The sequence below is a fragment of the Panicum virgatum genome, chromosome 7N (genome assembly GCF_016808335.1).
Source record: "Panicum virgatum strain AP13 chromosome 7N, P.virgatum_v5, whole genome shotgun sequence".
Lineage (NCBI taxonomy): Eukaryota > Viridiplantae > Streptophyta > Magnoliopsida > Poales > Poaceae > Panicum > Panicum virgatum.
In genome coordinates this window covers 35361007-35431400 of record NC_053151.1, presented here as the reverse complement: position 1 = coordinate 35431400, position 70394 = coordinate 35361007, and the positions used below count along the sequence as shown (strand labels likewise).

Genomic DNA, 70394 nt, shown 5'->3' with positions numbered 1-70394 from the left:
TCTACCTTAAAGTTTCACCTATTCGGGGAACTCGAAGGTTTCAAGTACAAGGAAAGTTGGCCCCTCGGTACATTGGACCGTACCAAGTTCTGAAGAAAGTCGGAGCCGTAGCATACCGACTGGAGCTACCAGAAGGAATGTCGGATATACACCCGGTGTTCCATGTGTCACAGCTAAGGAGATGTTTGAGAGTACCAGAGAAAGAGCATGTGCCCAAAGAAGAGATAGATCTACAGACAGATCTTCGATACTAGGAAGTACCTGTCAAGATTTTGGACACTGTCATTAGGAGAACAAGAAACTCCGAAGTACGGATTTGCAGAGTTCAGTGGAGCAGACACGGAATAGAAGAAGCTACATGGGAGCACAAAGATGCTCTGAAGAAGGAGTTTCCCCATCTGTTTAGGAGCCAGCCGAATCTTGAGGACGAGATTCATTTTAAGTGGGGTAGGTTTGTGACATCCCAAAAATTCACCAAATTAAATCACGCGTTAAAATATTTCTTTTCAAATTTCTTTTCAATCGTTGAGCTCAGTCCATTCAAAATCATTCCCCGCCCGATTTCCCGATCTCCCGAAAACATGGTCCCGATATCCAACCACTGTCCCGTCTCCCTGTTCCTCGTCGTCCCGTGCGCTACGCCCGACCGGCGCGCGTGCGCGACCGGCCGCGGTCGCCGCCGCGGAATCCGCCGAGCGATCTCTCTTTTCTCTCTCTCTTCCTCTTTTTCTTTTTCCCTCCCCTTTTCTTTTTCCTTTTTCCTTTTTCTTTTCTTTTTCTCCCTCCCTCTCTCCTTCCTTCCCTCTCCTCTCCCGCGCCGCCCCGGCCACGCACGCGCGCACGCCCGCCCAGCTCGGCGCTGCCCACGCACGCGCGCGCCCCTGCTCCCGGCCGACCCCACGCGCGGCACGCACACGCGTGCCTCCCCCCGCTCGCGTGTGTACCACGCGGCCGGGCCACCCGCCGCACCGCTCGCCGCTCCCAGCTCGACGCCGAGCCCCCTCGCCGCCTGCGAGCCGAGCTACGTGCGGCGCCCCGCCTTCACCGCCGGCCGCTCCTGTGCTCGCACAGCGCCCACGCGCCTCACGTGCCTGCAGTGCTCGGCGCGCCGCTCGGCCTCTGCCCGAGCTATCCCATCGCGCTGTGCCGCCTCGCCACTCGCAACGGCGAACGCCACTAAAGGCACCCTGCACCGCCCGCCGGCCACCACCACCGCCGCGCCCCTCCTCCACTGGACCACTCCACATATAAAAAGGCTCCCCGCGCAGCTCACCCTCCCCACAACCTCACCCGCCGCCCCTAGCTCTCCTCCCTAGCCCATAGCGCCGCCACCACAGTCACCTTCGCCCGCAGCCGCCGGCCCTCGTGGCCCCGCCGCCTCGCTCCACCCCAGCTCGAGCTAGGTAGGGGAATCGAACCTCCTCCTCCTTCCTTCCCTTTTCCCCCCATTCCCGGACGCCACCGAGCCCCGGGCCACCGGAATCGGCCGGCGCAGGTGCCTCCTCTCCCCTCCTCTGTTTTCCCATGGAGGGAGGAGGAAGAAGGTGGCTTTTTGCACAAAACCCCCTGGCCTTCCCTCTATTTCCTAAAGAACCCTCCCCTTTGTGTGCTTTTGAATAAAGGCCCTTCTACTTTTAGCTATTTAGGGAACTGACCCTCCACCATATAAACTTAATATTAAACAGACCCCTACACCTTTCTAGTATGCCCCAAATATTTTCTAAAATTATAACCAAGCCCTTGCCATCTCAAAAATAATTACAAAGAGGCCCCTAAACCCCGGTTTAACCCCAAACCCCTTTCTGATCTATCATTTAATGCGCCAAACGATCTCTGATCGACCTGAAACTCTACCACGCCAATCCTAACATAGTTTTGGCCATGCCATTAGGAAACCACCCAAAAATATTACTCCTATCTCCATATCTTAATTGTTTCCGATTCGAGCTCAACGATAAAATCTTTATTTCTTTTTCTTGATTGTGTGTTTGTTTGTATGCGTCGTAGATCACGGTGTGAACGAGGGAGAACCCGTCGACGAGCAGTACTGCGAGCAAGCGAACGAGGACCAGTTCCGTGACCCCAAACCCGAAGGACAGTACTTCGATCAGGACCTCCCGGAAGGCTTTGAAGACGGCAAGTTCAACCCCATCCTTTGATGCATGTTTTGTCCCAGTTTTTATAAACACAACCTATTGGCTTGTTTTACAAAACTGCATATGTTTTACCTGCTGAAAACATGGTTGGATAGCTACCCCTTGATTTGTTATAACCATTCCTTGACCACCTAGATTAATGTCTGAATGTGATTTGTTTGGACGTTAATCGCTGCTAGAACGCTTAGGATCATAAACGCAATACAACTTGTTTTATAAAAGGAAAATGTGTGAGTGTGTGGGAAGGGAAAATGTGAAATTTTCGAAAGATAAGTTTAGACGGGATGGATGGCACTTCTGTGTGAATTACCAAACGGTGTGCTCGTACCTGTGTGGTAGAGCAAGGAAGGGAGATATCCATCTTGTCACAACTAAGGACCGATTTGGTGTGTCATCTCACCTAACTTCACTATCGTGCAAACCACTCGACCGTTGTATGGGCAACGGCTTAGCATAAACCCCACTAGTTAGCCTGATAGCCATCAGGAGAGCTGAGAGCAACAGGTGATCAAGGATAAGGGATTAGCTCTGTGTGACTTATGCCCTGGTTAAAACCTCTGTGATAGGTCAATGACCCCTTGGTGGATCCCGTGATGGCTAGTCAGGTCTAGCTAAGGTGTGTAATGGCTTTGTTGGGATCTGCACCGACAGTACGGTGATCGAGCTGCGGTACCCCGCTTGTGGGTAAGGTTGCACACCTCTGCAGAGTTAAAATCTATTCGAATAGCCGTGCCCATGGTACTGGGCGAGTTACGGTGTGGTCACATAACTAGTGTTTCTTCTGGGATTGGATGGGTTGGCGTGAGTTGTTTTGGGAAAGTGTCTGGCAGTTGTGCCGTGTGCTACGGCGGATGAGGAGTCCGGTAGCAACTGAAAACTTGGATCCTGTGTTACTCGAAAAACTTGCTTTGAAAATCCTTTCTTTCAAATGAACCCTTGCACAAAAATCAGCTTTCTGCAAATTAAACCCTAGCCTTATCCTTGATTTATTCTGTGCATTATATTCTATTTAAACCCCTCCGTGGGTGTGGTTGGACTTGCTGAGTATGTTGTACTCACCCCATTCTTAATTTTTACAGAGGAAGACGCAGACTTCATTCCCGAAGACATTGAGTAGAGGTTCCGTCCTGCACCCAACCTTGCCTGTGGATAGGGTCACCCGCAGGAAGTTCCGTATGGCGCAAGACTCTGATGACCCCCTTTTCGTAGTTAATATCGTTGTGTGGGTGTTAGTTGTTATCCTCGCGATAGTGGCGCTTCACTGCCCACTTCCGCGTAGAGTTGTACGGTGATGTACCATCTGATGTAATAAAAGTGTTATCAGCCTCCTGGGACTGATATTGTATCACTTTTAAGTCTTCTCTTATGAGGGGACGCTTCAGAGACACTCCGGAGTGGTGGCGCGAAGCTGGCCGAGCTCGGCCGAGTTTGCCGCGGTGGTGGTGAGGTCGTAGTACTTGCGGCTGCTGATGTAGGCCTGCTCGAAGGAGCCGCTCACGGTGATGACCCCATTCAGGCCCAGCAGCTTGAGCTTGAGGTAGGTGGAGTTGGGCACCGCCATGAACTTGGTGTAGGCGGGGCGCCCGAGAATGGCATGGTACACCCCCTTCCAGTCCACCACCTCAAACGTGAGGGTTTCGGTGCTGAAGTTGGCTTTGCTGCCAAACGTGACCGGCAAGTCGATGTTGCCGACCGGGTGCGCCTTCATGCCTGGCAGGATGCCGTAGAAGGGGAAGAGGGATTCCCGCAAGCAGCCTCGCGGGATTCCCATGGCTTCCAAGATGTCGACGTAGAGGATGTTGAGGCTGCTGCCCCCGTCCATCAGTACCTTGGACAGGCGCATGTTGCTGACAACGGGGTAAACGACAAGAGGATAGCTCCCAGGCCGAGGAATGCTAACCGGATGGTCGTAATGATCGAAAACGATGGGCGTGGACGCCCACTTCAACTTTCTAGGAATGGAACTGGCGACAGCACATACCTCGCGGAGCCGAACCTTCTGCAGCCGTCTAGAGCACTCGTCCTCCAAGCCGCCGATGATCATCAAGCATTGATCCACGTCCGGAAACTCTCCTTCCACCGGCTTCCCTTTGTCCTGGTCGGCGTCAAGCCGCTTGTCGCGGCCGTCGCCATCGGTCTTGGTTGTCCTGCGGAGAAGGCGCTTCATCATGTCGCAATCCTTGAACTTGTTGTTCACCGGATAGCCATGGTTCGTGCATGGCATCTCCAGGAGCTGGTTGAAGTTGTCATTTCTTGGCGGGCGCTTATCTTGGCGCTCGGTCGCCACGACCGCACCGGCGGCGGGAGGTCGGCGGTTCTTCTTGTTCCTTCTGTCCTCGCGGCTCGAGGAAGGCCTGTCGCGGTCGTGTTGCTTTGCCTTTGCCGTGGGCTGGTCGCGCTCGAAGACGGCTCCAACCGCCTCCTCGCCGGAGGCGTGGTTGGTGGCGATCTCTAGGAGATCGTGCGTAGTGCGTGGCTTCTGGCAACCCAGTTTGTGGACTAGGGTCTTGCAGTGCGTTCCGCTGAGGAACGCGCCGATGATGTCGGCGTCAACAACGCCTGGCAGCGAGTTGCACTGTTTGGAGAAGTGCCGGATGTAGTCGCGCAGGGACTCGCCGGGCTCCTGCTTGCAGTTCTTGAGGTCCCAAGAATTGCCAGGGCATACATATGTGCCTTGGAAGTTGCCGATGAACACCTTCCGGAGGTCTGCCCAGCTGCCGATGGAGTCAGTAGGCAAGAACTCCAGCCAGGCGCGGACTTTCTCCCCCAAGCATAACGGGAGGTACTGGATGATGAAACGGCCATCGCTTAGTCCTTCAGCCCGGCACGCAAGCCGGTAGTCCCCCAGCCACACGTCGGGGTTCGTATCCCCGGTGTATTTCACGACGTTTGTCGGTGGCCGAAAGCACTGGGGGAAAGGCGCCCCCCGGATCGCCCTGGAGAAGGCATTTGGCCCAATGGGGTCCGGGCTCGGATTCCGGTAGCAATCCTCATCAGGGTCGCAGGGGCGTCCCCCTCGCCGGAGCGACGAGCGCTCCGGGTTGGGCACGTATGCTCGCGCGTCCTCTGCTCGTGCGGTCGCACGGTCGACATCGGCGTGGTGCCTCGCCTGTCGCCGGCCACGGATCACGTTGCGCACGTCATAGTTGGGGCCGACGCGATCGTGGGCTGGTGGCCTTGGCGGGAGGGGAGCGGACGCCGCCGTCGGGGCAGGCGCACCGCCCACGTTGGCCTGCTACGCCGGTGGGGTGTGCTGCACCTCGGATGGTTACCACCCCCGGTGGCTCGCGCCACCAGCGGGACACGAGGCAGCGGCCTGCCGGCAGTTCAGCGAGGAGCTCTCCGCCTGTTGAACGGCGGCGAGCTCCACCAAGTTTCTCACCTGGCGGTGAAGGTTCCTCTGGGCTGGATCCTCCGGCTCTGGCAGCGTCTGCAGAAGGATTGCAGCAGCTGCGATGTTCTGTCCTGCACGGAACTCTTGTGGGAGTTGCATGCGGGCGTCATTGACGATGTCGTGGTTGACCCTGCGTGCGCGCTGATGGGCAGATCCTACAGGGTTTATCCCTTTTGACCCGAAGGGGGCCCGCGGTGGCTGTTCCACGGGCGGAGGCGTCTGTTGGTGATGGCGGAGGTCTTCGCCGTGGGCCAGCGCGTTGGCGAGCGCATACTCGCGATGGTCCGCTGGGGTGTGCGTCTGCTCGGACAGCACCACCTCCGGCGGCGGGTCGCCGTCGGCCATGGCGCACATGTGCGGCGGCGCGGATGTCCCCTCCAGGCGGTCGTCCCCCATGCTGGAGGAATCACTCAGGGGATCCTCGTAGCACAAGAGGTCGTGGACAGAGTCGGGGTAGCTCTCTGTCATGCCCACAAACCGCGACGCGGGCTGGAACCCTTGGGCGGCCTTGCGCACCTCCCGAGCGTAGACGCTCGCGGTGTTGCGTAGGCCGAACGAAAGTCGTTCTGAGAACGAGCGGGGTGTTGGGAGCGGAGGCCCGCCCGCGAGTTGTCAGGAGACATTGGCCAGAGAGAAGAGGACCAGGTTGACGTCCTCGACAGCAGGGTTGGAGGCCATAATGAGCGCGATGTGGCGGAGCACCACTCGGGTTGGCTGTGATGGCCTATGCTTCTTCATGCGCCAGCGAACTGATCGCCGACGCCTCAGGTTGCGAGACTTTGGGGGAGGAACGGGCTCCTCTGCGGCCGCCGAGGCGGCTTCCTCCTCGTGGAGGCGCAGTGCACCGAGCTGGTCGGTGACAAACTCCAGACTTCCGAAGCGGAAGGTCTGGGAAGACGGAAACGGCGGAAGCGCCCACGATCCGTCGCGAGGGATCACGAGGAACTCCAAGGAGCCGAAAAGGATCGTCTCACCGCGGCTCGCCGCCGGAGCGGTGAACGGGGTGATCGAAACCATCCGATCGCCGAAGCAGTGAATGCACAAAGCGCTCCCCACGGATGGCGCCAAAACTGTCGCTGCGGGAAATGGGCGACTACAAAACTACTCGATTGCTCGTTGATTGTGCGCTTGATCGGATATGGTCTAGCACACGAAGACTCGAGAATTTAGACTGGTTCGGGCCGAAAATGCCCTACGTCCAATATGGGGGGTGGTGTTTTTGCTCTATTGCTCTCGAGCCTGAGTGCTCAAAATACAGAGGGGAGCTTACAAGCTGGTCAAGCAGTGTTGAACCTGTGGGAGTCCAACCCTTTCCTACGTGGAGGGCTTTCCCTTTTATAGTTCAAGGTGGGGCCCCCATTACAGATATCTAGCGCTGTGTCCTTGCACCGTTGGGGTGCGATTCGTCCTTGTCAGTCGTCGGGGCCCACTCGGTCGGTCGAGACGGGGCAGACTCGATTCTGGTGATCTTCTGAGGAGGGGATGATCCTGGCGATCTTCTTGGGCGGCACGTTCCCCCGGTGCTGTCCCATCCTGGCTCAGTCGGGGCGGCGCGACCACTCGGACGGTCGCTCGGGGGATCTGCTCCGGTCTTATCCACCGGAGCCTGTGTTCCTTACCCGCGGGGGTATCTTACGTATCTCTCTGTCACTGGACGGCGCGTCCAGTGAGGGGTGTCTTACCGAGGCCTGGCCGGGGGCGTCCGATCACGCTTGGAATCTAATGAGTCTAATCAGATTATGATTAAAAACTAAATTATTACATTAATTGCTACCATAAATATGTGCTAATGATAAATTAATTAGTTTTAATAAACTCATCTCGTAGTTTGCAAACGAGTTCTGTAATTAGTTTTGTGATTAGTCTATATGTAATATTTCAAATGTGAAAAAAATTTCTTCAAAAAATTTTACGCGGTGCATCTGAAGCAGACCTTGGTGATGCGAAGCTAACAGCGTTCGTTCCTTGCTCCCCTGTCCCCTCTGGCGCGCGAAATGGCGTGAGCAGTGACGGACCGAGGGCGGCGGGCGCACGATCCTCAGGAGCTGCCGCGCGACCCCCTTGCGCCGTGCACGTGCCCCGTGCGTGCTCTAGCGCAGGAGAGACGAGAGGAGGAGTGGCGGATCGATGAGCTCAGAGGAGTCGGGGACGGGGCTGATAAGCGGCGGCACGTGGGCTCCCATGCTTTGCTGGCGGCGTCAGCGGACCCCGGCCGGCCGGGTTTCCCGAGGACTGCGGTGCCTGCTACAGGTCAGGCGAGGCTACGGCGCGTGTCGCCCGCAGGCCTTCTCCCTGGCGCCAGCACCTGGGGCGGCCCAGGGCTGGCGTGCCGTCCCACTACGGCCGTAGCGGGATGCCGCCATGCCGTCGTGATCAGCAGCGGTTGTCGGCACTCGGCAGAACGAGCCAGAGCCCAGAGGCAGCAGGCATGGAAGCGGAGCAGGCGAGCTCGCACCGGCTTTATCAACTGCATCTACGTTCACCGACCGACGAGGTCACGGGAGCAGCGCGTGGGAGGGGATGGAGATCTGAGGAGGCCACGCGAGCAGTTTGCATCACCATTTTTTCCGTCTACGGCTAGGCCTCGATGCTCCTGCATTGCAGCTAAACACCGTGTTCGGCTGGTCTACAGCGTTCTAGTCCTACAGTATTTCTCTCTCACATCACTCCAGCTCCAGCCTCCAGCCACCAGTTAGGTAACAGTATTTTTCTCTCACACCACTCCAGCTCCAGCCTCCAGCTCCAGCCTGCCGAACACGGTGAAAATCCAAATCAGGCATCGTTTATGACGTGCCGTTCTGAGCATAGGCAGCGATGCATGTACACTGTATCTGCCGCTACAACTGTAGTGGCCTAGTGTTTGCTGAATTTCTCCGGGCTCTCTGCAAACTCCGTCCATAGCAGGATTCTCAATTTAAAATTAAAGCCTGTTTGCGTCTTCGGCAGCCGCACTGTCACTGCTATTAAACTAGGTCCTAACTCATCTCAAAGTAAAAACTACTACTCGTTCCGTTCCCAAATATAGCTGCGTTTAAGTTTTTTTAAAGTAAAATATTTTAATTTTGACTATAAATAGCAAAATAATCATAATAATATAAAAATTATGTTAGTAAATTTATGGTGAAATTAACTATCATAATACGTAATATTTTCTAGTTGAAATAATATATTTTTAGAGATATTGTTGGTCCAATTAAAAAATTAACTTTAAAAAAGTCTAAACGTAAAAGTACTCACTAACTCATAAAAAAGAATAGTACTCATAACGGATAGAAAACCCCACGTGGGATCACATATCATGTTATTCTGTTGCCATGCTTAGCGTCGTCACAAAACGGTTCGCACCCGATTGGTGGGATGTCCTAAAAACAGATAAACCAACTGGTAACAACCACAAGTCTTTCGCCCCCATGCTGGTTTGGCCGTCGACCGCACGGAGCGCTCCGCGCGGTCGACGCGCTGCCGCGCACGTGGGGTGCTAGTGGCTCCGCTTTACATATGTACTGTGCTCTTTCCGGCTTCAATTTTCACATTTTCTTTTTTAAATTTTATGTGTTCTAATTTTTATCTTCAACCTTTTTTATTCCTTTTGAATTTTTTATCTCGAAATTTTGTGTCACATTTATCTCCAATTTTTCAATCTCAGAATCTTTTGCTTGGACTTTTTTGGCTCCCTAATTTTTTCTTGTACAAAAATTTTGCACCACGACTTTTCTCTTCAAAATTTATCGATGTCAAAATATTCTAGTCCAAACTTTTATGTGTTCTAATTTTTTGTCTTCAACTTTTTTGTTTCTTTTTAAATTTTTTATCTTAAAATTTTGTGTCAAAACATTTATCTCCAATTTCTGTATCTCAGAATCTTTTGATTGGACTTTTTTAGCTTCCAGTTTTTTCTTGTACAAAAATATTGCACCACGACTTTTCTCTCCAAAATTTTTTTATCTCAAAATATTCTAGTCCAAACTTTTATGGAAGCTTTCTGTTTAGAGTTTTTTCTTTCAAATTTGTTTCTAAAAGTTTTATTTAGAATTGTTTGTATAAGTCTGGTTCAGTTATTTATTTGTATAGATTAGGTTAGTCCTTTTTATAATATATAAATATAGCACTATATATCATTTTGCTAGATAGGGGGAAGCGAGACAAGGTGACGTGAGCATTTAGGACTCTGGAGATGATGCGGAAAGCACTAGGCACATGCTAGGATTGGCCGGACGGAAGGAATCACGTGTGCTTACAAAATTAGATGGCCCCTGACGGATCGATTCCCCGCGCCTGCGGAAAGAGAACGCGAACTACGAGTTGACGCGGTCACGCGGGGCTGTCGGAAATCGACCGCACGGATCCATTCGGCACGGTTAACCGCAAATTTTCGCCCGGTATTCGACGATCTCACACCTATCACACCACAGGTCGTCAGCGTCGTGGTCACGGACACTCACGGTGGCCGCGCACACCGTACGGTCGACGTCCGACAGTGAGACACACCACGACTGTCTGTTTATTCTTTTCTTTACTCCTATCCTACTCACGAGAGAAAATAACAGGACCATCGCACATTGCCTCTTGCACTGAAACAAAGTAATCCTTCGGTTGAAAATAATTTATGACTGAACCTTCTGTATGTAGGCCAATCTCAATGCGCAGTTTTACGCCACAGTTATTAAAACTAAGAATTAGATAACCGTATCATGAAACTTCTCTCACATCTCATAAAACTCTTCCTTATTCTCCTAATAATGAATATGTCATGTTAGCAAATTTGCTAACGTAGCATAACATTTAATGTTCATGAAACTCTGGGTCTAGCCGCGCAATGACAATTCTAATCAACCTACTTTCTCGGTCTATTAGCCTCTTTAAGAGCAAGTATTATGAGTGGTTGAGAGCTGGCTGAGAATCTACGTGAACTAAGAGAGAGAAGTGGTTGGGCATTTGGTCATCCGCCCGCTCAAACCGACTGAGAGGTTCTGCATGCACTTCCATTGTCGAAGTAGTGGGCTCCGCCACCGTCATTGTGTTTCTCCCAGCCAGCCATGGGCGGTACTATTAGCCATGCTCTAATTGCACTATCAACAACCTTCTCTCCTTATGCATGCTTTAATTGTGGCAGCTTTAGTAGAGGATATATGACGAGGGAGTAAACCCGGGACCCCTGACAAGCTCGACTCGTGTGAAGGGAGGCCCAGCAAACCTACTGGGCCGAGAGCGGGAAGGCCCACTAACCGGCGCGGGAGTTGCCTTCGCCTCTAAGACAACGAGGCCGGGAGTCCGACCTCCCAGGACACGTGGCGACCCCCCGACCTAGCTACCCGGGTCAGAGCCGTGCCGATGACCCAGGACGTGCGCTCCAAGAACGCCGCGCCTTCTGACAGGCGTGCCGGCCAAGATAGACCCTGTGCAGGCCCCGAGACGCCAGCTCCCCTTATCTTGCGGCGAGGGCTAAACCAGCGGGACTCCCTGACAAGGGGACAGCGCCGTTCGCACGGGCCCCATGACGTCGGGAGGGGTGTCCACAGACGCTGCCTCCCCTCGCCGTAATGATGGCTGCCTCTGCACACCCTCTCATTGCGCCAGCGGTCTCATAGTTTACAAGCAAACTATGCAATTAGTTTTTATTTCGTTTATATTTAACAGTCTATGCATGTGTCGCACACATTCAATATGATAGTTCGAATTTTGAATTTTGCACCCAAACAAAGTCTAAGGTAAGGTGTGAAAGAAAATTGGGTGCGCACAAAGGCTCGCCTGCTCCCCCGCTTCGATACCCATGTGTGTGTGTGTGTGTTTTTGCGGGTAGCCCGTCATATGTTTATCTAGCGAGAATCCGACGGATGGTTTATTGATCCCATACAGGACTCGTCTTCCGGCTCAGCTCGGCTTTTTCATGCGCGGAGATCACCATCAAATATTTGTGTCGCACATATGGAGCGGAGGCGCATGCGAGCCCCCGTGCACCCCGGGGCGCAACCCATTTTTTCTGGTAAGGTAGTGTTTGGCTGGAAGACAAGGTAAAAGGGAGTGATTTTATTCTATTCTAAATTTTAGAGATGAGATGATACTACGGCCCTGTTTGGGACTGCGTGGGCGATAAGCGCGAGGCAAATAAGTGATAAGCGGCCGCGAGCTCGCTTCTGAGTTTTTTGGCCGCCCAGTTCAAATCCCGCGTTTTGCCTTCGCACGCGGCCAGCGGACGCGCGTCTATCGCGAGGCGTTCGGCGGGCTTTTTTCGCTTTTCTTGCTCATTCGCGACGCCATCGCGGTCCCAAACAGGGCCTACATCCCGTGCCGCGCTGACTTCTGCCCAAGCTCTGCATCCGCCTATCTATCCATCCAAATAGAATTGCTAATGGGGTAGGAGCTAAACTTAACTTTAGTTAGGACTCAAAAATTTTATCAAAGATATAAGTGCTAATAGGTGATAAAATCTACTCAACTTTAGCTCATCCAAACAGAACCTATATCATTCAATCAGTAAAAATCTATGAGAGTTTCATAATTTCAAAGCCAGCCAACATTAATCTAGGGGAGGATCCACATGTGGCCCAATCCAGCCCACTGTTTACATGTCAAAAAAAGTGGAATTTTTGCAGTCTGGGCTTTAATTCCAACGTCCAACGAAAGTTGTTCCGTCCGTTTAGAAAAAAGGAGAGCACCTTTAGAGCATCTCCAAAAACTCTTATATTTTGGATGAGTTAGCTAAAAAAAGAAAACAGAGACAAAAAAACCCACTTCCAACAGAAACGCCATCTACCCTTGTATTCTTGTTTTGTATCCAGAGGCGTCATCCTGTATCTTTGCCTAGCGCTCAACGTTTTGCATCCTGCCCTTGGACCTCGTTCCCGCGCAGATTTGGCCGCCCCTGCGCTCGCTGCCTCTTCCTCACACGCACCATCTGAGCAGCAGGCCAGCACGTGGGACTCCAACAGCGATGCCCGCCCGGGTACTAGCAGATGCTCTTGTCAAGGCTCCGACTGTACACCTAGGGGTGGTAAAGGGCCCAACATTTTGAACTAGAAAATCTAAGGATCGGGCCTTAAAAGGGCCGGGCTCTAAACATATGTATTTTTGAACTAAAAATTTTAAGGGCTTTATTGGGCTGTGAAGAGGCCATTAGGGCCATGGCCCATTACCACCCCTATGTACACCAGCGGCCTTGCGATAGTGCCCACCTTGGCGAGCTCGCCGCTGCTCTGCCGGTAGTACTACTAGCCGATGGTCTTGCCTGCGGAGCCGTTACGTGCACACCAGGTTCCTGACGATGCATTGGCACATCACGGCCGTGTTGTGCGCCGACTGCGAGGACGTTCAACGAGAGGCCGTCGTCGCGAGTGATGAGGACGCTATGGAGGAAATGCTCACGTGGGACCAGTTTTGAATATAGCAATTATGTTTTACATAATCTCTTGGATTACCCCATGAAATTAGATGATTTTCTATTTTTACAAAGGAGATATAATCTTCAAATTTACCTAACATAATACAAGATCTCTTGGAGATACTCTTAGACCTTGCTCCGTTTGAAAGGGATGAAGATGATTGGAAGGGATTAGGAGGGATTAAATCCTCAATCTCTTTCAATCCCGCGGTGAAACAGATAACCGAGGGCTCGTTTGGTTCCTCCTAGCGGTATGAGAGAATCTTGTATGCATGTAGCACTAAATGAAGTCTATTGGCAAAAATTTTTTACGAATGAGTGTAATTTTTCGCGACGAATCTAATGCCGGCAATTAATCGAAGATTGGCTACCGTAATACTACAGTAACCATTCTTCAATCATGCGGTCAAAGGCCTCATTAAATTCGTTTCACAAAGTAGCGCAAGGGTTATGAAATTAGTTTTGTAAACTACTTTTATTTAATATCCCTAATTAATGGTCAAAGTTTGCTACGCTAATTAGCGCTATAAAACCAAACAAAACCCTAGTACGCAAAGACTCCTACCATATCAGTTGCTGCCTTGAGCATGTCGCTTTGCGTCACAACCAGTTTCACTGATATTGGATCGCCGACGCTGCCGTGTGCTGTGTGCATTGTCCACGAGAGTTCGTCATCCAGCCGGCCACCGGCGGCCGCCCGAGCAACGTGCAACGACGCTCCTTCGCGGCTCTGATCTCTTGCAATTTACTGTCTGCCTCGCGACCAAGGCTCCAAGCACAAGCCCATTAAAAAAAATCCAAACAGAAGCGTTACAGGTGAGTTCCTGACCCTTCCAATTTCTACCTGATCCTTCATCCTGATAAAATTTTGTTCACGCAAGGGAAACAGGGAATGCAATATCACTGCCCCATTGTCATGTCGCCAAGGAGAATTAGAGCACAAGGAAATGCATGTATGCTATATGCAACGAGACAAGATTGCAATTTTCTAAAGAACACATTGAAATTCAGGTACTCCCCCGTTATAAATTACACGTTATTTTATAATTTTCTAAATATATAAATTTTGTTATGCATCTAGCTAGATGCTATGGTATTTAATAAAAATTATGTATATAAAAAAGTTCAAACCGCCTACAATTCGTATAATTAATTTGGAATGAAAACAGTAGATTTTTACTCTGATATTTCGTTAAATCCTAACTAAATCACAATAAAATGGCATAAACAAAGCTCTTGAAAATCCGAAAACCGAAAAGGGAAAGGGAAACGGCCTCCCTCGTACCTCGCGAACAAACACGCTACAGCAGCCAAAAAAATCCCCTATTTCGATCGAAAAGAGCCCCCAAAGACCCAGAAAACCCTTTTATTCCCCCATATCCACTCGTCGCGCAAACGAAGAGAGCGTCTCTCCCGGTCTCCCCCCTCCCCCACCAGCACCAACGAAACACTCGGGCCGGAGCAGCAACTTCTCGAAGTCAGCAACGAAACAATTCCCGCTCCAATTCTGGGGGCATGGGCTCCAACGGCCACCCGCTGGCGGCGAGCGTCGCCGCGCAGAACGGGTCCCACTCTGGCGGCGGCGGCGGCGGAGGGGGAGGAGGGGGAGGTGGAGGGGGCGCGAACCCTAGCAACGGCGGCACGGCGGCGGCGCTCCGGCACGACCCTGGCCTGGCTTGGGAGTGGTCGCCGGAGGAGCAGGCCACCCTCGACGAGCTGCTCGCCAAGTGAGTCCGCCGAATTGCTGCGTTTTGCGGGTTTGGGAGCGCCGCAGTTCGGGTTAGATGGTTGCTTTCGGTTCTGAATTCTGACTCTCGGATAGAATTGGATGGTGATCTTGAGCAATTAGACAGGGTTGTATTACGAGCTCAGCAAATTCAGCGAGATTGTATTTGCATAGTCGTAGATTGCAACACTCGGCGGCCCCCTTTTAAATTTTATTGGAGCAAACTTATTCCTAGTGATTTTCTCACGCCAACGCTTCTCCTTGCAATGTAGTTAGTACACTTCGACTTAGTTGAGGCAAGTGGATAGTTTTGTTCTGTCGTCCTGTGGAGCACATGAACGCTTGGTAGTTATATCACACAGATCTTACGAAGGCACAACTCTAAATTATTGTAGCATTATGTTTGCATTTTGAGCTTGTAAGTAGATTGTTTAGACAACATTGTGAAGGTCTGTTAACTGCGAGGCATGTATTTTTAACCTTACGTTTCCATTGATTTTCTTCGGCATTTGCTGCCAGGTATGCATCTGATGCGCCTGTCATCCGTTATGCAAAGATAGCCATGAAATTGCCAGAGAAAACAGTTCGGGATGTAGCCTTGCGCTGCAGATGGATGAATGTAAGTAACATACATCTAGAGTTTTCAGTTTCATGATGCCTGGCCTCTACAGTCTTTATTTTGGTTTCAGAAATGATTTGAGGTAATTTGTTGAACCTGTAGAAAAAAGAGAGTGGCAAAAGAAGGAAAGAGGACCACAACTCGTCTAAGAAAAGCAAGGACAAAAAGGTATTTTGGGATATTTTTATACCGTACTATGTTCCCATAAATATTACAATGCAGGCTGGGAAATCAGTTGTTGCTCTAAGTTCACAAATAAAATAACAGACATCTGGTTGGGCAGTCTGGCAATATGTCAGTGTGTTCATATTGCACACACTACTTAATAAGAGATTTGCACTGACTGCTACTTGTTGATGCAGGAGAAGGTTTCAGATTCTTCATCCAAAACACCTGTACACATGGCCGGTAGGCCTAACGTTCCTCCATACCCTCTTCCAGTTCTTCCCATGGACGATGACGAAATCTCAGCCAAAGGTAAGTCTGATTTATTGTGGGCAGATTGGTTTGGACGGTGGACGTACGGAAGTGTACGTGCTTGACGGGACAGTGAGGTCTAGCCTCGCCTCCCCGGAGCTAGGTAGATGCAATGAACAAGGGTTGGGGGGTAACTAACTTGATTGATTTCTTGATTGATGTTCCTGTTTTCAATCCCAGCTTATATAATGCTGGTTGCTACTTGTGCCCTCCTTTCAAGTTAACAACCAACTAACCAAATCTTTCACAAACTAGTGGAGACGCATGTGCCACAAGCACGTGTTTCAAAATATCTAGTAAACAATCGGGACTTTTTTCTTTTAGATATCACATCACATACCATGCCCGTCTACCCACCTAGCTACGGGTAGCAAAAACAACATTATTTTTTAACATGGAAGGCAAATATGTTTCAGTTAACTGTTGGGTTTAGGCACATACCTGAGACCAGTCTAATACGAAGTATGAGGTTAGCTTTTGAACACATGAGAGCTAGAAGTTGTCGCACCGCACCATGAGCAGCTAAAACAATCTGCCATTGTGTTACAAGATTATGGAAATAAAGAGATCACACACATTTATCGAACTCATGATATCATGCACCACTGAAATCATGAGTTTATGCACCAGCATGAACAAACACTAATCCATAATTGTATACTTTTGCCCCTATTGAACCTTGATGCATTTGCAATGGGAAACATTTCCTATGCTATGTATCAGTTTTATTTGCATAAAAGTCCTGTGGACTTGCTGTATTTTCTATTTCATTTAAGTGCAACATTCAGGTGAACACATGGAGTCACACGTCTTGTTTATTGAACTATTAAATTATTGTACCGTTATCATCCAAACTCAAAAGAATACTGCACTATTCGTCAATAATTATTCTCAGGATCATTGTGCATCTCCTATGAATTTGAACTCTCAGAAAGAAATCTGTAATGGAAAAGTGAAAAAAAAATCGCATACCTAGATATTTGCATCTCTGAACATGTATAATCTTTAGTCTAATGTATCTATAGATGGCCATTCGGGCCGCCCGGCTCGGGCCCTGGCCCTAGCCCGCCCTGGCCTGTTATTAATGGGCCGTGCCTAGCCCGGCCCAATATCTTTGCGGGCCATGCCGTGCTAGCCCACGGGCTCCCCTGGCGGCCCAGGCACGAGCCCACGGGCTAGTTTCGTGCCGGGCCGGCCCGACATAGCCTGGCCCAGCAACAGAGATCGGGCCGCCTGAAGCCCATCAACACAGATCATGAGTGACGGCAGTGGCCGGCGGCCGGCGGTGACGAGGACGCGGCGGCCGGCGCCGCGGAGACGAGGAGGCGGCGGCCGGCGGGGCGGTGACGAGGAGGCGGCGACCGGTGGGGCGGAGAGCCGGAGACGAGGCCACGGGTGGCGGGGCGGAGACGAGGAGCGGCGGCTAGCGGGGCGGAGCCGAGGCGAGGAGGCGGCGACTGGCGGGGCGGAGCCGAGGACGCGAGGAGGCGGCGGCGGCCGGCGGGGCGGAGCCGCCGAGGCGGCGGCCGGCGAGGCGAGATGAGGAGCCGCGGCCAACGGGGACGGCGTTCGGGGCGGGGAGGCGTGGGGCCGGGCCGCCGGGGAGCGCTGCCGCGCTGCGCGGCTGCGCCGCCTGCGCGGTGGGCGGGGGGCGCTGCGCCGCTATGTGTGTGGAGTGTGGTCTAGGGTTTGGAGTGGGGGTGGGGGATGGGGCGCTGTGGGCTGGCGGTTGGGCTGTGGAGGTAGCGGGCCGCCTTCGGGCCGGCCTGCTAACTCCGTGCCGGCCCACGGGCGGGGGCCGCCCAATCCTGGGCACGGGTAGCTGGCCGGGCTAGCCCGGGCACGGTTTCGACCGGGTCGTTCTGTTCTTGGGCCGGGCCAAAATTGCCATGCTTGGGCCGGGCCTTTGGGCCTCGGGCCGCATGGCCATCTATAAACGTATCACCAGACATTAGTAGAGTACACACAATATATATAGAAAACCCCTTTCACCAATTACGAATCATACCCCTTTCTCTAATAAATCCATTCACTGATGGAAAATCCATCAAAAGGGAATTAAATCCTCATTTGTGTTAATATGTCTTTAAGTAAATCTTATTGTAAAAACATCAATGTTTCTTGTCATACTTCATGCAGAAACCTATTTGACCTTGCCATGACTGTCATCTAGACTTAAAAAGTCAGTATTCAAATGCTTGATACAAAATACACATTCTATTGATTCAAAAGCTTTCAGTCATTTTAGAATTTCAGATTAGAATGAAATTAAAGGGTAGCTAGGAATCTAGAAATAAATCATAGATTTTCTTTCTCCTGCCAGTAAATGAACATGTTGTTAGCATCTTGATACTGTTTGATATCACACTTAAAATTTTCGGCAGCAGCTATGCATAGTCTCCTAACCTAAATGAAACCAAAGAAAAGAAGACAGAAGGCAATTATAGGTTGTAGCAGCTATGCACACTAAAAAATTCTAATTTATCATAGGGAATTGTTGTAGAAGAAAGACAGGCAATGTACCTAAAAATATATACCCAATCATGAGCTTGGTATCAATTGACTACTACTGAATAACTCCACATTTCAGTTACAATAAGGCATAAAATAAATGAATAAGCGCTGTGGATGTCACTTAGGGATGCAAGTGGGTAGCCAATGATGTTTTTTGGGTCAGCTATTAATTACGATGATATGCCACTCTAGTTCATTTCTCCTCCCAAATTATTTACGCATAATGCCATTCTAGTCCATTTTATCAACCTTTTGGGTCGACCCAACAACAACAACAACAACATAGCCTTTTTTCCCAAGCAAGTTGGGGTAGGCTAGAGATGAAACCCGAAAGAAATAAGTTCAAGGTTCAGGCACATTGATAGCTAGTCTCCAAGCGCTCCTATCCAAAGCTATCTCTTTAGAGATATTCCAATCCTTAAGGTCTCTCTTAACCGACTCATCCCACGTCAGTTTAGGTCTACCTCTACCCCTCTTTACATTATCGACCCGCTCAAGAACCCCATTATGCACCGGCGCCTCAGGAGGCCTTCGTTGGACATGTCCAAACCATCTCAGTCGATGCTGGGTAAGTTTCTCCTCAATTGGTGCCACCCCGACCCTATCCCAAATAACTTCGTTCCGGACTCTATCCCTCCTTGTGTGCCCGCAAAACCACCGCAACATCCGCATCTCTGCTACACTCAGTTGCTGGACATGTCGCCTTTTTGTAGGCCAACATTCAGCACCGTATAACATCGCCGGAGGGGTCGACCCAATTACCCAAAATTATCTAATTTGCATCCCTAATGTCACTTATTCGAAAATGGGATAAAGTAGTGGCCTCCATTTTCTATTCCACCTCACCTAAAAGCATTTCCATGTCCATTGCGGCATTGCCTCTGTCATTGCAGACCAAATCCCGTTGCACACTTCAGATAGTCAGTCATGATCAAGTCCAAGATTGCCATGGCAACAATAAAAGAGGCCGTTGTGATCAAAAGATAATAATAACAATAACTATTCATCTCTAATGTTGCCAAGATTACATATAGTGATCTGAAATAGGAAAGCAATGAATTAGCATATTAAACTCTAAAACAAAAGGTAGCTGCTCTGCTGTGACCTTTTGAGTTGTGATCGTATGCAAAACCTAAATGTACTGCTCCAATTGCAACATGTATTCTCCACAGGGGATCAGTCTAGCTAGGACGGCAACACAACTAAAACTTTGCAAACAAGATGGACTTAAAAAAAATGCATTGGTCGATTCGCTAACAATTTCTTACAGTTGCAATGGCTATGTGTTTTATCAATCTAAATTGCGTAGGCAACAGAGCATCAATGCACCAAACAATATACTGTTCTGAAATATGATATAAGAAAAATACCAGAATGTAAAAATGGCACGCCAAACAGGTAGAGGACAGGGAATGACATCGATCATGAAATTATTTCTGCAATATCACTGAGGCATTGAAACCAGAGACCAGTTCACTCAATGTATAAAAACATAGTTGCAGATGATTCTGGGCAATATTACTGCTAAAAAAGTGGGAATGTATTGGCATATGCAGTTCCTTTTCGTGCCTAACTTATGGTAGGGTTTGACAGTTAACTGCATTTTCAGTCATCATTTGCTATTGTTATCTTTTGCATATGTGTTTCTCTTAAATCAGATACAAATCAATTAACTCAAAGGATTATTTATACCATAATCCTTCACTACTTTATTTCTTGATAATAGGTACTAGGAACATAGACTGGTCCAGGACTCACAGAATGTACTCCCTTTTTGGCATCTGAACAGTGTGTACTAGATGCTATTAACTAATTATTATAGTTGCATGGCATCTCTATGTTTTTGCATGTGCCTAGCTGGATTGGTTAGGTGGACTCAGTAGCACTCCTCAGGTCCTGGGTTCGACTCCCGATGGGAGCGAATTTCAGGCTAGGGTTAAAAAAAATCCCCTCGCCTACCACCTAGCCAAAGCACGAAAGGAAGGTCCCGGCCTGCACTCACACGGGGTAACGGGCGCCCCCTTGTAAGGGTGGGGTAGGGGTTCGGGGGGTTTTCTCGGCTTGTGTGAGAGGTCTTTTCTTCTTCAATGCTCGGGGGTTTCTTCCCCCCATAGGCTGAGTTTTTTTAGATATGGCAATACATTTTGGGAATCTATTAAAATATGTAGACACTGGTTGCTTGACGTATTTAAACTGTTTTCCACTCTATGCCTTTTTAAAGTTGATGGAAGTTCTTGAGGCTCTTGAATCATGGGCAAATACTGACTGATTAGATTATCCACCTTTTTTTGTTTTTTCTGCAGCTATTGGAGGCCCAACAGGAGAAATCTTTGAGACTAATGCGCAGGTTTTGAGTCAAATCTCGACAAATCTTAGCAATATGCAGGTATCCTTTTCTTTCAAGGTGGTTTTCTGAGCAATGATTCACCTGTATTTCTCTGTTGACTGTTTGGTCTTCTGAGCAAGGCCTGTATTTTTCTTATGTTTTTTATTTACTCGAGGTTAATTTCTTTTTTACAGATACAAGACAACATCACACTGTTGTGCCAAACGCGGGATAACATACTCAGGGTCTTGAAAGAGTATGTTTTGAAATACTGCTGTGTTTATTCCAATACGTTTGATCTTCGTTTCATATGCTCAGACAGTTTTGTTAGTACATGCTAATTTAGTATCCTTATTTGCATCTTTCAAGCAGTAGATTCAGGCCAAATTCACAATGTTTAGAACATATAAGAGACATATTGTTCTATGTAGCATCTGCCAGTTCGTCCACCTTGGCAATGCATCATATGCGGCCATTTCAATTTGGCAGAATAGTTCTTTTTGCAGTGTTAAGAGTCTTGAACTGAGGAGATCACTTTTATCTTTTCCATTCTGGCAGTCCATAATTTGGTCTTCGACTCTTGACAACCGACGGATGTTCTATGTACAATCGATCTGCTAGTCCTTGTTACTACTGCTCTACTTACAACCATGAATAGGTTCCTTTTGGCTTTTATTTAGCTGTGACAGGAATTCTAGAATCTTATGCGTTTATAAACCCTTGAAAGGTCCAATGACACCAATGTGAACCCACTGACCAAATTCATCCCTGGAGCTTCTGTGCTCTACGCTAAAAAAGTATTTTATTCTGTCCAATTTCAACAGTTATGCAATGTAAGTTCTGATTCCCGTGCAAAATGTTTGCAGGATAAATGATGCTCCAGAGATCATGAAGCAGATGCCGCCGCTACCCGTGAAGATAAACGAGGACCTCGTCAACTCAATCCTCCCCAGGCCGACTGTACCTATGCAGTAGCAATAGCGAAACAAATGTATCATCTGTAGTCCCAGGAGTTGTTTAGATAGCAATAGCTGAAATAAAAATACCAGCCCTGGTGCTTGTTCGTCCCCTCTGTAGCTCCATCCTCTCACCTCCTGCTTCCTTCTGTCTGTTCAGTCTGGATGCTGATCTCCCAACAGTCCTGAAGTCAGGCGGTTGGAACGTGTACCAAGGGCTGCTTCTATACAGCAGTATCAGGTTCCGACTCTGGCATGTTTTGTAATCTATAGCTGTTTCGTAATGTCATGGAACCAGAGTAGCCTTTAGCTTGACATGTTCTGCAGTTTTTTTTTTTTGAAGTTAAGGGCAGGAGCACTGCCAGATCATATAAGAAGAAGGAGAATGCAAGTACTTACAAAGGTTGTGATTACATAAATAAAAAGGTGACTCAATCTCTTAGAAACTAGCAACACACTGATACATAAATAAAAATGTTCTGCAGTTTGCCGTCTGGAAACACACTGATACAGGTTGTTTTCTTAAGTTCCTTTTCGAAGGTGAGAAAAAAAAAACCTGTACCAGTGGGTTCACAAGGTACTGCCGTACTAGTACAGGCTGGCCCTGAACATTGCACCCAAGGTACTGAACCTTACGCCTTGTTCGAAATTCGTGGTCTTTACAGTAGTTCTGTGCAGGACGATCCAAAGGCTGTGTTTAGATCTTAAAAATTGGCACGTTCCGAACTGAAAAGCACTTTTTGTTTGTTTGTGGTAAATATTATCTTATCATGGGGTAACTATGCTCAAAAGATTCGTCTCGAAATATACATCTAAATTATGAAATTAGTTATTTTGTTTACCTATATTTCATAGTCCATACATGCGTTTTTTGTTATATTTAATGATTCGATGTGATAGAAATTTTAGAATTTTAAGTCAAATTCTAGGAATCTAAACACAGCCAAAGAAAGAAATCCTGAACAACTGAGCAAGTACTCGGAATCTTCGGAGGTCTCCAGGTTGGCAGGCCCAGTAGTCTTCGTTGTTTCGGACCAGACCCAGCAGCCGGTCGAGCCCGGAGCTGGCCGCAACTCGCGGCGCATCTCGGCCAGATCGGCAGATCCAAAAGGCCCAATGGAGCAGCGGCGACGGCACTCTCGCCCTGTCGCCCCACGTCCCCGGCAGGGTTTACCTTTTCGTTTTTTTTCCGAATCCTGCCGTTTGCCGGAAACGAAATTTCGACCGAAATTTCACCGAAATTCGCTAATTCCGAACGAAAAAGGACCTCAAATTCAAAAAACGAAATTCCGATGAATTCCGACCGAAATTTCGGTGATTTCGACCGAAATTCGGTGATTTTCGACCGGAAAATTATGTAATTTGTGTTTTTCCTACTGTTCCCGAGGTCAAATGAAAAACTTTTGAACACCAACTTTGTTCAGTTTTTCGAGATCTACAACTTTTGTTTTACGAACTTTTTCATTTGAGCAATGGTTTGAAAGTTATTTAATTATTTAAAAAACTACCAATTAAAAGTCTTGTCATTTCATGTGACAACTTCCATTTTCTATCTTAGGCCTCAACTGGACTTTTATTATTCTTGTTATTGCGGATATGCCTATAAATTATTACAACACAATACATCCAAAGTCTATTAGAATTATTACAATCCAAAGATACAACAAAGGCAAAGACATAGTTCATACTAAGTCCATGTAGCATATTCTCTGCATTTAAATACAACAGAGTACACCAATTGTTATATATATTCATCATCTGACAAGGAAGCTTAATTTGTGTAACAGTGTTAGAAATTATTCTGTTGACTGCGCATACATTGTAAAATAAGACAAACTTTTATTTTAAAGTGTGAGTTCGGTCATGAAAAACATATTAATAGCTGGTTAAAATTTTCAAGTTCTCAAATACTCCAATCTGCTTTACTCCTACTACTTGCCATCCTAAAATAATTACGGTCTCTCACAAATTTTGTCGCTAACTTTAAGGAAAAGCATGCATATAGATATTATTACAGGAAAAAAACAATTCACATGCATGATACGTACGGATTCATCGTCAGAGTTAATTTTACATTACTACAACTTCTCATGGTTTCTGCGTATAGCTAGCCGAAGCGACATAATTAAAGAGTAAACGTGCGTGTGTATTGCACACCTGCCCATATCATGTCCAAACCACAAGCAAATTCCTGACAAATAAAGAAGAAGCGTTTATGTGCATATGAAATTGAATAGGTACCTTACCAACATCATGATAAACCAAAGTCTAGTTGAAGTCGAGGGGAGAAAACAAATTTTTGCACATGAAATGACGAGTCATTCAAATTACGGTTTCAAATGTTAATTTTAGCCTAGCAAATGATCTTAGATTTGAGTGTGTTCTAGTCCTATTTGCTTAGAAAAACACCTAGTTTTTTATCATATTTTTTTCAATATTTTACAAATTTTTTTAAATTTTTAAATTTGAAAACGAAAAATAGCGAAAAATACCGAAATTTCTTTTCCCGGTAACCAGCGGAAACGAAAAATTTTCCGAAATTTCGACGAAATTTCGCCGAAATTATTAACCCTGGTCCCCGGTGCCCCTTCCTCTTTTTTTTTTCCGCGGAGTCAATGCCTCGGTCAAAGCTCAACGCGAGCATTGTCTCCACCACCCCCTCCTGGCTCCTGCTCCATTGTCTCCCTGTCCCCTCTCTTCCGCCGCCCCCGCGCCCCCGCCGCCGCCCTCCACCCGCATTCCCCAGATCTCCATGGACCCGGCCCTGCCCGTAGACCCCGCGGCCTCCTGCTCGGTCTCCACCTCCGCCTCCGCCTCCGCGGCGCCGCCGGGGGACGTGGCCGCGATGCTGCCGGACTCGCCGCCGCGGCGGGGGGCGGGGCACCGCCGCGCGCAGTCGGAGATCCTCCTCGGGGGCGCCGCGCTCCCCGACGACCTCACCTTCGACGCCGACCTCGGCGTCGTAGGGGAGGCCTGCGGGGCCGGCGACGAGGACGAGGAGGACGACGACGAGGACGAGGACGGGGGCGGCGGCGCGGGCGGCAGCCGGATGTTCGAGATGTTCCTCCAGAACGGCGGCACGCTCCCCGGGCCGCCGGAGCCCTCGGCGCATCCGCATCCGGCGGCGACCCCGCCGCCACGGCCGCGGCACCAGCACAGCATGTCGATGGACGGCTCCACCTCCCTTCTGGGGTCCACCGCCGCGGGGACGCCCGGGAGGGCGGGCGCTGACGCCAAGAAGGCAATCTCCGACGCTAAGCTCGCCGAGCTCGCGCTCGTTGACCCCAAGCGCGCAAAGAGGTGAGAACCTAGCAACAAAAGCCTATGTAGGAGAGCTACCCCCCTTGTTGTGCTTGCGCCTGCGGTTTATGTGTTGCCTGTCACGATGTCACCTTTGTAGTATCTCCGTTTAGTAATAGCAGTAACAATCAGGCGAATATGAAATTAATTGATGCGGCGTTTGACAATGACTGATCACCTGATGAGACTGTTATTTCTAATTTTAAAGAGCGCAGCCTCCTTGAAAAGAGTCACAGGATTCGTAATGTGAACGGGAGCAAAGTTGTGGAATCTGGAATCATGCATTGAAATGTGACCCACTTGAACTTTTGACCTAATTGCAATCCAACAAAATATACTAATAGCATCATGGACTGTCAATATCACAGATATTATGCGATTTGGCTCATTATTGGTTCACAGATAGGTCTGTCAAGCAGTGGTACTGCAAATGAAGTTATGCTAATTAGGTTAACACTCGTAGTAATCTAATATTTTCTTTCGTGACACATTTTAGGATCTTGGCAAACCGGCAGTCAGCTGCTAGGTCAAAAGAAAGAAAGATGCGCTACATTGCAGAACTTGAAAGAAAAGTGCAGACTCTCCAGTCAGAAGCGACTACACTATCAGCTCAGCTGACCATGTTGCAGGTTCTTCACTTGTCTCTACCTTTTCTCAAATTCTTGAATGTACTGATGAGTTAGATACCTACCTACCTACCTACAATTTGGTTATGAATCACAGGTGCTTCTCAGTTGCATGGATATTCAACATAGATAAGAAATGATAGTTTGATACATGCTTGGTTTTGTAATTATTTTTAACATTTATTAACAGTTTAAATATAGTAGTGATTTGGGACTATGACTTTGCTTCTTCAATTCTGTAACAACTAATTTGTCTGCATAAGGCTTTTTACTTATCCAAGCTGTTCTGCGTATCGTAGAAATCAATTCTGTAAAAATTACTTAGATATTTTTAAAAAAAATATTCATGTTTTACTAATGAAGCTTGTTGTGGAAATAATGATAACTTGTGATTTGGTTTCTGTTTGATAACTCTTAACCTACACATAGGCTATGTTGCACGGATACGGATACGTGTATCGGTATCAGAAGGATACAGATACGTGGATACGGCAATTTCCTAAACAATCCGATACGCGGATACGTTTACTATTTAAAAAATAAAATAATAATAAAAATAATAATAATGCTGGTCTGACTACCATTGTCTTAGGAAAGCCCACGGCCCATCTAAGCACCATATGTGTACCAGTGCCCTGCCCAATCGACTGCCAACCCATCCGTGTCCAGTTCAGCTCTCGCGTAGGCGCACAGCTGCTTCCGCTCCCCGCAACCCATCCCCATCTGCTCCACCACCCGCATCCCCGTCCGCCCTCTGCTCCATGGCACACCACCTCCGCTCGCAGCGTCGGAGCGTCGATTCGGCAGCCGCGGAGCTCGAATCGACGGCAGCAGAGGTCGATCCGGCGGTTGCGGACATCAAATCGGCGGCGGCGGAGGTCGAATCCCGCGGTGGTGGAGCTCCAATCAGCGAAGGCGGAGGTCCGCGGTGCTTCAATCGGCGGCGGCGGAGCCTGAATCGACGTCAGTTCGGCGGCCGACGCGAGCACGCGAGCTGGCGAGCAACCTTGCCCGCACAGGACTCTCCTTCTGCTCCCCTTCGTGTTGCACGGCCTCCACTCTGTTCGTGGCTGGGCGTATCCGCTGCCCAGGTTGGACGTTTGCTGGATTGGATACGTATCTTCCACGTATCGGAATTTTGTTTTATTTATTTATTTGCCGATGCTCCATGGATACGTGTCCACCGCGTATCCGATGCATATCCGTATCGGATACGTATCCGTATCGGGATACGCCCCCTCCCTGGCGTATCGGGGTAACGTAGCACATAGGTTATAGATGCTACTAATATAGTTCAAGTTTTCGGAGAACTTATCTCCTTTTGCAATTTCAACAAGTATATAATTGATTATCTGTATGATACAGAGAGATACCACTGGTTTGACAAGTGAGAACAGTGATTTGAAGATACGTGTGCAGACAATGGAGCAGCAGGTCCGGCTGCAAGATGGTAAGATTTTGTTCACATAGTATTTGTTGCGTTACAAATTTGAAGTGAACAAATTAAGGTTTTAGTAGAAAAGAAATGGCACTCTGCACACTACTTTTTTTTTTGTTCCACAAATTCTACTTTTATCATGCATGCATAGGTGAAAATTTCAATTGGGACGGTTGTCCTGATCTTTTCATTTCGACTATGCTATATAATATAGGAAATGTGAAGCATGGTAAACAATCATTTACAAATATTAACAGTATTTCTGTAATTTAAGACTTAGGATCAAATTTTACTGAATTTAGGCCATTTATGTCTATGTTTAGGGAAGTAGCAAGAAAGCTTATTCCAGGATATTCCTTTTCCATTCTTAGTATTCTAACCAGACCTTGTCTACGTGCAGCACTGAACGACAGGCTAAGAGATGAGATTCAGCAGCTGAAGATTGCAACAGGACAGGTAAATGCCAACATTGGAAAAATGGGAAACTTCGGTGTGTCCTCATTTGGTGGCAATCCACAAAGCTACCAGCGCAGCCATATACAGTCTCTTCTGGCTGCTCAGCAGCTGCAGCAGCTCCAGATCCACTCCCAGCTCCAGCAACAGCAGCAGACGCATTTGCAGCAGCAGCAGCAGCATCTCAGCACTGCCCAGCAGCACCTGCTGCTGCAGGAGGCGCTTCCGTTTCCGGGAGACCTGAAGATGAAGGGACTCGCTATGTCATCACATGGTCAAAATGCAGGCGCCTCTGACAGCCATGCTGTCAAGAGCGAGCCCTGAGGATTAGCCTGGATTCATGTCCGTTGTTAGTAATAATATTGCTCTGTATGACTGAGCGGTTCATGCATCGGTTAGCGCTGTGTCTAGGTAAACTTCAGATTATCCGAGGCACTTAGGATTTCTGCAGCCTGTAGCTCCCGTTTGGTAGTAAGCTGTAGTGCTGATGAACCCTGCAGAGTCATTTGCCGCGCCGGATGTTTCGTTTGGAACTGGCCTTGACGGCTTGACTTTTGTTCTGCCCTCCTGGAACCATTCTTGCAACAGTTACGTCGAGGGCCTGAAACCGCGTGTCCGTTGCACAGGGTCAAGCTGAGCCGTAGCAGCAGGTGTACCCTCCAGCTACAGCAAACACGGCACGGACGAAACCGTTGCTGTCCACTTGGCCTGCAGGCTGCAGACATTATGACCTGGGACCACCTCAGCCTGCTGATGAAGTGATGATGCTACCTGTCTGGCTGAAGCCGTGGGCTGTGTTTAGATCCGTAGTAAAGTAGTAAAATAGTGGGGGTTGTGTTTAGATCCGTAGTAAAATAGTGATTAAAAGGTTACATTGGATACTGTAGCATTTTTGTTTGTTTGTGATAATTATTGTCCTCCCATGATTTAACTAGGCTCAAAAGATTCGTCTCGTCGTGTACATCAAAACTATACAATTAGTTTTTTTATTTATCTACATTTAATGCTCTATGCATGAGGTAAGAGATTTGATGTGATAGGTGAATAGTGAAATTTAGAGAGAGAAATTTTGGAACTAAACACAGCCGTGGTCTGAACTAAGGATGGATCTAGACATCCGAATTCTTAGAATAAATTTAATATTTTAAAATAGATATGCTTAAAATTTAATGCTAATCTTTTTTATATTATCAAGCATATTATTACACATAAGAATAAAATTTTGTATAGATTTTTTTTTATGTATTATTTGCTCCCTACAATTAAAAAGGTGAAAAAAGATTCGAATCCGTATCCGATCTGTATTCGAATTTTTATATCTATTATTTGAGAATATATATGATAAATTTGAGGTTTAATTTTTATGAATTTTACAAGATCAGTGTTAAATATAAGGCTATGAATTTACATAATAAATTATATATCTTATTTGTCCATAATCGAAAAAAAATGATCAAAAATCTGACATTCGAATAAAAAATAAACATCCGAATCCATCCTTAGTCTGAACTGCACACTCCCCTGGATTACTTGGCCCAAACTTGTGGCGGCAGCGTCCGCGCCACGTGGTATGGCAAGGGGTCGAGGGGATCCTTGTCACCACGATCGGAACGGCGACAGCCTCGATAAGCACAGGCTGATCCCGATGTGACGCCGAAGGCGACGAGCCTCGAGCCCTCGACGAGCACTGGGTGTGGCTGATTTCGATGTGAACTCGTCGGCAACTTTTGCATCCGTCGTGGGCTCAAGCACGGTGCGGCGGCCGCGCGTCCTCGCCGTACGTGCGGACGTGCCGGCCGGCCATAGACTTAGGGGCGGCGGCTGTCGGCTGGAGTCCCGGACGTGCCCGCCATCAGGTGGTTCTCACGAGTCCGGACGCAAGCCAACACGGAACCGCTCGGCCGCGCCCCGGCACGCACCCACCCGTGCGGTGACCGCGCCACGGCCCGGCGTGTCGCCGCGCCCGGCGCCGCCGGCGGCAAATCCTCCGGCCCTGATCGTTCTGCTGTGGTCGGCGGCGCCGGCACACACAGCAGGCAACGCTACCTGGACAGCGCGCAAGCAGCTTTCCAGCTGTTGCTCGTCTGGAACGACGCATCAAGGCATGCCAATCTCAGATTAGCAGTGTCGAGGTTCAGGAATCAGCAGCAAAAAAAAGTATCATCATTGATCAATGCACGGTGGGACTAAGAAGGGGCAAACAACAAAAACTATCGTCCAAAAGGATACAAGTACAGCACAAACACGACCATGTACCAATGTACAAATATGAATCAGAGCGTCCGGCCAGCTAGGCTACAGCAGCAGTCCGGCCCTTGCTTCAAATCCTATACCCAAAACAAAAATAAAAAAAATTCAAATTTTAGCCGACCAAGAACTTTCCCAAATGCACTGTCCAGTTGTGAGCTAAGGAACAAGAACAGGTGTGTGTATGTGTGTCACGTCACTGGTCGTGAACGCTTCATCCTGCGTCCGTCCGTCAGTTTCGTCCCATGGCCAGTTTGTCCCGAACGACTCTGCCGTACGGTATCGCTGCCTGCCTGCCTGCCAGGTGGTCGAGCCGGCCGGCGGATCAGTCGTCGTCGGCGTAGCAGCGCTTGACCTCGAAGGCGGCGACGGCGACCACCCAGACGGCGACGAAGACGCCGTAGGAGACGATGTAGGCGTTGGTCTCCTGCGCGATGGAGAGGCCCAGGAAGACGTTGCCGACGGCCACCAGGATCGCCGCGCGCCCGATGTTGTGGTGGTACCAGTTCCAGAACCGCCGCACCTTGGACGTCTTGTCCGGCCGCGCCAGGATCGCCAGAACCTGGTGGTGGACGTGCATCACATATTCAGAGTCAGAGCACAGCAACATCTTCATCAGCAAACGAAATGCCAAGTTCACCTGAAGCAGCAGTGATTTTTTTTTTGCTCCTGAGACAGACAAATTAATCTGCAGTTTCTCTAGGCCAACTTTTTCACTCGAAGCACTATACTGTACTTTTTTTGGTCGGCAACAGAAGATTCCAAGCATAAAAAACTAGCCTCCGTTGTCACCGGACATGGCAGCCTCTATTCTGATTGCATGCTTTTCACAGGGCATGTGAAAACGCTCTCTCACTTACTCACTCACAGTCACAGTCAACAACTACCCAAAAAAAAAACCCCTTTCGCTTCTGAGCTCTAAACGAATGAGCATGCTGTTTAATCAACCAGGCTGGCCTCGCGGCAGATTCCAATAATCCAGACCATACGCATGTGATGTGCTCAAGCAAACCCGAAAGTGGACACTAAGTACAAATTAATCATGATTTTTATTCAATTTTTCCCCATGTTATTGAGACTGTTAACCTGATCTAGTTAGCAGCAGCAGTAATTCAGAGAAGGTTCTGAATTTTCTCTTCACAGTAAAGCGTCACGTCGCGTACCTGGAGCGACGCCATGGCGAGGATGGCGACGCCGAGCGCCTTGTGCACGTCCACGTTCTTGAGCCCGTCCTCGCTGAGGCGGAAGCCGAGGACGACGGCCGCGATGCCGATGGCGTAGCCGGACACCTGGATGGCCAGGTGGGTGTAGAACCAGCACGGGTCCAGCTGCCGGAAGTAGCGCGCGGTGATCATGCCGATGGGCATCAGCACGCCCCACCCCATCATGGCCAGCAGCCCGTGCCTCCGCTCCGGCGGGAACGTCCCGTCGCCGGAGCCGCCGCCGGAGGACATCCCTGCATCAGGCCTCCGTCGATGGCTCTTGGCAATCGGAGAAGAAGAAGAAGAAGGGGGAAAAAGAAAAAAATGCGAGGCGCGGCGCGGCGCGGCGCGGCGTACCGGAGGTGTAGTTGAAGGCGCGGGAGGCCATGCTCTGGTGCATCGGCAGCTGCAGGGTGCTGGACGGCGGCAGGTTGCCGTCCGGCCCGACGGCGTAGATCAGGTACGGCTGCGGGTAGTCGGTGCTGAGCTGGAAGGCGAGGTAGAGGCGGCCCGAGTGGGAGACGACGGCGGACTTGTTCCTGACGAGCTTGAGGAGTCCCCTGTTGGGGGCGACCTCGTCGGGGCTCTTCCCGGCGAGGTAGTACTGCTTGACGGTGCCCCTGCCGTCGGACGCCCACCCGGCGACGGCGCTGCTCCCGACCATGGCGCCCTTCCCCGAGAAGCCGACCGCCACGTACGAGCCCTTGTCCGGCGCAGACAGGACGAAGCTCCACTCGCTCGGCCCCGTGTTCTTGTACTGCGCGGCGCACACCAGCCGTGACAAGCAACTCGGGATCAGGATCAGATCGGGTGAGCTCGCCGTGCCCCGCTCGCGAATGCATCGCGACGCATCGAGTTGTTGAACTCGATGGTGATTCGTAAAGTTTCCCCGGCGCCCTCAGATCGGCTACCTACTCCGAGCGAGCTCCGAAGCAGTGCCATTGGCAGCGGGTGGGATCCAGGACGAACCGAATCCCAGCGGCGAGCACGCTGAATTGTAGGCGGGGGGAAAGAAAGCAAATTTGAGAGATCGCGGCAATGCGCGAGGCGGCGGGGGGTGGGGGGGGGGTGCGTACCCTGAGGACGAAGTCCTGCTGCTTCCAGTTGGCGGCGCACCGGAATCCCGCGGTGTCGAAGGGCACGAGGCTGGCGACCGCGAGCTTCGCCGCGCCGCACGAGTCCGTCGACGACGACGACGACTCCTGGCTGCTCAGCGCGACGAAGAAGCCGAGCAGGGAGAGCAGCAGCAGGAGGAGGCGCGCGGAGGGCGACGACGCTCCGGAAGAAACCGCCATTGGCGCTTGCTTGCTGGCCACTAGCTAGTGCCTCCGCTCCGCTGCTCGCCCGACTGTTCCTGGACTCGGCAGGCGCCGGGACAAGATTGGTGCGTCAGTGCGTGGAAGCGAAGGGATTGGATGGGACCTCGGTCCTCAAGGGGAAGACGCGACGCGAGCGGCCCGGGGACCCCCAAGGGCGGGGACAGTTTGGCAAGGTCAGACGATGAGGCCGCGCCGCCCGTTCGCGCTGCTCGATTTCTTCCCCCGCTCGCGGATGTACCGTCCCGCCACGGAAGCCTCTGCACTGCGCCTGCCCGCGTGCGTGTGTGTGTATATATAAGTATACCATGTGGCCGTGTCCCGGGGTTGGGTGAGGCTGCTCGGTGGTCACCTAGGGGAGCGCGCACATGGCGGCGATCAAACGGATTCGGGGGGCGCGGCCTTCAACTTGGCATAAACAAGACGCGAGGTCGGTCTCCTCACTCCTCAGGCAGGCTAATGCGCAGGCGCAGTCGAGCATGGCAATGCTGCTGGTGTCAACTTGCCATGGTGATAGGTGAGAGCTGCTGCTGCTGCGTCGGCGCGACGCGATCCACCCCCGGAGTAAGGCCCTGTTTAGATTTTTATCCGTAAACTCTGTAAACACAAAAAAAACATCGCATCGAATGTTTTGACACATGCATGGAGTATTAAATGAAGTCTATTTACAAAAACTTTTTGTATGGATGAGCTGTAAATCGCGAGACGAATTTAATGAGCCTACTTAATCCATGATTTGCAACAGTGATGCTACAGTAACCATCCACTAATTATGAATTAATTAGTATCATTAAATTCGTCTCGCGATTCACAACCCATATATAAAAAATTTTGTAAATAGACTTCGTTCCAAAATTTTTTAACTAAACAAGCCCTAAATCGAGCGAGACAGAGGTGACACCTGCACGGCTGCACCTGCAGTCCCGATCCTGGCGGTGGCGGAGGGGAGCCGTTGCGTGGGAGTGCGCACCGCAGCCAATCTCGAACCAGGTCCAGTCCGTGTCCAAGTCCAACCCAATCCAACGCATACGCGCCAACATGTCGCTTGTCCCGTAGGGCCGCCGTACTGCAGCGCGGAGAGAGAGAGAGAGGGCGGGGGGCTCGCCGGTGCTGAGCTGCCGAACAGCGAAAAGGGGTGGCGGAAAAGGCCGTGCGACCGGCACCGGTGGTGGGGCAGCACAGCACCCCCAGCCCGGCCCGGCCGGCGGTGCGCGCGATCGGGAGCAATAGATGGCGCGGGGGAAGAAAAGAAAGGCTGGCCCAGATGATTATTGCGCGCGGGGAAACAGCTCACGGTTCCGCTGCACGGAGTAAAGAAAAGATGCGGCCGCACATGCGCGCTGCTCCCGCGCCGGATCCGTCCCCGTCCGAAACCCCATCCCCCAGGCCATGGGTTTCCGAGGGCGCGCGCCGCAGCAGCCTACAGCTAGAAGTTGCCGGCTGACTCAGACTCGCTCGCATCTTTGGATGAATTGATTGGATCTCTCCCTCCCATACTCCCTGTGGCAATCTCCCTTCCTCAGCCTCGGACTCGGATCTTCGTGCCATTAATTCGGCTCCACTTTTGTTCAGTTCTTTCAGTTTTCAGCTGGTGTCTGGAGCTCTAACGAAAGGTCTGGCACACCAACTTTTAGGAGTAACCGTGAGCGTGGGTAGCTAGCCATGCACCCTTGCAAGACAAGCGTCTGCTGCTCAAAGTTTCCACCTCAAATTTCTCCTAGCGCATCTCCTCTAGGTTTCCACCTCAAATTTCTCCTAGCGCATCTCCTCTTTGTTTTCTACTCCCGCCGTTACAAATTATAATTCATTTGAATTTTCTAATTTCAAGTTTGACCATTCATTTTATTCAAAAATTTATGCAAAAAACGAATAAGATGAGCGGTCAAACTTGAGTTCAAAAAAGTCAAATAAATTATAATTTGGAAACAAAGGAGTACTGACGTTAGGTTCGTGTACAACCTACAAATGCAGGGTTGGCCAAAATCTTCTCACGCTCTAGGGGTTCTTCACATCGTTAATTCGATTTTTCAACTTTTCATTCGTAGATGAAATTGAGAGGCGGTGATTTGAAGCCTCCAAATTCATTCATGGGCCCACCGTATCAATGCTCCAAGCTCTAGGCGCAAATCTCAACCTGCCGATTTTGCCCCTTTGGTTCCAACACTTGTTTCTTCTTTGTTTGCTATTGATTCCTCTATTTACGTCGTCGCCTGGTCGCCCAAACTCACCGACTATGAAAAATCGTAGATGCTATTTTTTTTGGTTAAATGGAGCGTGATGTTACGTCATGGAAGCGAAAAGTAAAATGTGTTTTGGCGCTGGCTTTTGCATAAGATAGGATCGATGTATTTTCAAGGCAGCCACCCAACCTTCTACTTTAGGAGCAACTAAGTTAAGGCCTACATTGACCTGCCTTCACCTCTTAATCGGTCCAACATCTGCTATGATGATTCAAAATGCAAGACATTTTCTAGTCTGATCTCACAACTCACAGATGTATTATGCAACTAAATAGTGGCGAAAATGAGCCGTCCTTGTCAACTTGAAGAATGATGCAAGGATCGGATGTGGATCGGGATGTGACGGGTGTTCTCTCTTTTTGACACACACTGAATCACTGATGATGCCCTCCTTTCTCAAAGTTGAAACATGCATGTAAATTACAAGTTTCCTTTGCTCAACAAGAAACTAAGGCTAGCTATATATCTCTCATCAGTTTGACAACATTTATTTCTAGAAAAATAGCATCTGATGGCCTATAGTGGATTTGCTCATCAAGTGCGGCATGAACAATGCATGCATGCACTCTTGCTCATTGACATCCGGGGCTAGATTACTGTAAATGTTACTCTCAATCTATCACTCAACAAGCATGGCCATGTGCGTCACTCGCATCACTGCAAGAAGATCGATAAAAAAAGGAAATTCTAACCCAAATTAATACGGCGGTGATGATTTACGGATCCTTAGTTAAAGGATTTCCCCCCGAAATGCTTTAGTATCGCTGCAATTTGCTATGTAAACAAAAACTCTATCAATAAATAGGAACACATTCCGCCAAGTTCCAACGAAAAATAAATTTCTATCAAATTGGAACTAGTAACCCAGTCCCAACATCAGGCTTGAAGCTAGCTTCATGAATCATGCCATCTCCGGTGGTCAGCTCATTCATGACAAAGGTGCCATGATTGTGTTGAATTATTGATACGGAGGTGGAGATACTATAAAGCAGTGCTTGCGTAGCATTGCAACTTGATGTCACCGATGGAATGCCGCCACGTCATCATAATGGCTTTCAGCAATAGTGCATCTAGGCCCTTGGACTTGAGTCGGTCTACATTTGAATATTTTAAACTCTGCTAGAAGTTACTCCCTCCTTCCCCGTTTATAAGGCATGGTGGAACATGACACGGTCTTCTAAACAACACTTTGACCATTTATTTATCATATATTATATCACTTTTGATTATAAACTTATAATCATTGTAAAATATATTTGATTATGAATCCAATCATATGAAATTTGCATTATAAAAATAAAAATTTAATAGTCAAATTATTGGTCAAAGATGACAAGGTTTGAATCTTGATATACGTGTATGCCTTATAAACAGGGAAGGAGGGAGTAGTACTGTAGGACAGTGTTTAAAACTGTATCCTTTTTTCCTTTCCTCAATCACTTGGATCTCCAATCAGTAAAGGTAAGGTCCAGAGTTTTAGATATAATTTGGTTGTTAGCCAAGCACGGTAAAGGCTGCATTGTCTGGTTATTAGGTAGTACACCACACAGGACTCAAAGGTTAAGTTGGCAAACATATAGGCCCCGTTTGGAACGTTTCTAGAATAGCCTAGAACGGACTTTGACCGCTAATTAGCGGTGTCAAATAAAGACAATTTACAAAACCAACGCCACAACTCTTAAGTTAGGAATTCTGAAGAATCTAATGAGACATTGGACGCGTGATTAGAGGATGGTTACTGTAGCATCACTGTAGCCAATCATCTATTAATTATCGTTAATTAGATTCGTCGCGAAAAATTATACCCATCCCTCAAAAAGTTTTGTAAATAAATTTCATTTCGTACTTCATGCGGAGTCTAGAAGACGCGTTCTAGAGATTCTAGAATGGAACCGAACGAGGCCATAGTATCCCTTGGTGAGATATTCTGCTGTTTCATCATGAAAAATTACGGTGATCAATTTAGCTCACTGATCAAATCATCTGCTCATCAGTGAGTACGTAAGGCATGTATAGCATGAACTATTTCAACATAAGAGACGCATCGTTAGTTTTTCTCCCCAGCTCGTGTGGACACAGTGCAACGAACCTCTGCACTCTTGATTCCGTTGTTAAATCCGTGGACATTCTCGCAGATCCATCCAGGGGATTACACGACCGGCACTGCTACCGCACATGACAAAAATGGGGGATGGGAGGAGAGGCCCGGTCCGTTTCAGCACCAGGGCATGCATGTTACTGCCCTGTCCGCTCGTCGCCGTTAGATCAAGTCAAACGACGAGATTTTCGGGGATCAATAATAACCCTCGATCATCTAGAAGCTGTCATATCATAAGAGTTTTTTTCCTTTTATATAGGGCGCAGAAATAAAAGCAGATCCCGACCGAAAGTTCACTCATCATGCAAACCAAAAACTGGAAAACATCACATGAAGGCGTGTGTAAAGTGGAGGTCACATGACGCGGCAGGCAGACCGCAGATAGCCTCCCAATCCCAACCTGTCTTCGTGTGTGAGTGGGATCAGCGGGACTGCGGGAGGAACTGGAGGTGCAGGGCGAGCGAGAGGAGATCGCCGATGAAACTGGAAAGCAATCACCCCAACTCACGAGGATCTGACGGCAGATTCGATCCCGCGTCCCAGAAGCGCTCGCCCCTCCCTTGTTCATCTTCTACCTCGTGATAGGGGAGGGGGCGCTGCCCCAGCGAGCAAGGGGGGAGGGGAGGGGGGCGGGAATGGGTGGTTGGTGGGCGGAGCGGCCGCCGGCGAGGTCGCCGGCGGTCGGGGTGGTGGCGGGAGGTGGTGGAGCTTATGGATCCGGGTTGCTGGGGGTGGGGGGCCCACTGGACTTAGAGGAGGGCTCGGCGGCGGCGGCAGCCCGGCGGCGGAGGCGGTTCGGCCGGCGGAGAGCGCAGCGGCGCGGTAGCGCCACCGGCCGGCCGGGGCCGGACCCCCGGTGGGCGGTGCCGGCGGCGGGGGCGAGAAGAGGCAGCACGGCGGCGGCTGGACGGCACGACGGCGAGCTCGGTTGGCGTTGGCGGCGGTGGAGGGTGACGACGGAGGCGCCGGGGCGGCGCCGGAGCTCGGGAGGCGGGATAGGCGGCCAGCCATGTCTTCTGCGACGTGATGCTCGCCCCCTCGCATATGCGGGGAATAGATCCCCCCGGATCTTACTACCTTTTCTTTTTCCTTTTCACTTCCCAGCTCTCATATTTTAAACAGAAGTTAGAGCATGGCTTATGATTTTGCCGGCTAGCGGCTGCAACGGGTGCTAGATGACCACGCAATGGTGGCGAGTCCTGCTGGTATTTAATGTATAGCAGCAACTTAAGCCAATAGTAGAGGGTGCAGTGAGTTTCCGCTAGCTTCATACGAGTGCAATGCCAAACGTAGATATCAGTCCGCATACCGTCTATCATAATACTTGCTCGGTTTTGTCCCCTTGTGGTATATGTTTTTTTTACTGTCTTGCTGCTGTTGCCTAGCCGCCGGTCAGGGTTGACAGTCAGACCACGAACCTGGAACACTCCGAATAGGAAGTGGACGACACCGACAGAATCACAGAAATGCCGCGACAGAAAAGAAACGAAGGCGGTGCAGTAAAACAAATGAAACAATGGCACACTGACACATACTATTGCGGTACACTAGTACAGCACGGAGACCTAACCGATCCTCCTGTCCAAGTCAATCATGGCGAGAGCGAGGTGAACCGTCCGCCCCGTCCACGCGTTCCGGACCATGGACTCGCGAGGCCGCGAGCCCGTCGCGGACAGACACCAGCGGAGAGGGAGCCGTGCCGCTGCCGCAGCATGTGGGCGCCGCCGCGCGCGGTTGTCCCGGACTGGCAACAAGGCCGCGGCCATCGATTGCTTGCCTTGCCGGTCGCCGCTGCGGCCGGCGCGGCGCAGCGCAGCGCGCGGCCATGTGACGGCGGCAGCGCACCAACCGCTACGCGCTGCGGCGCGTGAGCTGGAGATAGGATGGGATATTCCCCCAGCCGGGCGTCCGCTTGGCTCGGCGTGGCGACGCGGCCACGAGTTAGGTGGCGCGGCGGTGCATGGCTTCTTTTCTTCGCCCCAACTGGTTCGGGTGCCAGGTGCGTCTGCCGGCCTGTCTGTCTGCCAGTGGAAGCCCCGGGCGTGGTCGCCAAACGAGGCATCCTCCACCTAGCTGAAAAGTTGTTTGTTTCTGTGGCATGCGCGTGCAAAGTTCTTAGTCAAGTAGTAGAGATGAATGATGATCGCCCACCAGGTGAGAAGCATTCCGAATGCGTGCAGCCTGATGCGTTCTGTAGCAATTCAACCTGCTAGTGGTTAGGGCTCAAACCAGTCTTTGTGGTCTGGTTTTTACATTTGGGCCAACATGGTTTGGTAGTAACCGGGCTAGGATAGCCAGTGAGTTGGTTCGGTTTGGACTGCCAATTTAGATGGATCAATCTGGCTGGTGGATCCCCATCATCCGTCTCGCCTTTATCCGCTAGTGGGCGGTGTGCTGGAAGACCCGCGGGGTGGCCTCCACCCTCCAGAAGAGCTGGCGCGCGAGGCCCGGGAGGCCACGGAGCGCGGAGCGGACGTCGCCCGCGGCGAGCACCAGGCGGAGAGGCTCCGGCGGCGAAGGGTCAGAGGAGAGGAGCGCGGCAAACGGATTCCCCTCGGACAGGGGCGGAGGCGGCAGGACTAGCGCCGGCAAGGAGGAGGACAAGAAGCGGCTGGGGAAAGCTGCGACTGCGGCGGCTACTGGAGCTTGTGATTTGCAGTGCGTGATGATGAATAGCATGGATTAAAGCAATCCCAACGAGCCTCCAAGCGCTCAAGCTCAGCTCCGTTGACTTCTCCTCCAACCGGCTGACCGGGAACGTGCCGCCAGGGCTGCTGGTGATCACCGGCGACTAGTTGTTCGCGGGGAACCCTAGGCTCTGCGTGGACGGCAGGTCCGAGCTCGGTGGCGTCTAAAACGTGGACGGCGGCCACAAGGGCGGCCTCACCAGGAGGTCGGTGTGCTCGTGCCGGTCCTCATGGCCGCGACGCTGCTGCTCGTGGCCGGCATCCTGTTGGTGAGCTACAGGAGCTTCAAGCTGGAGGAGCTCAGGAGGCGCAACCTGGAGCGCGGCGGCTGCGGGCAGTGGAAGATGGAGTCGTTCCACCCGCTGGAGCTGGACGCCGGCGAGATCTGCGGCGTCGGGGAGGAGAGCCTGATCGGGTCCGGCGGCACGGGGCGCGTGTACCGGCTGGAGCTCAAGGGCCGCGACGGCGTGGTGGCCGTGAAGCGGCTGTGGAAGGGCAACACGGCGCGGGTGATGGCGGCGGAGATGGCCATCCTCGGCAAGGTCCGGCACCGGAACATCCTCAGCTTGGTTGAGTTGGGTTGAAACTGTGGGTTTGAAGGTGAGTTGAAACTGTGGGTTCGGAGGTGGGCTGGTCCAATTTAGTTGAGATGTTGTATGTGTTTGGTTTAATTTAATTTTGGAAGATAGTGGGGTGGGATGGTTTGGGGTGTTATAATATATATTATGAAATGTCTCGGTCCAGTAATGATTTGGGGTGCCAAACCACTAGCAGGTTGAGTAGCAATTGGTTGGTTTTGGTTCCTGGATGCTGTTACTGAAACAAGATGTCAGAACACGGGTGGTGTGGGGACATTCTTAAGTGCCCTGTCCTACTTCAATACCAACGGCACTAGCACACGCGCGGTATCCTGCGCCGGACATTAGGAACAGCAGCAGGCCATGAACAGAAACGATGGTAGACTGGTACAGTGGTACTTGTCTGATTATACTTGAGTGCTACAGTAGCCGCCACCTGCAGTGTCCATGTTCGGCCCGTTGGGAATCTGCCCTGTGTTTCTTGGTCCAACTGTGGGTGTCCTTCCCGCTTCATCAGACGGCCCATTGAGGACTAGAGAATTCCTTCTTCTTCTTCTTCTTCTTCTTCTTCTTCTTCTTCTTCTTTTTCTGTGGAGAGGAACACATTGCGGGGTTGGAGACAACAAACTGTTTGTTCTGTTTCCACTTCTCTGAATTCTGAATTTGAAACCCCGAACTTCTTCTATTTCCTTAAGTTTTTTTAGATCAAAAGGCGCCGAATGCCCAGCTCCATTTCCATTAGAAACAAAGCACAAGAGTTTCAGCGTTTACAGTTGAGGGAAAACAAAGCCAAAGGTCTGCTAGAAGAGAGCTAGACCAACAGTTCAGCACCTTACAGGCATAGGCTAAAACAGAGTTTCAGAAAAAAAGAAAAAGAAAAAACAAGAACAGAGAACCTCAAGGAGCGCAAGTCCCAGATTCAGAACTCCTACGCGGTGCTCAGTTTGATTTTCTTTAGGAGGGCCCGATTGCCAGCTGCGCCCTGATAGCCTCCTCCAAGTATTGCACCATCGGTTTACACCATCTTCCTGGGTTGCCGTTAGCTTCCACGATGCAATGCATCTGTTCATCCTCCTTATGATAATCTTGATGTCCACCCAATACTGATGACGAAAGACCATGTCATTTCGAGTTAGCCAAATCATCCAACACACTCCTGCAGAGATGATGCTGAGCACACCATGTTTTTTTTAAAATCACAGATCCATTTCCTGGCCATATCAAAGTAAGACTGAACATGTAAATTACAGTGAATAGCAGCATATCTCCAAACCTCCTTAGCTACCACACAATCAAAAAAGAGGTGGGAAATAGTTTCTTCCTCGGCACAGAATTGACACCCTAAAGGTTTGACAATCCCTCTTGTTTTCAGATTGTACGCTATCATTAGCTTATTATGGAGTTTTGGTGGGACCTGAATTTTCAAGACAACTGGGATAAAAACAGGTTGGACCCCTCTAAAGTTGATAATACTGAGAAAGAGCAACGAGGGTACTGGATTTTTCGAGTTTCTATCCATGCTTTGCAAGATACAGTGCTTATAAATCAGTCGAGCATAGTGGAATCAACAACCTATTGCGGCACACAGCTGTTACAACAGCACTTGGATTAATGGATAACTTGATCCTCCTGCTTAGCAGCATCTCGGTCAGAGAAGCGGAGCACAGCGGGTTCAATGGCATTTTACTGATCATACTTTCGCATTATTTTGCAACAACTGCCGATGAACTCGGAGCTGGACACGACAACGCAGCAGAACCGCGGATGTCGTTTCTTGCACAGTGCAGGAGGTTGAGAGGTTCTGGGGAAACACGAAAGGATACCCTAGCCCAGGCTGAGGTAAAGCGCGGCGGCGGCGCCCGCGGCGTAGACGGCGACGACCCTCCCGACCACCGCGGGCGCGGCGCGCGCCGCCACGCCCAGCCCGACGATCCCGGCCGCGGCGGCCGGGGCGCGCACGAGCGCCGCCTCCGCCGCGCCGGCCAGGACGGCCTCCCTAAACAGCACGGCGGCGAACTCCCCGAGCTGGGCCCGGGAGAGCTCCGCCTCGCCCTCGAGCCCCGCGGCGCGGAGCGCGGCGTCGACGCGGGCGCGGGGCGGCGGTGAGGGCACCCAGCGCCGGACCAGCGGGACGGACGCGCGGAGCGACGCGTGGAGGCGCGCCGCGGCGTCGGCCAGCTGGTAGAGGCGGACGCCCCCGAAGGCGCCCTGCGCGTCGGCGAGGCACCGTTCGAAGGCGTCGTCGCAGGCGGCGGCGAACGCCGGCGCGCGCCGCAGCGCCGCGTCCACGCGCTTGGAGGGGCTCAGGCCCATCTCCGGTGGATCGGTGGTGCGCGTGGAGCTGAGGACTGGACTGGATGGATGATGGCCGATGTCAACGATGAGCTGGGCGCCTGGGCTTCGCGGGAGTAGCTCGCGAGACTACCTCTTTCTTGTGTCAGATAACTGGGCTGGGCCGTAAATATTTGTGCTGGTACTGGGCTGCTAATTCATACGAAGGTCTAACCCATATCGTGCAGATGACCCCTCCTGGCATCATGGGCCGGGCCAGTCATGTTTCTATACTAGCAGTCCACACACTCCTTTCTATCAAACAAAAAAAAAGTCCATCTTTAATTTAAAAAGATAATAAAGAAAATAAAAAAGGGGTTCATGCTGCTCCTTGCTGCGAGTGGAAGGTAGGTAGAGGCGTTAGTACGACGTTGCGATCCTTTTCAACCCGTCTCGACCACCGACCGGCATGTAGTAGCTGATAGAGAAATCGCATAGGGTCAATGATGGAGACCAAGCAGGGCCACATAGGCCATACACGGCTACGGAGATAGGCCAGTTAGTTCTGGTACTCCATGGCGGCAGGGCGCGCGAGATTGCGGGCTCTTGTGCTTGGCGCGCGCTGCCCGTGCCCTGAAACCCACACACCCCACGACGGTGCGCGTCGGGGAAGGTAAACAATGGCGGGGGGAGGCGTCCGATCCGGACCAAGCTTCCATCACCCGCCTAGATCTCCGAGAGAGCTCTAAATGCGACCGCGTGATGAGCCTAGCCCAGTAGCTCCTCGCGTACTCTTTCGGCCCGGCGCGGCGCGTGCATGGTCGATCATGTGATCGATGTGAATAACTGATCGAGAGAGAGAGAGAGAGAGAGAGAGAGAGAGAGAGAGAGAGAGAGAGAGAGAGAGAGAGAGAGAGAGAGAGAGAGAGAGAGAGAGAGAGAGAGAGAGCGTAGATTTTTTTCTTTGAAGAAATTGCGGAAGCTCCGCTTTGTCGTTTAAGATAGAGAAGAGAAGGTTCAAGGTTCATACAAGGTCGATATTACATAAAAGATTGACAACTCAAACTCTAGATAGTATTAACTAAGCATTTAAACATAGATAACTCTAGATAAAAGTATAGAACTGATCGGGAGAGAGCGTAGATTGGGCGGTGAGTTTGGGAATGACCTCTGAAGATCTCTTGCTTGCTGTAGGGGTTATTTAAACCGTCTCGTAGTAGTTATTTTGGAGTGAGTAAAACTGAGATCATATCCGTGAGATTGTAATAAATTTGTCATAATACATTAATAAGTATGTGCTACGATAATGGAGCTACCATAGCTAATTAATTTGGATCGTGAAACAAAACGAAACAAAACACGCCCACCAGACCTGAATATGGAAAGTTAACAGTCAAAACTCTGAGGATTTCCAGTTGCGTGGTGCTGGTACTAAAACGCATTCTGAGATGGAGAGAGGAACTTTTTTTTTGAAAAGAAACGGAGAGAGGAATCTAATTCCGCACTAGTACCTGCCAAATGCTGAGCTCTACACTGCCGCACAATTAGTGGCTCTAGCTCAGCCAAGCAGATCCCTGACGATACGGGCAGTATCTGTATGTACTATCTGTTTATAAGAACTTCAGAACAGTTTAACCGTGCATCAGTCACATACTCACATGATCAGTGGCGGACCTAGCAATCCAATGGAGCCTGGGCCAAGCTATGGATAGTTCTTTTACCACTTGAGCAAACAAAGATCGTGATCATAAATTGAATTACTAGCCTCATGCAGCGACAGCACAAGAGCCCGGGCCGGTGCCCAGGGTCGCCGGGCCCTGGGTCCGCCCTTGCATGATCTTCGTCCTATACTGGACTGGCCGGCATGCATATGCCAACGGAACGTGCAATCTGCTACGGGCGTACAACAAACTGCAGCTCGATCTAGCTAGTTTGTTGGCCTGCTGGTCGACCGCCCTAGCTCCCCCTAGCGCAGAACTGTCCACTGCCCGCTCGTGAAAAGACGAGCGATCGGCCTCGTTTTTCCTGCCGCAGTTATGGCAAACTCATATACCAAAGATTCGTTGCATCCAAGCGATTCAGCATCGATCAGTACTATAGCTGCTATAGGGGCCAGCAGGCTTCTTCTTAAACTGCACACAAGCAATGCACATTCTCTCGTCCGACCTAGCTGTGTGCAGGCCTATAAATAGCCACGCCGCAGAAGTTCCTGTCCAACACAACAGCTCACGTAGCACAAACATTCAGCACCGGCCGGCAAGAGGGTCGATCAGTAGAAGCAATTAAGGCTCGCTCGCTTCTTCAACCTCGGTCTCAGCTCGCCCCTCCTCCCCCCTCCATGGCATCCCAGCCGAGAGGAGTCCTCGCCTTCCTGCTGCTCGCCGTGGCTATCTACTCGTCCACCGTTCTTACTGCCGTCGAGGCGGCCAGGCGGCTGCAGCCGGAGGGACAGTACGCTGACGACCACCACCCCGCGCTGCGCGAGAGGGCGAGGTCGCTGATCATGGCGTGGGTGGCGCAGCTCACCCAGGGGCCGAGCCCTAGAGGCCCCGGCCACTAGAGAGCTTCGGGCTGCTTGATTGGGAGAGTTCACGCCATCATCGAGCATGCACGAATCTTATGTTGGCCACGACAGTTAGCTTGTTTTCTCGCCCAGTCAGGACTCGGAGGAAGCTTTTAAGTATTTTGATATTTAATTACTCTGCATGCATGCGTCTGCTAGTTTCTTGGGCGCGTGTTGAGTTTATATAAGTTCGTCACATGTGCTTGCTTCCAGCATCCTGTTACTCTGTCTAGCTATGTCTACGAACAAACAATAAGGGAGACAATATGAGTTTATAGCTTATTAACACCTCACTTTAGTGTTGTAATACTAAGCGTGTATCAGTATATTTGAATTTTCATTGTGTTGGTGAGCCACATATGTTTTATTGCACTATGCATATCGGTGTATGACTATTGTTCGACAAGAGTTTCATTTGCTGCTAGTTTTATTATTAGATGAGAGGTATGATTCTATCAGACCAATCTTAATGGAATGTCATGTGAGTGTCATGAGCATTAATTTTGCTGACATGACACAAAAGCTAGAGAGAAGAGGGAGTATCATGGAATGTGAGAGGGGTGTTATTACCATGTGACATTGTTCTGGCTCGATTAACTAGTTTACAGTCTTGGTAACAGTGCGATGACACTCTCCACTGAGATTGACCTTATTGTTCATCATAAAACATACATTTATTTTATGATGCAAAAAATTTCATGGGAATAAATTGGAGTGTTCATGATGAGCACTTTTTCTTAATAAGTGCCAAAAGATCATGGAGTTTTAATTTCTTGTTCTTCAGTGTTCCTTGAAACTTTACTCGTTGGCGCCATAAAATACAATGCCCAAACAAATATAAGCTCCTCTAGTTTTATCTTCAATTTTAATTTCAGACAGAATAGCTGGTTCACTTTTAAATTGTGGTTCAGTTACTTTTCTGAAAACATCATTTGAGTATGGTAATGGGCGTCTAGTTAGCGGTCATTCTTTGTCAAACACAAAATATATTCTCAGACAGTTTTTAACTGAAACATTATTTACCCGTTGATCTATACTGAATATAAAGTGAAGTTAATTTGACCTGAAGAAAAGCAGATCGATACTGAATATTTCTCCTTATATATCCATCTAGCTCGATCCAAACGCAAAATGGGAACCGCAAGCTGTTAACTAATTGCACCGCCTCACATGAACTACACCAGGGGCGACATGCATGCACCCCCCCAGTACAATAGCCAATATATTTGGACCAAGTAGTCCATATATATAGATGGGACCCACATAAAGTGGCTTTTTAGTTATTATTGTTCATTACTACAGAAAAGATTTTCAGGAGTAGATAAAACATATTTCTAGAGGGGTGTGGTACCCGCCCCTAGTTTTCACAGCTAATTATTTTTAGCTATAAAACAAGGGGAGGGTAACGCACCCGCCCTAAAAATGATTTTTAGGGACGGGTCATGACATGACCCGTCCCTACAAATTCATGTCAAGAAAATAAAAAATTCAAAAAAATAAAAAACAACAGAATAAACAAGGGAAAATATTCTAGCCAACCAACCACCTGTACTAATCCTATTGTGATAAAATATGCACACTTGCAACATTTGCGATCCAAACCACCTACCACAAGGCTTGCGCGTACTTTCCTTACCACCACACTATACAATCACTTGTGATTTTATGGGATATGCTATTCTTTTATATTAACTCTGAAATTAATTTCTAGGGGCGGGTGATGCCACCACCCGCCCCTAAAACTATTTTTCTGTTTTATCCAAAAATTTATTTAAATATTTACAAATAGCAAAACAAATCAAAAAGTAAAACTTGTACACTATGGTTATTGTGAACTATAGAAGCAAAAAAATATTTTTCTATGTATACGAAGGTTAAGATATCAAAAGTGAAACTTCTACATCTATGTGGAAACCTCAGAGTATGATTTAAGTTATATGAGATAATATATATTTATAGTTATTAGAGAAATGATGATGTTTTTTAGACTATTAAATGATCTTAAATGAAAAAGTTATCAACTATAAAGTTTTAGATCTCGTTGTTTGCTACAATTTTGATTCAAAGTTTGACTTCAACCGAAATCCTATGAAACAATTATATTTTTTGCATAGTATCATTTGTAGAGGCAAGCCATGTCATACCGCCCTCTAAGATGGACCTCACAATTGAGTAAAAATCTCAAGCAAGCATGGAGAGAGAGATTAATGTTTGTTTATTCTTTATGGGCTGCCCCTATGCATATGAGTATCTTTTGCTATGGACTACTATATAGACTAATTGCACAATATATCTAGATATATGTTTGAGATTATTTATTCCTCATTAAGGGCAAAGCTGTCTTCGCTACTACAAAAATAATTTGTAGCAACACCTCAATTTTTTTCTAGGGGCGGACCAAACTTTCACCCGTTCCTACAAATAGTGCACGGTTACTGTAGCAATAGATCTACCTCTAAAAATACATTTTTAGGGATGGATGACGCCATCAGCCGCCCCTAAAAATGGGTGTATTTTTAGAGGCGGGTGATGGCGCCACCCGCCCCCTAAAAATGGGCAGCCGGCGGGGGCGACCTGCAGCCTGCGCGACGGCTGTTTTTTTTTAATTTTTAATCGATTTGCAGGGGCGGGTAGTCCCGTGGTCCGCCCCTAAAGATATATCTTTAGCGGCGGGTGGTCTCATTGTCCGCCCCTACAGATTGGTTTTGAGGGACGGGTGAGAGGATGACTCGCCCCTGGAAATGCATTTACAGGGGCGGGTATCGCGCCCGTGCGGGAGACAGGGGCGGGTATCGCGCCCGTCCCTACAAATATTGTTTTACCCACCTCTAAAAACAATTTTTGTAGTAGTGCTTGTGGCACAGGGATCGCCTGACCTGATAAACTTTGCTAAATTCAATGGAAAATATTGTTCATGCATACAGCCTGACCCGGTGTTTTCTTCATCTAGCTCCGCCTCCGTTCCCCATATGGGACTACTTTTGAGCCCTCTTATTGTTGTCTCCCTAATATATCGTACATAGCACATGCCTGTAATATCAGCATCTAATTAGGGCATTTTTAAACTCTAGTTCAACATTTCACTTTGATCTAGTTCGACATCAAGTCCTTGATAGTTGATCGACACTCCACACAAAAGTGGCATACCATGTATACTTACCTTCCAAACTATAGCAAAAACAAGCTCACGGGAGCACTATGGGATACTGGGACAGGAGCCTTGGGACGCGCCCTACATGCGCAGCCGGCGGCGGGCAGCGTGCCTGTGCACGGGCACGAGGGAGACGTCGTCGACGACCGGGCCGCACAGCGTCCCGTCGGGCTTCATGTGGTAGTTGGAGCTGTGGAACACCACGCGCGTCAGGCCCTCGGCCGCGTCGAAGTCCAGCTCGACGCGCCTGTGCCCGCCCGTGCCGCGGGACTCGTACGACACCCTCGCCGTCGCCTGCGCCGCGTAGGCCTCCACGCCCAGGGCCTCCTCGCACCCGTTGGCCCCGTCCCCGACGGAGAAGGAGAGCCTGTAGGGCCGCCCCGGCACGGTGCGCGCCTCCTGCAGCAGCGCGGCCTCCCTGCCGGCCACCAGCTCCACGGCGCGCGCGCCGCGCGGCACCGTGTGGTGCGCCGCGTCCACGTACTTGACCACCTTGGTGCCCGACATCACCATCCACCCCGGCAGCGGCGAGTAGAGGTCCTCCGACATGGGCGGCACCAGCACGCCCCACGGCACGCCCGGGAAGATGTACGGGCCCTCCTCGAAGTCCCCGTTCCTCAACATGTTGCCTGCACGTACGCGATCGATCGACTTGGTTAATTCTGTTCGCCGGATGGTAACAACAGTGTTAGCAATAATCTTCTTCGTCGTAGCCTGTGATTACCCGGGATGTGATGGGGAGGGTGGCGGAGGGCCTTGATGGAGACGAAGTCGACGAGGGGTCCGCACGCCGGGTTCTCCTCGTGGCCGGGGTTGTGGATGGAGAGCCACACGGTGCTGTGCTTGGCCTTGAAGGCCCAGGAGTAGGAGTCCCAGCCGCGCTGCTCGTGTACACCGTCTGGATGGGGAGGACGCCGGAGTCCGGGGTGACCGACACGTTCAGCGCCTCGGCCTGGGCGCACGACCGCGCGGCGGTGAAGGTGATGGAGTAGTAGGCCTGCCGGGTCACGCAGAGCTCCTGCCGGATGGCCGCGTCGTTGCCCAGCCGCACGGCGCGGTCGCCTTCCGGCACCGGCAGGATCATCATGTCATCCTGCGTGTGGCTGGACCCGATGTACTCCACGAACCCCGAGATCTCCCAGTTCGGTATGGCGTTTGGACTCATCACCCTGGTGCCGTTCACCTGGGACTCGTCCGGTCCCTGCTCAAAGGCGCCATTCGGTAACAGGCCTGCACGCATGAGATGAACCATCGAATTTTCAGAACTTGAAGACAGATCAGTCTAGATCGATCGAAGTGATTTCGTCAAGAGCGAATCGAATGTGTTGAGTCGTTCAAGCATTATTCATTGGGCACACCGCAGTTAATTATTTGGCTTTTCTCCATTAAACTTTACAAATATAACCTCAGGTAGATATGTTATTCGGGCTTTTGTCCCTTAAACCAGGCCACGTACTCCCTCTGTTCCAAATTGTAGGTTATTTTAGCAAATTTAGATTTATATTTTTTATATGTATCTAGATTTGCTAAAACGATATACAATTTGAAACGGAGGGAGGATGTGGTTTAAGGACAAAAGCCCAAATAACATATCTGCCTCATGTTATGTTTGCAAAGTTTAATGGAGAAAATCCAAATGACTTGCTACTTTAGCTTTCACTGAATGACTACGTTAGTTGTCCATAGTGCTATACTTTCGCAAACCCAATTGGACCTAGGGGCCAAACCGAAATTTTAGTCAAACTATGCACTCTTCCTTTTCTGGCCACAACCTATATGAACTCTGCAGCGCACACCATCGCCATGTGCAGTATGTATTGTGGTATGAACCGAGTCAACGAGCGTGGTTCGATGATCAAATTTGCACCAAGGATATCAGATAGCTGTCGACCAGGCAAACAGAAGTTCAGAACCTTGGATCCCACTGCCATGAAGCACATAGAGTATGCAGCACTGATAAGTGCAAAGTCAGCGCCAGCTTTTGTACTATTAAGACAAACCCTAACCAACAAGGATAAAGCACGACAACTTATATTAGCGGCGCAGAATTTTTTTTATAAAAAAAGCACAATAGCTTCGATAATACTAGTAGCATACAAGAAGAAATATTAGAAGAACGTCAGAAAAAAATGTTGAACATGACAAAATGTAAACATAATATTTATTTAGATGTATAATAAAATCTATATATCTAAGTTTACCAAAAACGACCAATAATTTGTAGCGGAGTACCTGCTACGCCAAAGCAAAGCATTAAACAGCGGCAGAGTGGTAGTATTGCGAGCCCTCACCATCGCTGACGAGTGAGTAAGTGACGGCGGCCGAAGCAGCTCGAGCGGCCACGGCGATGAGCATGAACAGCGCGACGCAACGGCTGCGACCCGTGGTCATCATCTCCGACTCCCTCCTGAAAGGTCTCGGCCCTGACGGCCACGTCCGTACCTCCTGAGCTCCGATAGGTACGAGCAGAGCTGCCGCCGCCGCCTATCTCGAGCGCCCTAGATAGCCGGATGTGGGGTACTCTCTCCGTCCCAAAATAAATACAATTCTATGATTGAACACGCAAATCAATGCTAGGTTTAAAATTATCAAAATATTTTTTGTTTTTTATAGTGAGTGAATGAGTTATTAGTTGTCTTTTGTGAGAATTTTCCGGAATCTAACTCGTCTTTTGTGTCGTAGGTGGGTCAAAATTAATATTTTTTGTGAGACAAATTTTAAATTCTAGAATTGAATTTATTTTAAGACGGAGAAAGTAAATCATGCCGCCCGGCACCGCTTATATAAGAGCGGCCACTTATTACTAGCTGGTGCGTGCGCATCTTGGCGCAGGGGCGTGGCCGCGCCGCGAGACGCGCCGGCCGGATCGTGGCCGCGGCAGCGGGCATCTCTCGCCCTTGGGCGCAGGGGGGAGGTGGCCGTACGTCTCGATCGTCAGCTCGATCGGTTCGGATTCCTTGGACCTGCTGCAGGTGCAGCTGCTGCCTGCTGGGGGAAACAACCCTGCGTGCGCTCACGTTCCACGCTCCTTCGCTCTCATGGAGTCATGGGGGGCATGGCATGAAGCACATCGAAGATTGCGTTTCTTCGTGGCCCACGCCACCGCAGTGCCTAACACCGACGGCGATGACCATACTAGGGCCTCGCGGGCGCGACGCCATCCGCCATTCTACAGATCCGTCTCCCAGAGATCGATCTGCGCGCCGACGGACGACCGCCTCGCCGATCGGCGCGGGCGTACTGGCTCTGTGCGCGCCGCCACATCTGTCGCCGTCCCGAGGTTGCGAACATACCATGCGATCGGTCTCCCGGCTGTCTTGTTGTGTATTGTGTTCGTACCCATCGCTCGAGCCTCCAGTTTCAGAGTAATGATATCGCTGTGTTGGCTTGGATTGTCAGCCAACCAGCCCAGTACTGTTCTCTCATATTAAATTAGTACTAGTCACCAGATACCAGCCAGTCAGCATTACTATTCTCTCATAACAAATCAGTACCAGCCATCAGCCACAGCCAAGCGAACATAGCGATAGTTGACCTGAGGCCTTTCCACCGTCCATCCACCGTCCAATGCAAAAGCAACGACCCTTTTAGGATGCGAGTAGAGATCGGCAAGAGAAGGAGAGATCGACAGAGAGAATTGGGATAGGGAGCGGCAGAGGATAGCTTCAGGTTCAGAGAAGGTTCACAACCGAGTTCATCTTCTTGCTGCCCACGCAGGAGCGCATGCCACAGATAAAGCTCACGCAGGATCAACGCACGCATCACCCGTCCTACTGGGTCCATTCTGGGCTGGTCACTCGTACATTGGGTCGGGCCTTTCTCTTGCCTCTGCCGCTCGTCGTGAACTCTGCTTCAAGGCCACCAACAGAGTCAGGGCTGTTACGGTGTGTGACATTCCCCCCTCCTTGAGCACCTGCGTGACCCCAAGCAGGTGCTCTAGGAAAGTGTTGCTTCAAAGCCGTCTCATCCTTCCAGGTGGCGAGAGCTTTTGGAAGGTGTGACCACAGAACCAGGACTTGCCACACGGCTGTGGTGCCGCGAGTGATCATGCGTTGTTGCAGAATGCGAAGAGGAATATGCAAAATAGAGTCTGAAGAAGGTAATGCTGGACTGACAGAGTGATTCTTGCCTGGTGCCTGCTTCAGTTGGGAGACGTGGAACACGGGGTGAATGGTACTGGTCTGAGGGAGTTGCAGTTTGTATGCCACCACACCCAGCTTAGCAATGACTTTGTAGGGACCGAAGAACTTGAAAGACAGTTTGTTGTTGGAGCGATGATGAACAGAAGTTTGAATGTAAGGTTGCAGCTTGACATATACCATGTCACCCACTTGAAAGACACGCTCACTGCGGTTCTGATCAGCCTGTTTCTTCATTCGATGTTGAGCTCTGGTCAAGTGTTGCTTCGGCAGGTCATTCATAAGATTGCGATGGTGGAGCCACTCAGACAATTCTAGAACTGATACATCATTGGCTGGAACAATGCCAAAATGGTGTGGATCATAGCCATACAAGGCTTTAAATGGTGATGTCTGGAGGGCTGTGTGGTAGCAGGTATTGTACCAGTATTCAGATAGTGAAAGCCAAGAGAACCACTGGTTGGGACAGGCATGAACAAAGCAACGAAGATATGTTTCCAAGCACTGATTCACCCTTTTAGTTTGGCCGTCAGTTTGGGGATGGTAGGCCGAGCTCATTTTCAGTTGTGTGTCTGTCAATTTGAACAATTCTTGCCAGAGGTGGCTGGTGAAGATCCGATCACGATCAGTCACAATAGAAAGTGGTAAACCATGGAGTTTGTAGATATGGTCCATAAATGCATGAGCCACTGTCAAAGCTGTAAAAGGATGTGAGAGAGGAATGAAATGTGCATATTTGGAAAACTTATCAACTACCCCCAAAATGTAGTTGTGGCTTTTGGACCGAGGTAGTCCTTCAATGAAGTCCATTGTAATCATCTGCCAAGCATGATCAGGTATAGGCAAGGGCTGGAGCAAGCAAGGATACTTAGCTCTGTCAGGTTTAGCTTGGTGACAAATCTGACATTCTTGCACCCAAGCTTTAATCATGGACTTCATGTTGGGCCAGTGAAAGAACTGAGACACACGAGCATAGGTCACTGGAAAACCTGAATGATCTCCAACAGCACTACTGTGCAGAGCTTGATACACTTGAAACTAAAGTGCAGAACTAGAGCCCAACCAAATTTTGTTTTTGTATTTGATGATTCCATTATGAAGGCTATAATGATCAAGTGGTGCTGTTGATAAACTGAGCTGCTGCAAAAGCTCTTGGGCTTGAGGGTTTGTTGCATATGAATCAACTACAGAGGTTAACCACTAAGGAATTGCAACAGAAATGGGCTTGACTTGAGCTGGAGGTGCTGGATGCCGAGATAGTCCTTCTGCAGCACTATTTTCTACTCCTTTCTTCTATATAACCTTGTATTGGAAACCCAGTAATTTGGTAAAAACTTTGTATTGCCATGCTGTGTGTAGTCTTTGAGTATCCAGCTGGGCTAAAGACTTCCGGTCAGTGTAAATAATGAATTCAGAGTGCTGCAGATATGATCTCCAATGATCAACTGCCAAAATAATTGCCATGTATTCTTTCTCATATGTGGACAACCCTCTAGTTTTGGGACCTAAAGCCTTGCTGACATAGGCCAAAGGGTGACCATTCTGGGATAGAACTGCTCCAATGCCAATACCACAAGCATCTGTCTCTACTGTGAATGGCAAAAAGAAGTCAGGAAGTGATAGTACAGGAGCTGTCATCAAAGCTGTTTTTAATGCCTGAAATGATGTCTCAGTTTCAGTTGTCCACACAAAGAGCACATCCTTCTTAAGGAGATTTGTCAAGGGTTTACTGATAATGCCATAGTGCCTCACAAATTTCCTGTAATAACCAGAAAGACCCAAGAAACTCCTAAGCTCTTTAACAGAAGTAGGTGTTGGCCAAGCCTGAATAGCAGCAATTTTGGAAGGGTCTATAGCTACTCCATCAGCAGAAATAACATGACCCAAATAGGCTATGGATCTCTGAGCAAAAGTGCATTTGCTGGACTTAACTTTCCATCCATCAGTTTGCAGTAATTGGAGAACAGATTCAATATGAAGTAGATGGTCTTCCAGAGTAGAACTATAGACCAGGATATCATCTAGGAAAACCAATACACATTTCCTGAGCAGTGGTGCTAATGTAGCATTCATAGCACACTGAAAAGTGTCTGGCCACCAGTGACTCCAAAGGGCACGACTAGAAACTCATATTGTCCAAAATGGGTGGAGAAGGTTGTTTTATATTCCCGTTGGCATTTCTTACGCTCAATAGAATATGGATTCCGCAAGCGCACAGAATCACCGCTGTAGCACTTTACCTTGGAGTATTCCAGGGTATCGTAATTTTTCCTCAGGGAAGCACTATGGATAAAGAGTATTGAAGAATTGAATGACAAACTTTACTAAAGATATCAACCGACTAACTTAGTGGGCGTAAGTCTGATGTCGGTACCTCTGGACTAGGGTACCCCCTCTTGCTGTGTCAAGACTCGTGTAGTTATCCGTAACTACGCCCAAAGGAGCTGAGCAACTGGACCCCTGGGGTCCGACTCCATCTCACCGGACCAACGGTCTCGGACCCGCATCCCACTCGGGGACGGGTCCGGTGTCACCACGTGTCCCGGAGAAGGGAGCACTCAGCCAAAACAGCCAGGGGCCCCGGACCTCCCACGGGGTCCCGGACCCCCATATACTATCCGGACCTCTCGGCAGGGAGGGAACAGACACCCCGCCTGGGGGTCCGGAGCCACCGCGTGTCCGCAGACGCAGGTACGCGCGCGGCTGCCAACTTTTCTCGGGAAGACTTGGCCACCTACCGCATTCAATGCGGGAGACGTTAAGTGCGCTCTGCCACAGCAGAGCCCGAGGAGACTTTCGCCAGGCTGTACTGTTGATCGCGCATTACCAAGGTGCACAGTACAGCCGCTGGCGCCACTCACGCCACGCGCGTCAGTCTGCTACGCCAGTTAGACACGACAACTCGGCGACGGAGTATCATAACGCTTACACGGTAGACCCAACAGTTTACGCCGCAACCTACACTGCCTCAACGGGCGCCTCGCCGATGGGACAGGAGAAGACCCCCCTCGGTCAGAGAGTCTACAGGACGATGAAGTGTATCCGGCAAGAGATTCTTCATCACTGTAGCACCACTACTGTCTATTTAGTAAAGTATACATCCTTGTTGGGCCCACCTGTCGGGGTCCGACACCTGTGTACGCGTCCTCCTTGCTCTATAAAAGGGAGACGCCCGTTAGAGGAAGGCTCAGGCCCAAGAAGGGACTGGGAGGCAGAGGATAGACTCATCCACAAAAGCAAGAGCAATACAACTCTCAGTGGACGTAGGTTATGGGTCTTTTTATTTGAGCCCCCTTATTTCAACTCTTTTGAGTGGAGGTATGGGTCTTGTTTTTTTTTCTTTTTTTCATTGCTTCGGCTCCAGTTTTTTTTAAGGAAGATGGCCCACACTCCATAAGGGTAGAGTTATTGGAAGGGAGCATTGCTTGGATAGACCATTCGAGATGGATAGGTTCACTGTGGAGATTTTGGGTTTTGTTGTGAGGGGAATTGTCTGGCGAATGTGGATATCAATACCCGGGGTAGGTAATTGATATGCTAGACATTTTGATGCTAGCAAAACAATGGGTACGCAAAGGAGAAAGATCGGTAGATGATAAGTACCTTCATCTAACGAACTCACAATTCGACAAAGCTCAAAATAACACAAGATAGCTTATATCGGTTCATATGATAAAATGTTATGGTTTTTGGTAGGAGATGTAAACCAAAGGAGAATTCTTTTCCATGTTTTATTTTAAAGAAATTCCGAGAGGTTCCCTACTAGAGCATGCAGTTTTATTTCGATTCAGGCCATCTCAAATCTCACAACTACTTAGACTAGAAAATCAAGCTCATGCTCCCACTCAAACCAGATTTTAGTGGAACTACTTACGTGCCAACTAGTTTAAGTACTAGGAGAGTAAACAGTTGTATATGAGGCACTTGCAAAGCATGGACAAAGCAACTATTCATCATCTCCATGATAAAAGCTTACACGGATTTCCACACATATGAGTTGGGAGTTTTATTCACAGCACGAAACATATTTTTTTGTTTTATTTATTTTACTTTATTTTATACTTTTTACTTTTTTTGAGTTTTTGATTGATTTAAACTAACTAATTTTTTTTAGGACACAAGACGAAAGGATAGGTCGGATGACTTACCTGGATACATCGCCACCCCCCCAAACTTGAATGAAGCTCAGTAGGTCTGCTATCGTGGCCGTTTTTTTCGTATGCAGTGTAAAATCAAAAGAATGCATTTGCGAGAATTTAAACATGCCATGATGAGAAAGGGAAGACTATGCAAGAATATAAACTATCCTATATGCAAATGCAGAAATGGATAACTACCACGTACCTCATGGCAAGGGCTCGAGTTTCTCGTCCTGAGCGAGACTATCCATACTTTGGGTTTGGTTGTCGTCACTTGATGGAGACATTGGTGGCGACGCTTTCTTCCGCCATAGGCAGATTTACTTCGATCTCTTTCTTCCCAAGTTCTAGAAAATTCTTACGTTGGATATTCCGCTTCGCGTTCCGTTGGTTATCTTAATCTCCTCTCGAGTTCGAAGATTCTCCACGAATTCGATGAGGGAATATGGCTTCTCCATCTCTTTCACCTTCCGGTTGAAACTTTTGATCTGTGAGCATTTTTCATCCTTCGGTCTGAAACCGAATCTCTCTTTCTGCCCATTGATGTTGAGTTGGATTGCTCCAATTCTCGCATCAATGTGTGCATTTGTCATACTCAAGAATGGCCTCCCCAATATGAGAGGAATCTCAGTGTCGACTTTCATGTCGAGAATGACAAAATCAACGAGGACAAAGAAATTCCGTATTTTCACCGGAATATCCTTGGCGATCCCCGCGAGATGACGAACTGATTGGTCTGCTAGCTGGAAACACATGGTAGTAGGAGCAAGCGCATGATGGTTAAGTTTATCATAAATTACCTTTGGCATGACACTGATGCTTGCTCGCAGATCGCAAAGAGCGTGCTTAAAGTGTTGAGTTCCGATGGAACATGTGATGGTGGGGTATCCTGGTTTCTTCTTCTTCTCCAGGAGAGGATTGAGTATAGCAGTGCTACACTCATCCGTAAGCTGCACGACCTCGGTGGTCGGCAGGACCCTCTTATTGCCAAGGATATCCTTGAAATACTTGGCGTACGTGGGTATCTGCATAGTATCAAGAAGTGGTATGTTGCCATAAAACTTCTTAGTTACCTCGACAAACTTGCCGAATTGCTCGTCGGCCACCGGCCTCCTTCTCCGCTCTAGAAACGGTAAGGCGGTTGTATCGTGACAGTCCCGTGAAGTTCTAGGGGGTTCCACGGGGTCTTCCTGGGTAGCAATGGTGTTGGATTCTTCGGCCTCCTCCAGCACCCCATCTTCAGCATCAGTATCCTTGGTGGTTACGGTCTTCCACCGTGTACCAGCATCCTGCGGAAGAGGTGGTTTCTATGCGGATTGTCTTGCCCGAACAGCTACCGCACTCACACTTTCTGTTGGGGTCACTTCCGGTTGCTCGAATAGCTTCCCCGTGTCATGGTTAAGGCAGGATGGTATACCTGCATCCTGCGGAAGATGTGGTTTCTGTGCGGATTGTCTTGCCCGCACAGCTACCGCACTCACTCTTTCTTTCGGGGTCACTTCCGGTTGCCCGGATAGCTTCTCTGTGTCATGGTTAAGGTAGGATGAGGCCAGTTGAGTTACTTTAGTTTCTATCAATTTGTTGAAACTCAACTGATGTCTAATAACAGAGTTAAACCCCTCAGTTGCATAGCCAAATACTCTAGAATTTTATCATTAGCAAGAAATCTCTCACTAATAGTTAAGATAATGGCCAACGATGACCGTTTGACACAAGAGACTCTAATCCTTAGAGAGATAAGCAGCTGGGAGGACAACGAGCGAGAAAGACTCCTAAAACACTTCTAAACGATCGAGCTAGCCTTTCTAGACTAAACCTTGTTTCTAACTTGTTATCGGGAACCTAGAGCTTACTTCGGTGGCTGGAAGAGGAATGACTTCAGAAAGGGATGAGAGGGGAGTCCAACGACAACCTGCAACTACTGTTATGAAAACACCCGAACATGGTGGACTACAAGGGACGGACATGGCTGTCACCACCTGCCGCCTACCACAACGGTTCCGTGAGGTGGAACACACTTTCTAGCTAACTCTAAGCCCAGACACCACATCCGTACTCGGTGTTAGGATTTCTCTTGTCGCGAATAAGAGAAATCCCCCTCAACCCAGAGAACTAACTTGAGCCTCCCTAGTCCGAGCGAGAAAACCCGTAAGGTAAGATCCCGATAAACAAGAAAGATACAAAGCCTAAGCTAGAGGAATTACTTCCGCACACAAGCAAGATAACTTGGAAAGATAAATAAATGCGGAAAGTAAAGCTGACTCAAAAAGATAAAGATAGCTTATATTGATAAATGTCAAAGGAAAAGATACAAGAGTTTATACCCGACTTTCGATGACGACTCCGGAATCCCGAGACAAGCTCGACTCTAACTCCCAGACTACCTAACCTACTCTAGAAACTAAGAATGAGAAAAGAGAACTCCTTTTGTGTGTTGAGAGTCAGGGTGTTGCTCTCTATTTATAGTGCTCCAAGGTCGGTACGAGGTGAGCGCATGTGTTGTAAGCAACTAGGACGGTTGATGTAACTTCCACGCGAAGTTGAGCACGAGCCGCTGCAAGGTAGGGCCGGCCGGCCTCCCCTAGGCCGGCCGGCCTGGGGATCCCACCATCTGGCCACCGACTTTTTGTGGACGGCTTGGATTGTCTCCTGGAAGTCGGTGGAAGAGGATTGGGTCAAAAGCACATGATTGTTGGGCCGACCGGCCTCCCTTAGGCCGGCCGGCCTGGGTTTTGCTCCTCTCGGCCCTCCGTTTCACCGAAGCATCAATCAATAGTTGCACATTCTTGCTCAAGGCGGTTTAGGTCTTGAAACTGTGTTTGGACACTGAAAGTGGACCCAACCTTCCATTGCTCAAGCCTTTCGGTCTTTGTTTGCGAATTTTGGACGGAACCAAATTTTATTGGCTTGGATTTGTGCTCAGGATCACTTTGGCAAAGTTTCGTGGTATGGTATGTTGAGGTGCCAGGCCGGCCGGCCTGGGATTTTGCCCTTTTTTCATGATTTTGGGTACACTAGTTCCTACGACCACAACTCATCCAAAACTTGTTGCACTTGTTAGAAATAAGCAAAATATGTATGGAACATGGTGTAAAGCTCATGTTATTCCCGAGAAGTTGACGTTCAAAATGGAAAATAATGGCCGTCAACAATTCCTCACCAGCCTTGAGCAAAATTTGATGGAATCCAGACCTAAGATCCAATTTTGTAAAGCAGCTGGCCTGACATAATTCATCAATAATTGGCAGTGGAAACTTGTTTTTAATGGTGAGAGCATTAAGGAATCTGTAATCCACACAGAAACACCATGTCCCATTCTTTTTCTTAGCCATGACCACAGATGAAGAGAATGGGCTACAGCTAGGTCTGACGATACCCTCTGCCAGCATTTTGGTCACTTGGTGTTCAATTTCAGTCTTTAGAGCTGGGGAATATCCGAATATCTGTAAGGTCGAATGACAAAGAGCTGAGCTGCAGTTATTAGAGGGATAGCATGATCACAAGCTCTTGAAGGTGGAAGACCCTTGGGTTCATCAAACACAGTATGGTATTTGTCCACTAGAGCTTGAACAGGCAGAGGTATGTCAGACTGGGAGAATCTGCAGATAACAGGCACACCTCAAGCATGGTGACTACATGATCAGATGGTAGTGGTGAGTCACCCTAAAGTCTGACAATGGTGTTGTTGTAAGGAAGGAGCATCCATTTGAGGGACCAATGAATTTGCATTGGAGAAAATCTTTCTAACCATTCCATACCAACAATCATATCATAATGTTGAAGTGGTAACACCTTAAGTGTAGAGGTAAAAGTGCAAGACTGAACTGTCCATGCCATGTCCACAAATTCAGTCTGACAGATTAGGTGATGGCCATTAGCAACATGAACAGGAATAGGAGCCAAAACTGGAGTTGAACCATGTAGTTAGGATGCCAGAGTTGTACTGATGAATGTATGTGTGCTACTAGAATCAACAAGAATAACCACCTCATGGCCCTGAACAGAGCCATAGAGCTTGAATGTTTTGGGTGTTACCTGACCAGAAAAGGCTTCTGGAGAAAAAGCCATACAGAGTTCAGTTCTGTCAGGAGAGTCAGGTTCTTCCAGAGTAGACTGAAACATGTCCCAAATCTCTTGGACTGCATGAAGTTGAACAGTAGGATCACATTTGTGATTATGGGCCCATTTGTCTCCACACTTGAAACATTGTCCCATTACTCTGCGATAAGCCTTCAGAGCTGCCAACTTCTCTATTTCAGTTTGACTTTTGACTGGAGACGAAACTGAATTTACAGTAACCGTGGTAGTAGTAGGCTTGGCCTTGTCATAAAGTGGTGGTGGAGGTAAAGGATGAGCCCCCTTGATAGCAGCAGCAGGAAAAGATGAATAACCAAATTTCTTCACCTCCCGAGCACGAGAAGGATCCAGTACTTCCTCCTGCAAGGATGCCAAACAGTATGCAGTATCGAGGTCCTTTGGATGTTGCAAAAAGACAGTAGAACGTATTTCTGGGCGCAATCCATTGATAAACTTCATCACATAGTGCCTAGGTCAGTAAGAGATTCATAGGCGGCTAACTGATCAATCAATTCGGCAAAAGCAGTGATATATTCAAGAACTGAGCCAGTCTGACGAATGTGCAGAAGCTGGCGGATTAACATATCATGCTCATCTCGACCAAAGCGATCAAGAAGCAGGGAACAAAACTCGGACCATTCAGAACTAGAGACACGTTTAGCTACCGACTAGAGCCATCGTTCTGCGGAACTAGTGCAGTGGTGGCCCGCCACACGAATCCACACATCAAAAGGAAAAGAATACATTTCGAAGTAGTTCTCACATCTAGAGATCCATAATTTCGGGTTCGTACCATCGAAGGAAGGGAAATGTAACTTGGGCAAACGAGAACCAGTAACACGATCATGATGCGTAGAGGGACTACACTACTACAAAAAATATTTACAGAGGCGTTTAGAATCCATTTTTAGAGGCGTGCAACCCTAAACGCCTCTAACCTAGGGTCAGTGTAAATGGCTATTTTCAGAGGCGTTTGTTGCACGCCTCTGTTAAAGGTTTAGAAAAAACAAAAAAAAGAAAAAGCCCGCCGAGCCCATCACGGACCCGGCGAGCCCATCACGGGCCCGGCGAGCCAATCGCGTCGCGCCACCGGCCCGTCGCCGCCGTCGCTGCTCGCTGTCGCCGCCACCGCCGCCGCTGCTCGCTTTCGCCGCCGCCGCTCGCTGGCACCTCCCGCCGCTGCCGCCTCCGGCCGCGCCACCACCGGATCCGCCACCGCCGCCCCTCTCCTGCCGCGGATGCGGCCGCTGCCGAGCCGCGCACGCCTCCGGCCGCCACCACCACCGGATCCGCCACCGCCGCCCCTCTCCCGGCGCGGATCCAGCCACCGTCGAGCCGCACACGCCTCCCAACGCCGCCGCCGAGCCGCACACGCCTCCCGCCGCCGGATCCGGCCTTAGGCAGCGCGGATCCGGGGGGTGGCAGTGCGGGGCGGCGTAGGCGGCCGGCGTCGTGGGCCGGCGGAGGGCGGCGTCGGGGTCGCCGGCCGGAGGGCGGCGTTGGGGGCCGACGTCGGGGTCGCCGGTGGGGGGCGCCGCGCGATGGGAGGGGGCCGGCCGACGGTCTGGCGGGGCGAGCAGCATCGGGAGAGGGAGAGAGAAGAGAGAGGGAGAGAAGGGAGAGAGAGAGGAGAGAGAGAGTTAGGGTTTGAGGGAGTTAGGGTTTCTTATATACTTCTTTCAGCAACTGGGCTCAATTGGGCTTCGATTGGGCCGGTCCATTAACAGAGACAGTCGTGTTATGCTTGAACGCCTCTGTTAATCGATTTTCTGAGGCGTTTTTTGGAACCGCCTCAATTAATAAAATATGTCCGCCTCAGTTAATAAAATATGACCGCCTCTGTTAATGCTGGGCATTAACAGAGGCGTTCAATTTTTGTGCACACCTCAGAGGCCTTTTTTTAAGTGCCTCGCAAAATCCAGAATTGTAGTAGTGCTGGGAGAGAACGAGGGAGAATTATGCATACCCTTGACCGGGACATGAGTATGGGTAAAAACCTTCCCAAACTAAGATCCCGGTGGTTGTGATCAACACGGTGCCCAGAGAGGCTGTCGGCGGTCGATCCAGCAGGTGGACGTGCGGAAGCCGACGATGGATGCTCCAAGATGCCTTGGCCGGATCCAGAGCGATCCAAGGCGAGACGATCCCAGGCCTTGTGGATCTTGGTGACTTCCAACTTCAGATCCTCTACAGAAGCCTCCAGAAATGGCTTCCAATCAGAGAAGGTAGCGCTCACCGCATCAGCGTGTGGTTTCCCCTCCTCGAATGCGGCCGCCTTGTCCTCCAGGATGGAAAGATGAGCATCGTGTGTTGACTCGGACTCGATGAGGCGCTGCTCCAACTTGGTGTCGAGCTCGGTGAAGCGCTTGTTCATCTCGTCGAGGATGAGCTTCGTGTTAGGATCCATGACTCCAGATCGTTTCTGGAATCTGGTGTAGTGGGAGTGGGGAGGAGAAGGAGGATCCAGGATCGGTAGATGAATCTGATACCAGATTGTTAGGATGCGAGTAGAGATCGGCAAGAGAAGGAGAGATCGACAAAGAGAATTGGGATAGGGAGCGGCATAGGACAGCTTCAGGTTCAGAGGAGGTTCACAACCGAGTTCATCTTCTTGCTGCCCACGCAGGAGCGCACGCCACAGATAAAGCTCACACAGGAGCAACGCACGCATCACCTGTCCTACTGGGTCCATTCTGGGCCGGTCACTCGTACATTGGCCCAGGCCTTTGTCTTGCCTCTGTCGCTCATCGTGGACTCTACTTCAAGGCCGCCAGAAGAGTCAGGGCTGTCACGGTGTGTGACAGACCCAAACTCCAAAGTATATACAAAGTCAAACATTTGCACGCGGTGGTTCTGTGCTGCACAGCAAACTCGCTCATTTTTGAGATAATGGAATTTTCGGGTCTCTACGGTTTAGCATACACAACCTTCAATTATTATATTTTTTCAGCTTCAATAGCTGGGCTAGCAGGAGAGTCAAAAAACAAAATTAAGCCTGATAAAGTCTTTTATTATGCTTACATCCATGACTCGCAAACATTTCTAAGGCTATTATCTCCCAAGAAATGCTGATCTTCATGAACAGATACTTTGTCGTCTCCTTATGCTGCAACATTGACCAAAATCGCAGCCAGTAGGTCCCCCTGAAAATAACATGCATAAAGGATGAATGTTTAGCATTATTAAAGATAATATCATTTCGATAACGCCATATTGCCCAACACAGAGCCGTTGTCCCTGTTAGAATAGTAAAGGCCTCTCGTGCATTAAAATTTTGAAGCCAATTCCCAAGCATGTGGGTTACCGATCTAGGTGGGGTTAAACCAGTAGCAACTTGGACAGTCCTCCAGATTACCTTTGCATGTTAGCAATTGAAAAAGAGGTGTTTGATTGTTTTGTTACAATTGCAATAGCTACACTTTTGACTACCCTTCCAGTTTTTCCTTCGAAGATTATCCTTGGTTAAAAGAACCCCTTTTGCAGATACCAAAGGAAGATCTTAATTTTTAATGAAATTTTAAGTTTCCAAATAAATTTATGTCGGAAAGGGAAGTTACAGTTAGCTAGATGAATGTACACCGAGCGAACCGTTAATTGTCTGCTCTTAGTTAAGTACTAGCTAAAAGTATCCCTTCCTTGAGTCAAATTAAAGTTGGAGACTTGTGCTGCTAGTCTTAGCCATTCATCTAATTTTCATCTACCAACGCTCTTTTAAAAGTGATGTTCAACGATGTTGAATTCATGACTTTTGCGAACTCGCTCATGGTTGTGAACCCCACCTTCTCACTTTTTTTCTTTTTTTAAAGGAAACGTCTCCTGTCTCTGCAAACCCCACACCTTCTCACATTTTTTTTCTTTCGACACGGGGATCGCCCCATTTCCATTACAAAACAGAAATAATGAGAATACATAACCAGGCGAGAAACAAGTTTAAGGACACCAGGAGTCTAGCGGGGGGAGGGGGAGAGACCCAAGATTCCCGGATCACAAATCCCCAACAACACGGCATAGACAAAAGAGGCACTAAAAAATAGTAGCAGGCCAGACAGATTCGAGACACCAAACAGCATAGCCCCCAGCTCAGATGTCATCGCCTTCGTCTTGTTCGTCTTCTGGAGGAGATGGTAGAAGCCGCAGTGGAGGAGGGGAAGCTTGTTGAGTCGCCAGCACCCTGTGTGCACACGCCAAGAGCTTCTGGACACCTTCCAAGATTCTTTCTTGTGTGACTTCGTTATGGAGACCTGCCCAATATGTTCGAAAGTAACAAGCGTGTGTCAAAATCTCGCCAGGATGTTTTGGTATTTTCTTATCAAAGCAGGCTTATTCCTGCATTTCCAAATTGCCCAGCAAATGGCCACACTGAAAGGATCGTGGCCCAAGAAGGGGGGTTGAATTAGGACTTTTTCAATTTCTATTCGTCCTTAGCCTACTACTAGTGTTGCCCAAACATAAAATTCAAAGACCTAGAAACTAGAGCACACTAACATGATGAATCTAGGTAGGTAAGCACATTAACAAAGCCATCATCCTAAATGAGCATACTAGATAAGCAAAGGCTAGTCCAAATGAAACAAACTATCAAGAGCAAGTCCTAATCTCAAACAAGCAAGCCAAGAGCAATAAACTGAAAATGCTTAAGTAAAATGCTTGAATGTAAAGAGAATGGACAAGAGACAACCGGATTTTTTCCCGTGGTATCGAGGAGTTGACGCTCCCCCCTAATCCACGTTGGAGCACCCACAAAGGGTTAAGCTCCCTTGCATCATGAAGAGCAAGTATCTACTAAGAATACACCTTTTCCATCTCCGGAACGGCGGGCTTCAAACCGTGTACAACTTCTTCTTCTTCTTCTTCTTGGGGCTCCCACAACCTCCAAGAGCTCACCAAGACCGTGTAGGTGTCGTCAAACACCAAGAGTAACAAGCTCTAAGCCTTCACTTGACCATCACTAAGTTGGCCCTAAGGTTCTAGCACACTTGCACTCTTCCAAGGATTGAATTCATGATTGAATTAGTTGATATCAATGTGTGGATGTATTCTCTCAGCACTTGGGCGGCCTCAGGTCTTCCAGGGTTCAAAAGGCAGTGAAGAGACCCGAGGTACCCCCTTATATAGGCTAGAGATCACCAAGTGGCCGTTACCAACTTTCTGGAAAAAGTTGGTTACGTCGGATAATCCGACGCAGTCCCAGACAGGGGTGTCGGATCATCCGACCCCACTGAGTTTTCCATTTAGCCGTTAAGATTTAAAACAGTGCTGATGTCATCTGTCCGACCCATTTGTCCGACGTGTACTGAGATGATGCGTCGGATAATCCGGCCTCATTTGATTTTTTAATGTCAAAACCAACGGAATGATCATTGACACTGATGATTAATCTGACGTATTAGAGAAGCCCACGTCGGATCATCTGATCCTGAAGAGGATTTTCTAGCTGAGAAATCATGCTCTCTGGTACATCATCCGAGCATTAATCCGACGTGCAATTTCAGAGCGTCGGATAATCCGATCCAACAGGCATTTTTCAGTCCCCCGAAAACATACTCTCTGGTACATGCTACCACTCAAAATCCGATCCTTGCATTTACAGCATCGGATAATCCGGCTTCTTTGAAGTGTTTATCCGACCCTACTGTATCGGATTATCCGAACCCACTGAATATTTCCTGTTTCAGTTTTCTGACTTGGAGTTGATTTGAACGTCGATTCTTTCTGCTTCCAAGTGTTTTTCTGAGTTGCTTTGCCTGACTTGAGTTGATCTTGTGCAAGTGTGCAAAAAATCTAAGGCCAACTCTTGAATGATCAAGCTACTCACTTAGAACCCCCCTTAATAGTACGGTCATGAACTAGAAACTATAAAACCTAAACTAAATCAAGTGTCCTTCATCTCCTTGTGACACTTGAGTCTAGAAAAGTCCTTAATCTTGTGAATTTGAGTCCATGACTTTGAATGTTGAAATTGAGGGGTCTCCTTTCATTTGCGACTTTAACGGATTAACGATAATTCCTTCAAAACACACGTTAGCCACAAACATTGTCACTAATCACTGAAATTTACCGTTAGGCATCCACGGGCCTAGATGCTTTCAATCTCACCTTTTTTGGTGATTGGTGACAACACAAAGATAGAGATAGCAAAAGGAAATTTAAAGCGCAAACAAATAACGGAAACGAAAGCCACATGTATAGCCATGTCAACACAGAGTCATACATAAAAGCCAATGACATGTTTGATACATCAAGAACCATGAAAAGTCCAAATCACGTCACAAACCTTCCTGAACCCCCTATCTCTACTCCCCCTATCTATCTCCCCCTTTGGCGACAAAGCACCAAAAAAGAAGGCTGGAGCAAACTAGTCCTGGGGCGGAGAAGACTGAGTCGGAGGAGTCGTGCTCGGAGAGGCGATGTAGCGGCTGACATCGTCGTCGTCGTTGTCCAAATAAGTGGTGCTGGCACAATCGGTCGGAGAGGGTGACGGGGCAGCTGAAGTGGTCGGAGCTAAAGAAACGGCTGCCTCCGTCGTGATGACCGTGGACTCCGTCTGAAGAGCGATCGAAGTCGCGAGTGACGTGAGAAGTGTGGAGTCCACCGAGACACGAACTGGAGAAGGTCGAAGCGGTGGCGGTGACGTGCTGTCAAACTGAAGAGCCTCAACCGGTATAGTCGAGACGACTATAGCAGGAGGCCGAGACTGAGCTGTGCTGAGCTGCTGGTACTCCTGAAACTGACGCTGCTACTCAAGGAACTGTCTCCTCTGATCCGGTGTCATCGGCGTCTGCTGAGGGTAGCCAAACACCCCTGGGTGAAGAAGTGGCGACATCGGGAACGACGCCAAGGGTGTCTGGGGCAGGCTGGCAGCCGGACTGGTAAGAGCTGCTGGGTCCGACGGAAGGAGAGGAGCTAGAGGAGGTAGGGCAAGTCCGACGTGACTGTAGAGTGCTCCGAAACATCCTGAGAAGTACTGTAACTGCTGCTGCTGCTGGAAGAGCTGTAGTCTGACTGCCTCCTGGTGCTGCCTCATCTTCTGGAACATCAGTGTATGTGCCTCCTGCTGTCGGGCCTGCTCAGCCAAGATCCGATCCTGAGTCTCGGCCTGTCGGTGCTGCTGCTCGGCAAAGGCACGCTGCTGCTCTATAAGTGTCTGTAGAATCTGAGCAAGCATGTCGGGCACTGCAACCTGGGCCACTGTCACTGGCGGCGGTGTCGGGGGCCTAAGGTCGTGATGTGGTGCTCCTGCCCCTGACGTACCGGCCTCGTCGGACGGGGATAGTAGGAGTGAAGTCCTCATCGTCCTCGGAGTCCTCTGAGTCTCTGGCTAGGCAGTGAGGTAGCTGGGCCTCTATAGCTGCAAGTGAAGCATCAGCGGCTGCGAAAGGGTCCTCGGCAGCTCCTGCCTCTACCTGAGCTCGTTCTCGGAGTCTCTGCTCGGCTCTGCACTGTCGTCAAGCTCCTCTACGACCATCGTCAGGAGAAGTAGGAGAGTAATCCTTGAACAAAGTGGTCGAGATCTCTAGATCATGCATCATCCGACCTTGATCAAGCTGAGTGAGGATCCAACTGATCCAGTGAGTGCAAGGCTGTCTCCTGCTCGACGTCAGCCCCTCCATAATCACATCCTCAAGCTCGCAGATAAAGAAGTCGACAATATCAAACGGCACGCCTCCGAGGATGTAAACTAGAAGCCACTGCTGGAGTGTTGTGATCCCCTCACTTGTAACATCCCAAAAATTCATATTAAAAAATCATTCAAATTCAAACTTATTTTCAAAGTATAATTGCATAAACTCTTTCTTGAGCTCAACTCCTTGAGACTCTAATTCACCTCAGGCTTGATCATCATCACGCCTTGCACGCACACTTGAGCCCATCAGCATTCCTCTATTTTCCTAATCTCTATTCCTCTCTCCATAGTGTGTGCTCACACGTACACCATCCATGCATGCAGTAGCCTTTAATCACACGCATGCATCCCTGACACATACACGTACATGCAAACATGCAGACTAAAGCACCCAATTAGCTTATCCCTGTCCTCGCTCTTGCTGGCACAACGTAGCGGGCACGCTCACGCTCGCCACAGTTTCGCCGGCGCCTTTTCCTTCTCGGCCACACTTCCCCGTCGCTCGCGACCACGCGCAGCACAGTGTGACCCCGATGCCCTGCCGCACGCGTCGCATCACCGCAGACCGCCGCGCATCACGCTGCCGGCCACCAGCTCGCCACTCCGCGCCAGCAGCCCCGCGCATGCGTAGTTACAGCATCGTCAAAACCCAGCGCCCACGCCGGCCTTTGCCCGGCCTCGTCGCCAGCCCTGTCAAGCACAGCGCCGCGCTCGGCCGCACTTGCCGACCGCATTCCCATCCCCGGCCTATAAAAGACGACGCCAGTTCTCTTGCCCGCCGCGCCATCCAGTGCTCGCTAAGTCTTCCCACTCCACTAGCTAATCCACCGCTCACAAGAACCGAGAGTCGTCCCCTCGCTCGAGCTGTTCCCGGTAAAGGTGAGACCCATGGCAGCTTCTCTCATCAACTCCACACATCCCCATCGTAGCCTTCTCTCCTGAGCCGAGCTCGACGAGCTCAGACGCTACGGCCATGGTTGCCCAGCGGCCGGAGTCGACCTTCGTTTCCCATGTCCAAAGTCACAATGTTGGCACCCCCTCATCCTCCTCTATCTCCCCATGTTCTCAGTTTCTTGAGTGGTGGCCCGTGCTGCCGTACAGCAAGCTGTAGAAAGCTTCCTCTGTCTTCCATGGTGGCCATGCATGAGGAGCACGAAGCTCTTGTCCACCCGTATCCACTCCTGTTTATTTTCTTCCCAGGCCCAGAGTACTAATCCAGTTTAAAAGCCCAAGTACACACAGCACATACTAAGCCCACACCAAGCCACTCACGTACAAGCAAATAAATTCAACCGATTCATTTTGTTTTCTGATTTAATCACCAGCCTATACTACACCTCACACGTCTCACTCTCCAGCACTCCGAGGCCTTAATTCTTTTTCCCAAATTCCTATAAAATCACAGACTATTTATTCTTATATTTTCTTCTCCTTTGAGCTCATTTTATTGTGTTGTGCTTGTTTGTGATTGTTGTCATTGCGCCATCGTCACCTTAGCCGATGGAGTGATTGAGGAAGGGAACGAGTTTGGAGGTCAGTACTGTGAGTCGGAACCCAAGGACCCGTACCGCGAGCCGGAACTCCGGAAGGCTTTGAGGATGACAAGTTCAATCTCATCCTTTGATGCATATTTTGTCCTAGTTTTATAAACACAACCTACTGGCCTGTTTTACAAAACTGCATATGCTTTAACTGCTGAAAACATGGCTGGATAGCCACTCCTTGATTTGTTATAACCATTCCTTGACCACCTAAATTAATGTCTAAATATGATTTATTCTATTTGGATGTTAATCGCTGCTAGAATGCTTAGGGCCTTGAATTACAACACATCAAACATGGTACAACTTGTTTTATAAAAAGAAAAATGTGTGAGTGTGTAGGAAGGGAGAATGTGGAATTTTTGGAAACTAAAAGAAAGATGAGCGTAGATGAGATGGATGATACTTCTGTGTGAATTGTCAAAAGGTGTGCTCATACCTGTGTGGTTGAGCAAGGTTGGGAGATATTCATCTTGTCACAATTAAGGACCGAGTTGATATGTCATCTTGCCTAACTCAACTATCGTGCAAACCACTCGACCGTTGTGTATGGCAACGGCTTAGCATAAACCACACTAGTTAGCCTGATATCCATCAGGAGAGCTGAGAGCAACGGGTGATCAAGGAGAAGGGATAAGATCACAGTGACTTATGCCCCGGTTAAACCTCGGTAATAGGTCAACGACCCCTTGGTGGATCCCGTGGTGGCTAGTCAGGTCTAGCTAAGGTGGGTAATTACTTTGTTGGGATCTGCAACGACACTAAGGTGTTCGTACTGTGGTACCCCATTTGTGGGTAAAGTTGCACACCTCTGCAGAGTATTAAATCTAATTGAATAGTCGTGCCCACGGTACTTGGCGAGTTTCGGTTTGGTCACACAACTAGTACTTCTTCGGGGAATGGATGGGTTGGCGTGAATTGTTTTGGAAAAGTGTCCGGCAGCTGTGCCGTGTGCTACTGTGGACGAGGAGTCCTGAAGCAACCTATAAACTTGGATCCTAGGTGGATCAACTCTACGTGTTACTCGGTACAAAATAATTGCTCAGAAAATCTTTTTCTTTCAAATAAACCCATGCATAAAAATTAGCTTTCTGCAAATTAAACCATAACCTTATCTTTGATTATACTGTGTATATATTCTGTTTATACCCCCTCCGT

The 70394-nt window shown here is 49.3% G+C and overlaps 4 protein-coding genes and 1 pseudogene across 5 annotated transcripts; 2 read left to right on the top strand and 3 right to left on the bottom strand.

Moving 5' to 3' along the window:
* Positions 1-14297: 14297 nt before the first annotated feature.
* LOC120682308 (homeobox protein SIX3-like) lies at positions 14298-21861 on the top strand. Of its 2 annotated transcripts, none has more exons than XM_039964141.1 (7): positions 14298-14655; positions 15174-15273; positions 15376-15441; positions 15636-15750; positions 20568-20668; positions 20785-20846; positions 21457-21861. In XM_039964141.1, the coding sequence occupies exons 1-7, from the start codon at positions 14444-14446 to the stop codon at positions 21563-21565; spliced, it is 765 nt and encodes a 254-aa protein (XP_039820075.1). In that variant the 5' UTR covers positions 14298-14443; the 3' UTR covers positions 21566-21861. The 2 variants fall into 2 exon arrangements, with proteins under 2 accessions (XP_039820075.1, XP_039820076.1); XM_039964142.1 differs by having other exon boundaries at positions 14317-14655; positions 20568-20650.
* Positions 21862-24193: 2332 nt separating this feature from the next.
* LOC120683619 (transcription factor RF2a-like) lies at positions 24194-27954 on the top strand. Its single transcript, XM_039965707.1, has 4 exons — positions 24194-24846; positions 25343-25475; positions 26838-26922; positions 27311-27954. The coding sequence occupies exons 1-4, from the start codon at positions 24299-24301 to the stop codon at positions 27685-27687; spliced, it is 1143 nt and encodes a 380-aa protein (XP_039821641.1). The 5' UTR covers positions 24194-24298; the 3' UTR covers positions 27688-27954.
* Positions 27955-29507: 1553 nt separating this feature from the next.
* On the bottom strand, positions 29508-32406 carry LOC120682969 (cytochrome b561 and DOMON domain-containing protein At3g07570-like). Its single transcript, XM_039964977.1, has 4 exons — positions 31889-32406; positions 31170-31569; positions 30774-31066; positions 29508-30172 (listed from the first exon to the last, which is right to left on the bottom strand). Exons 1-4 carry the CDS (start codon positions 32105-32107, stop codon positions 29936-29938), a joined length of 1149 nt encoding a protein of 382 aa, XP_039820911.1. The 5' UTR covers positions 32108-32406; the 3' UTR covers positions 29508-29935.
* A 7987-nt stretch (positions 32407-40393) lies between these two features.
* On the bottom strand, positions 40394-42117 carry LOC120683492. Its single transcript, XM_039965568.1, has 2 exons — positions 41555-42117; positions 40394-40834 (listed from the first exon to the last, which is right to left on the bottom strand). Exon 1 carries the CDS (start codon positions 42042-42044, stop codon positions 41556-41558), a length of 489 nt encoding a protein of 162 aa, XP_039821502.1. The 5' UTR covers positions 42045-42117; the 3' UTR covers positions 40394-40834; position 41555.
* Positions 42118-47449: 5332 nt separating this feature from the next.
* LOC120682479 lies at positions 47450-50394 on the bottom strand (annotated as a pseudogene).
* Between the last annotated feature and the right edge of the window lie 20000 nt (positions 50395-70394).

Excerpts from the sequence above, each read along its gene's own strand:
- LOC120682308 (XM_039964141.1), top strand. The coding sequence starts at position 14,444 with ATGGGCTCCAACGGCCACCCGCTGGCGGCGAGCGTCGCCGCGCAGAAC. Across the intron at positions 14,656-15,173 it reads CTCGACGAGCTGCTCGCCAA|GTATGCATCTGATGCGCCTG; the intron begins GTGAGTCCGCCG and ends ATTTGCTGCCAG. Across the intron at positions 15,442-15,635 it reads AGAAAAGCAAGGACAAAAAG|GAGAAGGTTTCAGATTCTTC; the intron begins GTATTTTGGGAT and ends TTGTTGATGCAG.
- LOC120683492 (XM_039965568.1), bottom strand. The coding sequence starts at position 42,044 with ATGGGCCTGAGCCCCTCCAAGCGCGTGGACGCGGCGCTGCGGCGCGCG.
- LOC120683619 (XM_039965707.1), top strand. The coding sequence starts at position 24,299 with ATGGACCCGGCCCTGCCCGTAGACCCCGCGGCCTCCTGCTCGGTCTCC. Across the intron at positions 24,847-25,342 it reads GACCCCAAGCGCGCAAAGAG|GATCTTGGCAAACCGGCAGT; the intron begins GTGAGAACCTAG and ends GACACATTTTAG. Across the intron at positions 25,476-26,837 it reads CTCAGCTGACCATGTTGCAG|AGAGATACCACTGGTTTGAC; the intron begins GTTCTTCACTTG and ends TGTATGATACAG.
- LOC120682969 (XM_039964977.1), bottom strand. The coding sequence starts at position 32,107 with ATGGCGGTTTCTTCCGGAGCGTCGTCGCCCTCCGCGCGCCTCCTCCTG. Across the intron at positions 31,570-31,888 it reads AGCAGGACTTCGTCCTCAGG|TACAAGAACACGGGGCCGAG; the intron begins GTACGCACCCCC and ends TGCGCCGCGCAG. Across the intron at positions 31,067-31,169 it reads CGCCTTCAACTACACCTCCG|GGATGTCCTCCGGCGGCGGC; the intron begins GTACGCCGCGCC and ends GGCCTGATGCAG.